Below are 69551 nucleotides of genomic sequence, written 5' to 3' on the forward strand. Positions count from 1 at the left end.
GAAATTCTATTTGACGCAGCTAACCTGATCTGCCCGATTAACCAATGGCAACAAAAAACAAAAAAAAAATAGTAATTTCTACTAACAAATTAAGAAAGTTGAGAGGATAATTAGTTATTAATTAAAATAAACGTGTAAATTGTATAATACCATTATATATATATTGTACAGCATAGCGGCTCTCAGGTTTCCAGCTACCTGAACCTGATATTTTTGACCGTCAAATTATGTGTTCGACTTGCTAGGATTGCGAATTCTACAACTTAAGTTTGTACGTCTAATTGCTGGCATTTCAAAAAATAAAAATACTCCATCAAATCTTACCAAAACTCCTTAGAATATTAAGCTTGATTGCTTTGAACTAACCATGATGAACAAACAAATGATTATCAAAAAACTAATCGTACAATTTTTCATTACTTTTCAGATTGAATCGACTGTGAATTAATGTGCACTAAGAAATGATATATATATATACTATTTAGATAAAGATACATTGTCGAATTTTACTTCTCATAACAATTCATATCTACACGCCGATCAAACACATAATTTGACGGACAAAAATATCAGGTTGCAACTTGCAAGTAGCTGGAAACCCACGACTTCCGTGCAGTACAATATGTATATTATAAGTGCCCCGTGCCCTTTCAATTTACATGTATATTTTAATTGGCTATGTGAGCGCCAAAGGTACAAAAATGACATATCATTTGAGCCAAAATTAATAATATACATACGAAAAAATATAAATTTATCAAATTAGTTGATTGTAATTTTATAAAAAAAAATGTCAATAATAAATTAAAATATGCATGAAAATAAATGTAAATTTAATAAATCGGTTGATTTTAATTTTATAAAAAAAAAATGCCAATAATAAATTAAAATATGCATATAAATAATTATACATTTAATAAATCAGTTGATTGTAATTGGATTAAAAAAACAGGTAAGTACCTAGGATTTAGGCGCTCTAGTACGATACAACATTTTTTTTGTCTCTTTTTGGCGCTTATGTCTTTCACCGTTTTAATTAATAACTAATATTCCGCACAACTTTCTTATTTTTTTTTTCCATAAGAACCTTCTACTGACAATAAATACAACAAAAAAAAAATTAGCAATTTTCAGCCGTTTTGGATGAGTTCTATAACAAACACTGTGGCTGGAGAATTTCATATATTATAAGACGTAGTTAATTATAATATATACCACCTATTACCTAAGTTAAGAAATTATAACTTTAATACTCTTGTCTTAGATTATTTGTATTTGATTATATCAAAGTACATTCTAAAAGACCACTAAATTCGATTTGTTATACATCAGACATTTTTAGTAAGTATAGACAGACATGTTTAGACAGACAAACTATTCTACAATAATACACTATACACTATACAGTATACACTATACAGTATAACAATAGCAATAATGCTTTATCAAACTAGGTAGGTACATATAAGTACTACAGTACATTCAACATTGTATATTTATTTCATATGAACCATTATTATTGAATAATCATAATGCAATACATAAGGCATAAAATATTGTCCTGGAGTCATTGAGGTGATAAGTTAATTACATTAACAAAATCTGACCCTTACTCTTACGACTCTCTCCTTATAAAACTTAGGTACCTTTACCAAAAACGTACCAAACGTGGACATAACAAAAATGATTAATGGTTAGTATAATATTCTGTTGTATACTTGTATTGTTTTCATTTTTAAATGTAATAAATATTTAAATTTAAAACCATTTAAATATAATGCGTATTGTATATTATAGATACCTACTAGATATTATGTTGTGAAGAGAAAACATATTTTATATTATAGTATTATACAATATTGCTTTGGCCTAAAACTTTTTATAAATCAGATATTTTCTTTTAAGTTGTATTGTTATGTAGCTCAAGAAATTTTTAAACAGCAGTGGTCTTTATTAGTATGGATACAGTGACGAATAACATTTTTCGAATAACTGATAGGTATTTGGAAACTAAATTACTTCAAAAAATGAGATACCTACCATTTATTAATTATTTTATATTATTTCATTATTCTATTGATTGAGTGTCCAAAAATATTCAGTACCTATTAGTAGAAAAAATATTTTTAAATAATATAATATATGTACATAGTACTATCATATTATTATATCTAATATTATATATACCTAATAATTAATACTGTCATAGTAAAATAATAATAATAATAAATAAAATAAGAAAACAAAGTACTTACCTTAGTTATTTACAATTAAACCTAACCTAACCTGTTCAGTAGAGCCCATCTCTTTTTGAAGGAATAGACAATAATAATAATAATTAATAGTAATAATAGTGATTGTATTTTCAAAAAACTATAAACTTTAAAAATAAACATCATTGAAGAAATGGTTTGTCTCTAAATGCTTACTTTATAGATTATACAAAATAAATAGGTACATTAAATGTAACTTATCGATTGGAGTTGTTCTCTGATTTATTATACTTTAAGTATAAAAATTTAGACAAAACCAAAACTTTTCATTAGTTGCCAAAATGTAAGTCATATGAGGTAAATCTAAGTATTTCGACGCATCGGGCGCATTGTTGTGCAGCGGAACCACATGACCAGAATTAATAGAAATCAGTCACACCCGTAGTAGAACACTGCGTAAGTATTCGTGATTGTAACCTATTTACTATCTACCACAGATTTTCCAGATATTTACATGTATTCTGCAACAACTTCTCATCCAAAAATTGATGAAAATAGCGAAGGAAACTTTACTGAGGCTGCAATAAATATATAGCTAATTGTAGTTCATCCGGTCGCAGTCACTAATCCTCAGAAATGTTACCAACCAATTCTTATAATATATCACTTAATGTTAGCTTAATGTTAGGTCTAGGCGTACACACGTTAATATTATAAATATAATAATGTTGCTGTAAAATGTTAAAATAATATGATTGCTTTGTAAAAATTATCACTTGCGTTAGTGTACAGGTACATATTGGTACTAGTTATTATTAAGTAGATATAACTAGAAAACAAAATGTATAGTATAAATCTTAATACCTGCCCGTGGAGGCATTGACTTCGACACTTTTCACACATTTTGTAAATTATGTATTACCTATATCGAGTTTATTAGCATTAAGACAATTATTATAAAAACCAATTACACATATTATTATATAATGAATAAATAATTTTCGTATAATATACATAATTTGTTTTAAACAAACGTATAACGCATATTATATAAAGATATGGTGTATTCATTTAATATGATAATATGCTATTAATCATTTGCATATTTTATAATCGGCGCTCTCTATACGATGTATATAATCAATTGAATCGACGGAGAGTAAAAACCTGTCCTTCGACTTAAAAAAATGCCTACTATAATTATTTATTTATAAATACTGCCTATTGCTATAACAGTAAAATAAACTCTAGTCATCTCTCAGGAAAACTTCGCTCCATCAAGTGTTGTCTCCGTCTTATAAATACACACATCAACGAATTCTACGTTTATTAGAATAATCCATTTAAAGATGCTATTTTTAGTATTGGAATGCATTTATGAACCCATCTAATAAATGATCATATTTAAAGGGTACTATATCACGTATGTTTTTTTACACTTCATTCTAATGTAAGGTTAAGAGGAGCGTTTTAAAATTATAATTGTTTTCTAAATTCTCAATAATCATGGTCTAGATCATATTTTTACCATACAATTTGATTATAGGTCAATTCACTCTAATATTAAAAATAACAAAATAAAATTGCCCATGTTATACGGGTATAATGTCCTCTTTTAACCTGCTGGTACCTTGAAATATAATCATCATCTTATCCATTCGTCCTTCAATAAAGTGCTTTTGAAAACTAATGGCATTCACTAGTTGCAATTCAATTAATTAAATGTATGCTGTATTGGTGTTATGTTATATTAATCAGTAAATGGAATTTTCTATAAAATAAAACAAATTATTTTGAACAAACTAGAACTATGAGCATATATTACATATTGTAAGTTGTTTATTTATATAGGTACCAAAACCCATTAAGTAGTATAAAAATTAATAATGTTTTAATAATTATGTTTAAATTTCTAAAAGGTATATTAAAACGGAATAATGTAATTTTGAGGTTAAGCAGTGAGTGTATGGAAAGCGTAACAACATAAAGTGCGCTTTTTGATTGCTCAATTACTCGTACTCACGGTAATGCGGGGTAGCAAGGTAAGATATTATAAAGATATATAGATATATAGATTATTGTATTTTTTCGTAAAGACAGAATATATTGCTGCCAGATGTTGCTACGCAGACAGCATGATGTTGCTCTACACAGTTTTTGTCTAGAAGGATAAGGTCTATGAACAACTTAAGGCGTGCCAGGTATAAATTATATTATCATATAATCATTTGAAAAATTTGATTTTAAATTTAAAAACATTTAGTTGGATGATGAACTTTTTATTTTCTTCACAATAATATATTAATTACGTTTTACTCGTTCTGGTATCCATTACATATACGTATATAATATTATCTAGGTAAATATTATCTAATTTATTATTCATTTATTTTATTCCGTATTCAAACACCCACAGGGAAAATATTACATAACGTATAATACACAATTAATTGTAATTTAGATCAACACGTTTTGACTTATTTTTACAGAAGAATAAATCAAAATAATATTTAAAAATATATTCATTGCAATAACTTGTTACACATTAATTGGATATTGGGAAAGAAATGTCTAGTCCAAGGCGTAACATAAAATCAAAACCTACGATTAATTGAGTATTTTTGTATTGGTGGTACATTTATACTGATTCGTACGAGTAATTGAGAGCAATCAATATATTTCCATTTAAAATTGCTTACAAAAAATTTACATCAATTTAAATCCTTTTGTATGTCAATGTGGAATGCTACACTGACATCAGTAAGTGGCCTGTCAACCATGTTAAATATTTAACAGTTTAATCAGTCAGAACTGTATCTATATTAAATATTAATATATTACTCGGTCTGATTTTTATTGGCTCAAACCAATTTTACCATACGATCTCTATGTGCAGCAACAACAAGTACCTACGTTATTACCTCATACCCACTTATTTATAAATATTAAAACGATTTCTGAACTAAAATTTAATATTTAGGTAATTACAAATTATTATTCTATAACTCATAAGTAATAACATATTTTTATGATTGGAATCGTTATTGTATATTTGACTTCACCAACATATAATATAGTAGGAGCACCATGCAACCGGGGATGTGTAAATATTAAGAATAATAACGTAATGATGTAAATGCATTATTAACCAAATTATTAGACATTGGTACAAATGTTATTTCATTTACTACCCAAGTTATTTGTATTAATTAAAATTACTTCTTTAACGTGTATGCTAAGTCCATTTGCCGTCAAAATCAAAAATTAATGTATAATTCAGGTATAGCCGAACCCTGTAACTTAACATTTTAATACTATTAATTTCTTTAATATTTAATAACTCGTTGTTTATCAATGTCATTGTTTAGTATACCAACGTAACAGCGTAACGTTATCAGTTATCTATATATAGTGCCATATAAATCCCAGGTGCAAGCGGTTCATTGTACCAGGGCCACGAAACTGAAAAGTTTGGGGATTCTGTAATATGGATATCAAAATACCATCATAAACTAATAAAATAGTAAAATGTATTGTTTTTATCAAATAGTTGTTTTTGGATTTTAATTTGAAATTATTTTTCCCCGAAATGAAGAATCACTGACTACTGTGTGATGAAAACATTGTTGTATTATCGTTATGACGATTAAATTAGGAAGTGGTATTTACGAAACCGGTGTGATGAGGTATTGACGTATAGCTGATGGCTGACCATCAATTATAGAAGAAATTACCGGAAAATTTCATCATTTTAAATATTTCATTCTTCCATACATTTTTAATTCATATTTGATTCATGTATTGATGTTACAACAAAATACGTAATATGCGTCAGTCATCACCTGTTGGAGCAGTAAAAGTGCTTAGATTTTTCAACTCGGAAGGTGGTTTATTGAAGCAAATTGGATCCAGTTGGTACTCCAAAAGGTCAGAAGTAAAAAAATTCCCACTATATTACAGAATAATCAGAAAAACAAAAATACAATTTTACAAAAATCGGTATTTTGACATAGAACCAGCGACCAATATAATCGATTTTTTTTTTGTGTAATTCAAAAACGGACATCAGTAGAAACTTGAAATTGTCACCATATGTTTATGTTTTCTATAAAATATGGTATAAATAATTTAATATTTTGGCACTTTTTGAAATATTTCTAATTATGTTTGATATATTAGAATTTCTTCTATAAATTAAAATACAAATATTTACGATCGGTCAAAAAGCTTGAAAATTGAATACAATGTCTTTCAAAAGTTGTTATTAAAGTTATTTAAAAATGTTATACATACATTAACACAATTTTTTTCATAATCATTTAAAATTAAAATTTTGAAAGAATAGGTACGTCAATTATTTAGAAATATAAGTTTGTAAAATGTTCAATTCTTATATTTTAAACTTGAAAATTTAACGTATGGTTCCTCACTTTTCCTCACAATTTACTTATGAGTCATAAGCATTTCGCATATTGAAATCAAAAAATATATAAGTACTTTTGAAGTTCAAATTTATAAACCTATTTAAAAAATGAATATTATTACGATTTAGTTATTTTGTTGTAACCAAAAAATATTATTCTTGGAACTTCTAACAATTTAGCGTATATTGTTTTATTGTAGACCTATACACGCTATTAAATCATCAAATCAATGTATTTGGCGAAAATTAATTCAACCTACTGTATTACTAATAATACACTACCTACTTTGATAGTATAAAAGCAATATAAATACATAATAAATAAATAATGTAATAACATGATGATCAGTAGGGTTTGAGACTTCTTACATTTGCATGTTTATTTGTAGTGGTCGAAGTTAATTGTAGGTATAAGCCATAAATTTGTTTAATGAAATAAGTAAATAAAATATGAAAATTTAAATTTGCATATATTTGCAGATTTTGTTATATTTTAGAAAAAGTGCATACTTGTGCAAATTTTGCATTTTTTTTATTGTTGTCTGCTTAAACTCATTTTTAGATATTTATAGGTATTTGAGAATTTAGTCAAATCTATTAGTTTTTTAAATTATTGTCGATAAAAATTTTACGTTCGGCCCATAAACTTGAAAATTCAATACTAGGTTTCTCATAAGTTTTTGTTTATGGAATTTAAAAAAAGTTGTGAATAAATCAACATTAATTTTTTACACATGTTTGTAGTTTAAATTTGTCTAACATTCTATTTTCAGCCTTAAATTTATAACGAATTCTCTTAGAACAATTTTCTGGTTTTGTTGTAATTCAAAAATGAAAACCTGTAGGTTCATAACCTTTTTACCAAATCCTTATTTTACAATTTTAGATTATGATAAAATGTTTGAAATATTTTGACTTGTTTTTAACTATTTATATTTAGTAGAATTTTAATTTTATAAATTTTTGTCAAAAAATATCAATAAAAATGTATTTGTTGTGTCGAAAAATTGTAAAATTTAATACAAGGTTCCTCATAAGTTGTTATAATAATAACAGTAAAAAAATATTAAATTTACATGAGCACATTTATAAGCATTCAAAGTTAGAAAAAGCATGAAAAAAATATGTAAAAGAGGCGTCTCCATATACTTATAAATTGTTACCTAATAAATGTTGAGTATGAAATTAGGTTGAACAAAAATCAAATTTTATTACACTCTCCAAAAAAAATTTCAACTTTATCAATTAATTTGCTGCCGGAAACCATTTCCAAAGTTCACGATTAAAGTATCTTTCTGATTTAAAGCATAATAGCTAAGAACAAAAAAAATAAAAACCACGCATTATAAAACAAATAATTATTAGGTTGGTAATAAATCATGACTTTACTCAGAATAAAAAATACAAAGTTTACCAAAAAAAAAAAATAATATTACTAAATAAGATTGAGTTTTAAGAAAAGTTAGGGAGGGGAGGTTTCAAAATAATTTTTACCTCGGTGGAAAAATAGTAAATGTAGCACTGCTGGAAGGCAATTTGAAGAGAGACGGTAATTGCAAACAGAAGCACGATCTCTGGTTTTCTATATAATTCAATTTCCACAGTTTTGTGAAGACATCTGTAGTTAATGAGAGTCACTTAAAAAGTCTACAAACCGGTATGGTGTTAATAGCAGTAAAGAAAGGATTAAAAACATGCACTCAAAAACACAGCTGATGGTAAATCGGAACCCAATATAATGGTTATAGCTGGACTGTATCACAGAAAAATAAATAACTAAAATATTATATAGTTTATTAATATATATATAATATATATAAATAGTATGAATAACTAATATAGGTACTATACATAATAATACGTAGGTATCTGGTATACTGATTAAAATAATTTAATTGTGTTGATTACGTACACGAATGTATTAGTATATGTATAGTTAATCATTATATAGGTAGTCATATTGATAGATATTTTCTGTGAAGAATAAACTAAATTTATTATTTTAATAAGTGATTAGATTGTCTAATTACTATAGTTGAATAGAAGTTGTACTCTACAATTAGTTCGAATAACTATATTTATTTAACTATTCTTTACAGCTCCCATCTCGGTAACTATATTTTCTAATTAGTCCCTCTAAATAGTACTTACCACTGATTATATTTGGAAAATATTTTAAAATATAAAATTTTAATTATAATATAAGATAGTTATGCTACGGTTATAAGAAGAAGTAGGTATATTATAATATATTCATATGCATGATGTATAGATGTATCAGACAAATATTCAATTGCACTTAAAAAAATAAAATATAGTTATAAAATAATTTATACATACAAACATACAAGATCTATATAACTGTCAACTTTTTACGACTGAAATAGCCGTTGAATGAATTAATAATTGATATACTTGTAGTTTGTATAATACTTTAACTAAATTCTATAAAATAGAAGTCTTACATAATATAAGACTTACGTAATCACCAATGTAGACTGTAGTTAATATTATGTTCTGTTGGTTTCACATATTTATATTTTCCTGGCCTTACAGTGGATTATTAAGGGTACATAACTTACAATGTATAGAAGGGGGATCGGTGGGAAAAATTAAAAACTTAACCAAATGTATACGAAAATAAGCGTTTTAAAGTATATTTATAATTCCCTCAAACAAATAGCACAGGTTAGTGACGAGTGAGGCTCAATTCTTAAGCCCCTAAATTCAAAATCTTTATTAGTACTTGTCAGCTTTGTTTATTTTATTATAATAAACTATCATGATACCAGTTTAAGTTGGTCACTATTGCAGTTGCAGTATTGCAACAACCTTCGTGGTTTACTATGTAGACTAGCCACTATCCAACGAACACTGATTAGAATTTAGAGGTAGTCCTGACTCGTCATGCCTTTTTTTTTTACCAAATTGCGAGTACATTAAAATCTTACTATGGTCAGTGCCACATTTTCGTGCATCGTAAATCCTAATATGAGTTGATTATTAACTCAACATTGATCGATGTTGAATGTTTGTGAATAAAAAAAGCTTTTAAATTTCACAAACAATATCTGGGTGCTTAAAATCTAAACGAATTATGAAAGGAATGGTACAGCTTTAGAGTTGGAAATTGGTCTCAGTCTTGCGATCTCGCAAGACTCGTGCTACAAGAAAAAGAGCGAAACAAGACAAAACCACACGACTCTGGTGAATTTTTTGTTTTCTCGGAAAACACATAAGTGTATCGAATTAAACAATATTTATAAAAGTTATAGGAAATGCTAGTGATTATCTCCTGATTTTACTATTAACATAATAGGAACTTAAAAACTTAATTATGCTAGTAAAATGATTCATGAAATAAGAACACAAGTAAAATTATATGAATATAAATTAAAAACGGCAAAGTTTTAAAACGAGTAAAATTAAAAATAAATTGTTTGACTTGTTTTATGTTAGGTTTGAATTATTAATATATTTTATACATTGCACTTGTAAGGTTTCCTCTCGGAGCTTGTAGAAAAAAATCTACACAGCTCTTGCTATTTAACAGGTATTTAATTTTGTTTGATACATTTTGTAAAAATAGCAAGAGTCTTACGCAAGACTAATACAGTAATACTAATATTGCCAATATTGGGTCTGCAAGATCAAGACCAAGACTGAGTCTGCAATCACAAGACCAAGATTTTTAAGGTTTTGTTTTGACCATCACTAAAGTTAATAAATCAGCTCTTTAAATTTTAAGTATCACAAAATGCTAGCATAATATATGCAAAACATAATATAATATAGTAGGTACCTACCTACCTTATTTATAAAAATGAATTATGTATTTACAGGCGCATTATAATTGTATAAACCCTTAAAAATAATAAATTATAGATAACCCAAATTTCGAGCTAAACTTGAACATTGTTTTTACTCTTGTTCCTATATACCTACAATCTACATAATACTATCCCAATTGCTCCCTCCTAGCGAAAAATTCTGAAAGCACGCAACAAAAACGTTCGATGCGTACCGATAATGTGCGCGTATTAATTTTTGACGTCGGAACAACGGGCAAAGAGGATACAAAAAAAATAATAAAACAACAAAATTCGTGCAAAATTACGGTTGTGTCGCAGCTGCGCGGGGAGCGACGTCCCGCGGCGCACGCACGCGCACAGCTGGTGACTTTTCTCGGGCCTAATTAATTATTATAGACAACAATAATAACAACAATAATAAGTAATAACGTACGTGTGTTTACAACAATGCAAAATAATATACTACAAGTGTTGTACGTGTTCATAATATACGCCGCCCGGTCGCACCAACGCGCAGCACGTCGGCGGTGAGAAGAAGGGCTTCGGCGGACTTTTTATTTCGTTGCATTATTATTATTATTATTTTCGTCGGCTGCGCGTCGCGTGCAGCTGCTGCAGTAGTCCACAGGTACGCAACGCGTTCGGGCGACTGGCTGTCTGTGCATGTGCGCTGTCGCGATAGTGAGTGTATCCGTAATATTATTATTATTATTATTATTATTATTATTATTGTTATTGTTATAATATTATAATTACACGAGATCGTATGGAATAGCTCCGTATTCGTTTGTCGTCGACAAATCACGAACACGCACCAAGTGATCTGGGCAGATAACTGTTTGCTAACCATAAGTAGTGAAAACTCGTGGCTGCTACAGTTATCTTAATTTTAATATCACCTAACCGTGATCACAGCCAGACGAAGTCGTCACACAAGGTTTTGACGCATAAATCTTCAGCACCGATCGGCATATACCGCGGTGGTCCAGAGCGAGCAAACCGCCTTCCTATCAACCATATCTATACCTGTAATACTCGGACAATCGACAGCCACGACCCAAACGTGGGGACGATTGAATAATATAAAAATACACCTATCAGAAAAATCGGAAGAGTTGCAACGTAGTACACTGTGTGCGAACAGGAGAACCTTCGACACCAAACCGGCAGCGGCGGCGACTAGCGTTCTCGAGGCATCCCCCGTCACGTTATATATGGTAAGCAAAATAGTAAAAAAACACAAACAATTTTTAAATCTACGTAAACGAGGTCGAAAACAATAGGTAGATCCCGTTCAAGCATACACCAAAGTCCGAAATTGATTACGATGATGGGTGGCAGACGACGGCGACGGTCGGGGCTCGTGCGATGGTATGCCGGAAAACGAGTTTTTGTGTTTTTTTGTTTTAATTTTTCCTTGCCCCTATTAAATTTTACGACGTTTGCCGACGTATTAGATACTATAAAATATATTATTTTATATGCACCTATAATACCCACTGTTAACCGCAAATTTATGATTCTTTTTATTTTTCAAACCGGTAGGAAATCAAAGCGGAGCCCCGGTCGTACGATCTTGAACTTACATAATATTATGTTATAACGTTGTAATCGTTTGCGATCAGTATTTATTCAGTCCACGAGTAATGTAATATATAACTTTTAAGCGTGCCTACATTATAGGTATAAATGTATAATAATATATAGATTCAGCCTGATTCGCAGTTAGTAGCTTTTCGCAGAAAAAAAATCCACTTACACTTGGGCGTATTTATTATTTTATTTGCTGAACTATGTGGTTATAAATCGAACCACTTGGGGGTGAATACATTTATGCATAACATGCGTGGACAGATGTCACATTTATCAAAGTTTACGATTTATTTGCAATTATTGCTGTAGGCATGTAACTTTTTATATCCGGTCATATTCCTATTGTACGTAAGTACCTCTTTAAGTGGAAAAGACATATAATATTGTCATCGTAACTAATGTATATCCGTTATATATACAAGAGTTATTGAAAAACTCGTTATTTTGAAAACCATATCCAATTTAATCACGACGATATTATATTATTATTAAGCAAATAATCGTGAAAATAAAGTAAATGCAAGTGGTGTTTACTTATTAAAACCACCACAGAGTTTTTAATGAAAATATAACTTGTGTGGATGTACCGGACTGTTCTTGTGCAAGTTTACTCGTACATAGTCTATTCAAATTAATAGAATGAGAAATTGTTTACGATCAATACGTATCGCATTACTTAAGCGTCTGTAATTTGTAACTATTGCTATAAACTATATAGTAACAAATCAATTTAGCTTAATTTCACAACAAATATATTTGCTCCAATGCCTTTTATTAAAAGCTAACGTTATCTAAAAAAAAAGAACTATAATCACGTTCTCTGTCTTAAATATAACATTCGAACGTTTCGATAAATGTAATATTAAACTATCATTTCTAAAAAAAAACGTAAAAAGTACATTATTAGATTATTTGAAAATAATACAATTTCGGCTAAACAATATTTTTTTTTATCGTCGTTCATATTATGTTATGACTTATGATACATTGGTTGCAGTAGCTCATTTTGCAACAATTTCGCTATCGATAGATACGTTTCATGTAAACAAAATAAAACTGAGCAGGTCTTAACTACCTATATAATATAATATTTTTCCGATACTATACACTATGTTGTCATGTACTAATAATTGCAACTTGCAACTCCATTAATTTTATTAGTAATTAGAATATAATCTTGTAAAAATGATTTTAAATTAAATAACCATGAGCCAATTAAGACTATGTATTTTGATCAATGACTGTATTATACATTATCAGATTATCAGATCGAGTACCGAATTAATAAATAATAATATCCCAAGAATACCTGTAGGAATTTATTATTTGTTAAGATCTTATGTTATGTATTTTCTCTACAGTTATTAGGTACATCAAATTATTGGTTATTAAAATGAAAACCACGTTTTTAATAATAAAGGATGCAATATAAAATATTGAACAAAATGAATAAAAATAAACTATATAGTTAATAAACATGTATCCCTGGTTATTATATTTTTACAACAAATCAATTTCTAATATTCTTATGAACTCATGAATATTCTTTAATATTACCATGGTCTATTAGTTAGTAACCATTTAGTAAGTTCTGAGTCCAAATGGGATCAATAGGTACTTAAATCGAGAATTTATAATGGAATCTCCTAACTGGGTGCACCTTTATATTTACGCATGTTTTCATTCAGCGATTAACGAATTTTTTGTCAGTAACCAACCCAACACGCACACGACGAACACCACTTGTTTATACATAGAAAATATGCAATAAAAAAACCTATACCTTTATAGGTACCTATACCTATTACATATAATGATTCCATTTGATAACGGACTCGTTACACCTATTACATTGAAGCATGATTAATTATTATACTTTTCAGTATATTTTTAATTAATATACGTTTTTTAGGTTACATATACTAAATAATGCAAAATATAGTTCAGTTGGTACAAAATATTCATTTTTGACATGATTTTTCTGCATTTCAATGCTTTATAAGGGTATTAGGTATAGGGTATTATGTATAGGGTATTATGTATAGGTAGTTGGTTAATAGTGTTATTTAGAACAATTTGTATAACTTATTGTTGTAGCTAATACCCGCAAACTATATACAGGTAAAATAATTAAAAATGTAATATTTTGATGATGGAAGTAAATGATAATGATAATGTAGTTATTGAAATACTTTAGCCTTGTCATACCTTACAAAATATAGCATTAGACACTTGGAATACTAATTTAACGTACACCATATTATCGATTGTTGTCATAGTCTTCCGGATTATAAATAGTTGATTATTTTTATGATTAATATTTCACTCACAATCTTAAAATGTTATTGTGAAAAACATACGGTATAAATGTGCAAATTTAATATCACGATAAAATTAATGAAATGACAACACTCGTAGATTTTAAATTAGTTATAATTTAATTTTACATATTTTTTTTCCGTCTAAAAAGTATGCTCACAAACCGTTTTACAATTTCGTTAAATCTGCAAACATCTTTGAATAATAGATGAACTGCTTACTTAAAAAGTCTATAAGTAAAACCATATTATATTTAATTATTAGTTACATTAAATTTCGTTTGTATTTTTTGCACCTCTACTTCAATTGTTATTCTTTTAGGATATGGTTCATTTATCAAAGTAACCACATAATATGTCATAGATATAATCTGAACATTCTTAACTGTCAAATGATAAGATTTATATATCTTTAAAGTTTAAAATTTAAATAGTACCTACTCAATTTTTTCTGTTGCTGTACCTTTTCTGCGTGTTGTCATACATGCATAATATAATTATTAATAATATGTTGTATCCATAACCCGTATCATAATATCAAGTTAAAAAAAATTTGTTTTGGTCATATACTTGAGCATGGCTTGGTTTCACTTTGTACAAAACAAATACATATATGAAAAAATAAACTGAGAAATTTATATTTATATATTATGCACATATAGTAATTATTTTAAAATTAATTTAGAATTATTATTAGTTTTCATTTAAAATATGATTGATTAACCCTACGGATTACAAAACATTAATCGATTTTAATTACACAAATTGCATGAAATAATTTAATATATTCATTACAACTTAAAATTGCAATATAATTTAAGCCAACTATATTACAATTTACAGTTAAAAAATAATTTCTCTGTTCTCCTTTATATAATATACAGAAATGTATAAAATGTATGATATGGTATTTATACTTAATAATCAATTAAGTATAACTATCTAGAGTAGTAACAATAACAATAAAAATATGTAGGTTCATAAATATTTCATTTAATTAGTTACTAAATACTATAATTCAAAAATTGAATGTATCTACTTATATTATTATATTATCTACTTTATGAATATATTTGTTTTATTTTTAAATTTAAATTAAAACAAATTCGTGATATTATTTTTGAATAGACGCATGGAAGAGAATATTGGTATGTATTCAAACACTTTAAAATGTTATATTTATTTAAAGTATTTTATTAGTACAAATAAGTGCAATGTATAATTAATAGCCAATAGGTATGTATTCGTATTTAATTCTAGCTAGACCTTTTTGCAATTTGTATTACGTGATGCTCTAACTTGGTTATCGTGGTTAGATTATATTATAAAATATCAAATACAATTTCCAAGGTTCAGATCATTACACGTTTAATTAATTTATTATGCTTTTGAACATTGTTACGTAGGTATATTATGTTTTGTATGATAAAAATGTTTGGTACAGCATAATGAATTGTACCTACTGTATTCGAAATAGTTTGATTAACATATTTTACTTAAATAATTTATTGTTCTGTGGACGATAGGTACCACAGAATTGTATAACAACCATCATAAAATAAGACTATAATACTTGTCTACTTAATATGCAATATGTAAACACTTTTCACGGATTTATTCTTAATCGCATATGTTTATCATGGGGGGCTTAAAGGACTTAATATGTATTTTATAACTCATAATATTTATGTCTGTTTACACTCAACATGTTTGGGGGTCATAAAAATTGGATTTTTATAATAAATCTCTGTATGTAAAATACAATTAGTAATTTAAATTATGGTTTTGTTTTATAAGTTCACTTTAAGCTATTTACTATTTGACTTATTTTATGCATTAAAATAATCTCTAACAAGTAATTTAAGTTCCCGATTTGCTTCACTTACCTTCTTTAGTTTTGATCAAAATATTTGTTAAAACAGTTGCGACTTGTGGTGAAACAAAAATGTATGGACTAATAGTACCTACCTAACTGTGGTAAAATATTATACATTTTAGTTTTAATATTTACAACTAAAACTAACGTATGGGTAAGATCGAAAAAAAATTTTCAAGGGGAAATTCTTTAAGCTCTCTTGATTTTGGAAAAAGATAGCAGTATATGATCATTATTGTTGTTCAAACCATTGAGAATTCATGACATTTTTAAAACGATCCTGAGGTTTGTTAGAACCATGTTTATAACTGAGATTTCTTCAAAATTATTCGGTAGATAGTTGTTGGTAATTTTTCGGTACTCGTGTGGTATCTACTTATCGCTAATTTGTTGTGGTAGCATACTACCTACCAAAAAACAACGTGTGTGCACCGTATTTCACCTAGTGATAATTGATTAGTATAAATTGATTAAACCAAAATGTACTTAATGTATTAGTATTGGTGACGATCATTAAGTATTTTAATACGTTATGTTGGTCTTACGTTATCCCAGAAAACTTCAAATTAATTGTCGTGTTGTGTTTTAATGGTCTGCCACCATTTCTATTACAGTTGTCGATAAATCGGTTACATACGAAGTGGAAGGACAAAACACACTGACATGACTAAAATAATATAATATCTAAAAGTAAGTGTTACCTATCGAGGGTCTTTGTGAATATTAATCAGTTATCTTGACATCTATTTTAGTATTGTATCACAGTTATACCTAATAATATGTTGTTTATCTTAATACTCAAGTCACAGGTACTTGCCCGTCATAAAATGAAAGACAAGTAGGTAGGTATTCTACATCCGTACAGTTTAGTTTTTTGGTAGGTAGCCATATTACACGAGTACCAATTCGGCATATGGGAAATTAATACTTTAAAATACCATATAACATTTCCAGTTAATAGCTTTTATAATTAATTGAAACAGTGCTGTTTCTTAAAATTTTAAGAATAATTAATAACCTATAGACACCTATTATATGTATAATATTTAATTATACATTTATTCACAAATATAAATTATATAATATAATTATGCATACAAAAATATTTACATTGTTTAACACTAAAATGTTGTAAATTATTATTTATACCCTTTAGGCGATAACCTAGTCTGTGTTTCTGTCTTGTCTTGGGTAACATTCTTAAACGTTTTTTAACATTTTTCTAAACAATTTTTTAACCTATTTCTACCGATTATTTTCGTTTGAACTTAATTTACTATTGTTGTGAGCATGTAAAGATTATAGCTGTAATATACTGTAGTTGTGTGTTAATCAAATGTGATTATATTGATTAAATAGATTTATTGAAATTTAAAAAAAAAAAATTGTAATAATTTATATTTATACAGATGAATTGATTTGTCATGAGTGGAGTTAATTAACATGACTATTTTTAATCCAATTCCATACAAAAAATATTTAAAATAAAAATTTTTCTTTGAAATATTTATTTATGTAGAATCGATAAATTAATAAAATTGCTAATTGATGTTGTACCGTTATACAGCAGACAGCGGCAGTATTTTAATAACTTATGATTGTTTAAAAAGATGTATTTATTACAAATTCGTTTAAATGCTTACTGATGATATCACAAATATGAGTTTTGGACGATAACGAGTAATTTGAGTTTGCGTGTGAGACCGCTTGAATTTGCATATATTACTACCCAATTATGAATATGGATGACTCTAGGGATGACCTAAGACATTAGTAATAATTTAAAAACCATAATGTTTCTTTTGAATTGAGTAAAAAAAAAATTAATTTACTAACTCAATGTTTTTTTTATTCAATATAGGTATACATTTGGATTGAGTTACTAATTTGGGAAATGCAAAAAATGTATAAATATTTGTTATAAAAAATATCAAATACGAACCAAACCATGGTCAAACAGTGTTTGAAAAAAATCTTAAAGTAGGCATACCTATAACTTATAAGTATTTTGTTTTTAAACATGTCCAGTTCTTATATCGAAACTACATAATGTTTTTGTATCTGAGTTGCAATGAGAATTTTTTAACGTGCCCAATCTATTTTATATTAAATACTATTCTCGTGATTCATATTCCAAAATCTAAAAATTTAGAAAACACAATTGAATAGGTAGACCACTTAACTTTTTCAAACTAATTCTTTATTTTATGTGTAGAAAATTTAATATGCCCGGACAACTCTCTGTGTGGCCCGTATGCCTTTTCAGTGTCAATAAACCAGAAATTGGACGCATCAAGAATTCTCATACTTCCTCAAAAAGGTATTTTTTTCAATATTTGTCTACACTTCATTGTTTTTGGAAAGTAATAGTAATTCTCTGTTAAAGTATATTCTCAGACAATAATTTATTATTCTTGCTAATGCTTGAAATCAAACACAAAATTTAATTTTTCGGACTTACATTTTAAATACCCGGAAAGTACAATTTAAATAATGCTTTTTAACACAGCGTGCATGGTATTTAAATTTATCAAAATACTAAATTAAAACAATGCAGTGATTAAGATATTTGTTTTTAACCGCTTGATAAAAAAAAAACTTGCCAACAATATCATACAGTTGTATACATAATACTAATTCTTTACTTTTAAACATATAAAAAAACATTTTAATTTTGGAACTTGTTTTGATTTAATGTTTAGTACCTAATTGTTTAATGTTTACTCATCAATTTGAACAAATATAAAAATGTATATCATGGGCTGGTGATTTCGTGTATATGTACTAGGATCAATTATTAACTTAAATTTGAGTACCTAGGTCCCCGGTTGCCAATTATTAAATATTCATAGAATTTTGGATTATTTAATTTATTTTTTCATTAGATTTTCTCTGATGCAATCAGATAGTTAGGTACATAACTCAGCAGTTAATATTAATTTATTCAAGAAACATGTGAATTAAATGTGATATGAACATTCATTTATGTATATTTATTTATGTTAAGGTTTGTAGGTACATTATGTTTAATATATATACACATTATGTAGTTTATGAATATAGATATTAAATTGATATCAGATACTCCCTTACCGAGTCACAACTCACGTATAATACATTCTAATCATTATTGCTTTGTGATATTTTTCTTAATGTTTTTTTTTTTTTGTATATTTTATAAGCTTCCAGCTTGAAGCAAAACACGATTTCTGTGTAAAATAGTGAATATATTTAAAGCTATAGACATCAGTAAACAACTTTAATGTATAGGTACCTATAAAATACTTATAAATATGTATTGGTTGTGCATGCGTATTTTGACTTTCATCTCTTGAGTATTAATCGTCTTAAATTTGGTAACTGTTAACCTATAGGGTATATACTAAATAACGTTACTATAATAGTCTCGTGAGTCGTGGATGCACTGTAGTTAACCCAAAGAACATTGCAAAATATTACAATAATCACACTAGTTTGCATACGATAGCTTAATATTACCACGTAAACCAAATTTATAGTAATTAATACATCCCTAATTCTAAAAAGTATTGTTTCAATTAGGTGATCGCTTATCTGTAATCACGTCATAAAGGTATCCGGAAAATTTAATATTAATCGTTTATCGTAGGCGTACTACCTATAAAATATTTCATAATATTTAACTGGGGCTATAGTATTAATGTTCACAATACAGTTAAAATTATCATTTGTCTGTTTGATAATTTGTTCTATATTTATTAAATATCGATTTATAGCAGGTAGTATTTATAACAATCGTTAAGATATGATGACTTATAAGTTATAACTTGTATAGTTATATCTATGTAACGTATTATAATGTTATACTATAACAAAATTAATATTTTATTTACAATCAGATTGTCTCGATCTAGATAAAAAATGAAATAAACATTACTTTGAATTTTGAATAATATAATACCTGGTTATATCTGTACGTTCGATCTAGTAGGTACCTGCAGTAAAAACACTTAATAGGTATCCTAAATAAAATAAATAATAGTGACTTTGGTCCATTGACCATGCTAAATATTGTTTTACTGCCTAGGTATAGGTATTATTAATGATATTTGTAAAAATTATTGATGATTATCTTTACTGGCGTTCGTGGTTTTAAATTTAGGTTATACCACATCGATTTTTCTTTAAGCATTAAGTTTCCATTGTTGTACTGCGATTCGCGATACACAGGTGCTATGAAAAAACTGCGATGAACAATGCAAGTAGGTAATAATATATATTGTGTAGGCTGAACGCGTGTAAATAAATATTAAATGCCAACAAATCAACTACTTTATTAATAGTTATGATAAAAAATGCTTTGTGGGAACACATCCGGAGGATATGTAGTTTGAACATTAGTTGTAAATAGTTGTTTGTTGCTATCTTATTTAATTTTTTTTATTTTATCGTCAAAATAGAGTTTCTACTTTTACCACCATTTTGCCATTTTAACAGCACTATTATTTTCACCGTGACATGAAACTAGCCTAGAAATATGCATATAGTTATATTTCTTATATATAATCTTACGTAATATGTTTAACTATTACTTAAATTAGACATTGATATGTTTATCGAGCTCCATGAATATTAACCGGATCTATTATGTGCATAATGTATATAGGTATACATTAATACTAAATATACAGCAATAATTCGTTATAGTTTGAAAACATTTTTAAGGAAACCAAATGTCTATCTTGCAACACAGTTATCAGGAATGTAAACAAATATTAATTATACTGTCAGCCAATTTTTATTAAAAAGTGTATTCATTTATTTATTGAATTCATAATATAGACTTCAAGTCCTATATAACGATATAATGAATTACTAATTAGTATACAACATAAATATAATTTAAAAATGAAATGCCCATTCCTCTTAAATTCATTATGAATAACTCACAAAAGCTTTAATATATCACATTTACGAATTTATTGGCTGCCAAACAATAAGTATAAATTCGTGCAGTGTTGTTGCTTAGTGTGAATTTTTTTTTTAATTTTTTTATATATTTCGTTATGTATAGCTAAAATATTAATGAGAATATTATTTTCAAATTGTAATTAAATTAATAAATAATTCAAAATTCTTACTTGTGACAAATTAAGTACTGAAATACTATAGTTACATGCCTAGGTAGTACAGGTACTTATAAACACTATTGTTTAAAAAGTAGTCTAAACTTCGCTCGTAATATTATGTTTCAAATGCATAGCCGCATACTGGAATAGGTATTTTATCTGTAGCTTTCAAATGTATGTGATGGCTTATTTGCTTATAGCACATTAACACATCCCAAAATATGGCGTACCCAGCATCCGAAAAATATGTAGGTATGTAATCTTAAAATAGTCAATTTCAGTTATTTTGTTCCGTTGAGTACGATTCCGCAAATTTATGGAAATTTGATTAACTACTTATATAGGTATAGGATTAGTATAAAATTCCGCGTGCTTTTAATTGCAACATTAACACAACATTCATTGGCTCTCGTTATTATAAATTATAAATTATAATAGATAATAGATAATAGTTAATAATATATTAATGTGTATACATGTCACAGTTAATTAATGTTGTTGGTAGGCATACAAGTACTGAAGAACGGATCATTTTTTAATATTCCCATTCCCATAACCCATACAGGTCACGGATATACCTATACATAAACGTTCGTCCGATTTTTATGTAGGTACATATTATTTGTCACAGGCGAAAGTCGAAACCAAAATAACACTTGAATCTGCCTGCATTATGCTCGTGTGATAAATGCAGTTGTTGCAATCATTTTTTGTTTCTTGTAATAAAAACCATGATTTCCTTGTTTGTTAAACGCAACCGGAAGTGGTTAGATATGCCTGATCACGTGCCGAAATAATAGGTTTTGGCATTTTGCCTGCACGAATATTGGCCACTTGGAGATTAGTCTAGACCCTATAGACACACGTTGCGAAAAACGACCGTATCGACTTTTAAGCTATTCATAAACCATCTTGAAATTATTTGAAATTTTTCCAAAATATTTAATTTTTATAATCGTATATTATAGCTCTATGGTATCTCGTGAAAATTAAGTTTGACATATTTATATTATGTCATTTAAGAACACGTAGTACTTAAATAAATAGTAATAGTTATAAATGAAATAGTTACACTCTGCACAACTGTAAATTGTAATGACTAATTAATAGGTAGCTGTGGGTTTGACATATATATGGGTGCATTATAGTATTATACAATATACCATATAATATCATGTGAAAATTCGTCATGACTATTTCAGCATTATTTTCTTAATCGTACATTCTATAAAGGAAAAAATTAACCAAATTTTTTTTGGTACTTCTTACTTTTCAAAGATTCTGAATAGACTCAATGTATCTTGTACCATACGTGAATTGCAGTACCCACCCATTTTGTTCTCATTACATTGCCTAATGCCTTATTAGTTATTTATATAACGTGCCAACAATAAGTTAAACGTGAATACTATATTCCTGTACACTAATTTATAAAAAGTAAAAAATCTATAGTAATAAATCATACACATTTGGCGGATTACTGAAAATAGTTATAGAACCGGAACAATTATCAGTTCGACATCAAAATATGTTAATAGCACAAGTAAGAGTAAAATAAATCATAATATAACATTACTAAACCCATTTTATCTATTTCGAGTATTGCTTAAGTACCTATATATATTATGTTATACTTGTTTAGAAACACATACGCTAGGTACTGAATATCGTATAGCAACCACATAATATATTTGTCGTCGGTGCTATTAACGACTAAGCCCCAGTTTAACCCCCCCTTCCCTCAAAAAAAAACTTGTCTGCATACTTATTGGTTATTATGAATATAGGAAATTGTTATAGGTATATATACATAATATATTTAATATTTATAATATTTATCAGAAAATATATTAATTAATAGTCAAAGCTAACCTATACAGGGTGATTTGCCAAGCATCATCACCTCTTTAACGTCTCCCTTTAACTATGCATTTATTCAAAATCTGATTTCGAATTTTTTTAATACCTACATCAAATTTTAGCATTTCAATAAATAATTACAATTTTCTAAACATCGTAGCTATCTTGTGAAGTCGAAACCAAATCATCATGCATTTGTATGCTTAGTACACGAAATTAGTTAGGTATCTCAAAAGTCAGAAAGTCGTTCTCATTTGAATTTCGAATTATATAGGAATTAACTGGTACATATTATTATGTATCCGCATCAAATTGTTCAACAAAATCATCCAAAATAAAATAACCAAAATACAATACGTTTGAGCCCGCAGCGCTTTTATACATAAATACTCGTATTATAGCGGTACGCATATTGTATACGCGATGTTTTGTTAAGAATAATATCCACGAAAACGACGAACGGAGATAATATTATAATATTTCGTGATATTGCTATTGTGTACGCACAGACGAGTATAGACGACCGACGGCCGACGGCACCACGACCGCAGGACGTTTATAATATGTATATCATTATTATTGCGGGTCAGCGGCGGCGGCGGTCGTATATTATACACGAGTCTTCCGTACTACGTAAGTCCGTCGGCCCTCCCTGGCACTCCTCCGTCATAAACCACCCCCTCACCACACACTTAACCCTAACCCGACCGCGTATAATATGCAAAAAACAGATAGATACACGAAAATACGGTACACAGAACGTTGTACGACGAAAAAACACTGCGGGCTTGCACAACTGCGAGTTATTGCACATTATTTATGTCGGTGCTAAATAATAATAATAATAATAATAATAATATATTGTATGCAATATACCTACATGACTACATATAAATAGAATATAAATAAAAAAAAAATATATATTTTATTGGTATTATTAGGTAAGTACATTATAGGTACCTACCATAGTCTACTATAATAATATTATACGCTTTAGGTGCAGTAATATTATTATCAGACTGTTCGGATTATATACGTATAATAATATGATGACTTACAGGGTGATGCACCAAGCACGCTCGCCCCAATTTCTATCTCTATTCTCTATGAATATTTTATTCAAAACCGATTTTTATAATTTTTATGTGTACATTTTAAAGACCATATTTTCAATTATATTGATATTTTGTTAATACCAGTTATTGTCCGGTGGTGATTTTTCAAATGAGAACCAACATTTTTTATTGAAAATTATTAAGCAAATAATTTTTTTTTTAAATGCTGATAGATCTAAAATCGAAATCATCAAAATCTGAACGAGCAGTTACTCGGTCATTAAAATGTATATAGTAAAGATGATTTAAAAAAAAAAATAGAAGTAATATGGAGTCTGTATTTACTATTCTCTAGAAAATGTTTGCAAATTATAAAATGTTGATAGATTATAGTAATAATAAATACAATTTTCAAATCATCGTAGCCCTTATGGCTATTACATCCCATTATATCTTCCAAAACCATCATTATTTTTTACGGTCCTATAATAACCCTATTATCCTTGGTATACAAAATTAAAAAACTCAAAAACTAACGAATGAATTTGTATTTAGAATTTAGTTACATCAACATTTTCGAAAAAATAATCTGATTACCACTTCAGGAATAGGAAAAAATGAAGTTCGTATCTCTAAGGAACTACACTCCTTAAATGGTATAAAAAACGTATGTATTTGAAAACATGGTCCTTAGGTATACTTAAAAGTTCCAAAAATCCTAGTTTGAACAAATTTATTATTTAAGGAATTAATGGGGGAGAGCATGTTTTGTAAATGACCCTGTATATCCTACATACGTATTATACATTGTATACGATATATTTTAAACGTATGTAATATATAAAAGCATATTATATTGGCACTTAATATTATTATTTTTTTCGATCGTTAAATCAACGAAGTTTTATTGTTTTTTTCCTTTGGTCTAGCCGTCGTTGAACCCGAACCGCCTCGCGGAAATAATAATCGCGTAATCGGGTAAACGCGTACATCTGTAATAAAATGTATGATTATTTATTATTATGATAAATCACATATATTATTTCGTCTCGCAATTCGTAGTTCGTAACTATATAATATTGTAGTAATGTACTAACGTAACAACTGTAATGTTATGACGCACAGGGGTCAGACGCATTATTGTTGTCTGTTGGCGTATTATAATATTATAGTATAAGGCATAATATACCTATGCATCATGTTATTATTAATCTGCCGTCGAGGCCTGCAGCTTACACATCGCAGCTAGTAATAATAAAAGGTACCTACATATAACATACATAGACGATCTGTCGAAACCGAAGCGCCGCTCAAATCTCATCATACTAGTAAACGAAAAACCACCGACCGGGTATATATCGTCGTAGCGAATATTAATATTATTATAATACGGTATAGGTATACGAAACCGGTTGCGGCCCGTCCCGGTAGTCGTTAGTATATTTTTTATTTCGTTATTAGTGGCGCGAAGACGAAGACGGTGTATATAATACATCATACAAGGTGATTCATTTAAGTGTCTTCGAGTAGTTAATTAGTTATAAGCTAATAACTTCAAACTTGTGAGTGTTGTAAGTTTTGATGAGCGAAATAATGGACCAACATTTTGAGGGCTACCCCTATATGCCACCCTCTCCTCTCTCTTATACTTTAATGCTTGTAAATAATATAACTACTACAAGTTCAAAACACAATTTTCACGTACACCGAAACACTCCGAAAAAATATTCTACTTGGAATTTGAAATTAAAAATGTAAGTATATTGTAATTTAAAAAAGTAGAATACTTGAAAAATGATAAACGATAAGAATGTTGTTAAACCTATGTAAAAAATAATGTAAGAAAAAATATGCTTTCAGAAAAGTTCGAATTTAGTGTAGACACCTAAAATGGATCACCTTGTATGGGTGTAGGTAATTATTTATTATACTTAATATCTTTCTACGCAAACACACACGCACGTGAAATCCATACCACAAAACTATAAAACGAAAATGCATAAAATAATAAATAATAATATTATTTTTGGTACCTAGAGATAGGTATACATTATAATAATATATGTTATTTAACGCGAGTCGCGCAGGTAATAATTATAACAACGTGAACGCACGTACGAGTGCTCTACATAATATTTTTATTAATATTATTACTCGTTCGACTATATATTATTATTATGTGTGTGTTGGTAAGTTGTACGCTATAATACTTAAACTTAACACACACACACACACACACACACACACACACACACACATACAGTTCGCCAGCGGCGCCGCGTTCCTTCCGATACTAAAAAGTCAGCCTCCGCAGCGGCCCAATAGCCAATCAATTCGCATCAATTAATTTATCATTGTTTAATCATCGTAGTCGCCGTGTCCGTGTTCGTCGCCGGCTGTTGCTCTCTGCACAAATTGATATTAAAACGTTATTATAATGTACATACGCGCGTATACATTGTATAATATTATATATTAATTTAATCTGTTGTAATAATAATAATAGTAGTAATAATAGTACTGTGGGTCGTGCTTGGGTCGGACGAGCGCGCGCGCCGAATTAACATACGTACATAAGCACCGCCACCGCGTCTTCGCTATATTATGATAAAAATATAATGTTATACTTATTGCCACGATATTATTGGACCGATTTTATATGAGGCTGCGGAATCGATGAAAATACGTGCATCATTCGATTCGTTAAAATGGGTATGCAGAAATGTTGTAATAAGAAAAGTGGATTGTTGATAATAATATCACTTATTATAACTCGTCGGTATATAATATGAACATTAACGATGATGAATGAGTAATGATATGTATTACAATCGAGTATGATTCGGTCAATTAATTTTAGTCTTTTAATTTGTCACAGTTTCATAGATAAGAAAAAAAAATACCAGGCTGCATATTATTGTCAATGTTATAGTATAATTTTTTTTTTTTTAAATGTATATTATACATCATAATTCGTCTGCGAGCACAACGAAAAAATACACGATTAAACACACGATTTCCGACGAGGATAACGTTAAAAACATGCACACTTTTTATGCGGAATAGCCATCGAAACACGCAAAATCATATTCGTGGAACGAATTCGTTTATCTGTTGGTGTCCTGTGAATCGTTTGTAGGTAAACGCGAAATAATACGCGAAAAATACAATTTTCGATTGCCATTGTCGATTGCGATTTATTATTGTACCTATCGCAATATGTTATATATTGCTGGCGGTATACCACCTACGCATGGTTATCTTCTAATTGCACTCGCGGCACTCATCGTCGTCTATTTTTCTGACCATTATCAACCAAAGGATGATCATTTACGTACAATATGTAAGGTTAGTATTTTCTCCTCTGTAAGTTCGTCTTGTACCCATGCACCGGTAGGTATGCGCAGTTTGACTGTTGTGGTATTCAACTAGGTATATATATTAAGTATTCGTACATGTATTTTTTTTCGACTGCTGTAAAATGGTGTTTTTGATTTAATTTGAACATTTTATACATTTATATTATAAATATTACCTAATCTCCGTATACCTGTCGCTGCCAATGTCGAGTAATAATATTGTTCATTTGACAAATCCCAGTAGTCCATTTCACAAACATAAAATGTTTTTTTTTTACTCACTATTCATCAAACAAATTTTAATTCGGTTTATATTATGAAAAAAAATTTACAATACACTCCAAAACTCACAAGATAGCTATTTACATGACATGATAATAAAATATAAAATATCACAAAGAAAGCTACACGTATGTTTTGATTTTACACAAAGCACATCGACAAATACAAATCGTAAACTAATTACACAATGTGATGTCCATTTAATGATTTGTACTCTTATTTCGTGAAATGTAGTGAAAAATGGTTTCCATTTCATAGTTAGAAAAAACGATTTCACTAAGTAGCTGCAGTATCTACCTATAGGTGTATGATGTATGACAGGTATATAGATATTATATTGTAATTTATAATAAAATAATTGTATGTGACGATACGATCAACGCTGGCCGGCTTGCGCCAAATGCGGCGATCATCATAACATTATTTTGTAAAGATTTATCGGCGGAGGTGTGGCGGTGTACCTCCTATCGGCATTCGGTGCTGCAGCAACATCAAACGCAGATTTCAAATTTCTCCTACAACGAAATCAGGTTGACGTCAATGCGTTCTGTTGGACATCCAATACTATCATGTCGTAGTCAGATAAAAATATAAACTTACCAATCTCCGTGCACATCGTATCGACCATATTATAAGTATTATTTATCGTTACTAATTTCGACCGAATACAGCGGAGTAGGTAAAATATGTTGTTGTTATTATAATATTACGGTATACCACTAAAACTGCAGCTGATAGTGGAACACTGGATTAAAGAAAAACAAAAAATGGTGTATGTATAAGTTCAGTTTTCTCACAATTATATAATTCAGAGGCGAGGAGCCTTTTACGGGTCATGGGTCGACATTTTGTAATCAAAGCCTTAAAAAAATTCACTTGCCAGTAATAATATTATGTTCATATTGTAAGTAGTGTAAGTTATGCTTACATTTTTAAGATTCTAAACGGAATGATAAATAAATTGATTTTAAATTGTGTGTTTAAAAAAATTTTTTTTTTCAATTTGTGTGTGTGCACGATAAATAGTCGAAATAATGTTTCAATTTTCAACTTAAGTATCTTGTTCGATAGTGAAATTAATCTAGTTGGAGAAGTAACAATTTAAAATTCCCAATAGTTTTCAAAAGCACCGGAAAAAACAAAAAAAATTTAGGAAAAACCGGAATTTTTATTCGAAATCGGTTTTTGATAAAATCGGTTTTCGTTTTGTTGTAACTCTACAACAAATAACCATAAATACATGCATTTTTCACTGAATGGTTATACTACCATTATCTATATACCATAAAATTTTCAAAATATTTTGACTTGTTTTAAGCTTTTACGTACATTTTCAGTTTAAATTTATTTTAGTTTTTTTTTACTATTAATGTCAATAAAATGTTATTTGTTCGGTCAAAAAGCCTTACAATTTAATACAAGGCTCCTGATATATTGTTGCAATATCAGTTGAAAAAAATTAAAAATACATATTCGAGATTTTGTTTTATAATTATTTAAAGTTCAAATTTTGGAAAAATGTATCAAATTAAAAATGTACAAATGATTTTTCAGTTAAAAATGTATACAATTTTCAACTTTTAGAGCTAAGAATTGAAAATTTAAAACAAGATAGGTAGGATATTCTGTAACCAAAAAATCTAAAACATATTTAAAGGCAGCTTGTTTTTGTAGTTATTTTATGTTAACATTTTAACAAAATTACATATTAAATAACAAAGAATAACGATTTAAGTTATTTTTTTGTCATTTAAAAATATTATGCTTGGGTACTTAAAACTTCTAAAGTATATTATTATATACAAACATAATAATATGCAAATAGTATTAATTCAACCTACTGTCTGCCCGCTGCTGTGGTAATAATAACAATATAATAATATATAATATAATATATCATAGGCAGACAAACCATATCAGGTCAGAATTATTTTTGGTATACAAAGATATTAAATCTTTGAATTCAAATTTGACACTATTCATTACAGTGACCCACTAATAGTAACCTACTGTACAGCAGAGCGACTTCCACTTGTCCTTTTTTTTTATATTGGGTATATCGTATATATATTTTGTAGGTTTTAAAACCATCACAAACTTCAGTAGCTTCATCCATTTATCAATGTATAACTCCTCTGTTTTGATTTGATCGAATTCTTTGTGGAAAATACACTTACATGACTATATATTTGTTTTATTTCATAAAATGCATGATTGAACAATGGAATGAAAATACTTTAAGCTGGTAGTCAGTTAACATCTGTAAGACTTAGCGACGCATGTCGCATGCCATAGGTTAGTAACGTCCTGCTATAAAGGTTCTTAGGTACCCAAGTACCTAACTATGCGAAAACATATATTTCAACAACTACAGGAGACAGAACATCGCGGTGAGCAGGGATAGGAAGTATCTTATATCGTTTGACATTTGTGAATTGTATCTAGTACCTTAGTATGTAGGTAGATACTTTTTCTTATATTTTTATGTTTTTATTTTTTTATTTTTTTCAGATAACAAATGCTAGATACAAATTAAGAAATATTCTCTCTGAATTTAACAAAAAATAATAATAATAATTTATTCAGTTGAGTTTTTAAATTTTCCTTATGTTAATTCCAAATAGCCGATGGAAGGAATCACAAAATTATAATCGTAAAACAAGTTTAAAATGTCTGCAATAGTATCTGTACTACGTAATTCACAATAGTAATCCGTGTATATAGACAAATTATTTTAGAATTAAAAAAAAACTTTTATAATATTGAGCGCAGATAATGGTACACTATATTATATGTATGCGTTGCAAGTTTAGGAAAGTGTTTTCACAATTTAAATTGTTGACAAATGACAATGATGTACTACTATCACGACTTATCTCACTACGTTGTACAATGTACAATGTACATTGTACATACTACATAACTACATAGTATAACAATTTTATAACTTATACCTCAGTAAGTATATACTTATCAGTGACAATAGTAATACTAGATTATAATGATATAGTTATCACTATATATCAGTATATCAGAAGGTACCCATTAAAATATTTAAACAATTTAAATTACACACAAGTAGGTACTTCGTAGAAGTAAGCATTGATTATCTGCTTTTACTAGATAACTATTCTAATAATAATATGATAGGTACTTGCAGTATATTGACTTTCGAGTCGCATAATGATATATTATAAGCATACGATATTATGATAATGAATTTATGTACTATGGCACTGTATGTCCCTTGCACATTTTTCATTATTCGGATTATTTAGAAACGTTTTAGTCCCGATTTCTCTTAATCACATAAGAAAATTAATTAATTTCTATTTAAATTCAATGGTATCATAAAATATGCCAAAACTCATATTTAATTATACGATTTAACTTTTTTTTGAGACATGCAAAGTGGCTACCTCAAACTTCGTAATCGCTCGATAAATAAAACAATATATTAGGTATATGATTTGCTGGGGCAAACACGATGAGGTACCTATGCAGTGAAATATTTACATTATATACATTATACATTCTACATTTCTTTAAACAACCTAACCTCTTATATTCCTAATTAGATGCCATATTACCTATCTAGTATCTCCCCTATAGCCATATATTTTGTTTTAACCTGTGTAATTATTTTAAACATTTAAAGCGGGCCAAATGTTAAGTAATTATAATATCAGTTAATAGTTATTTAAAATAGTCCGCAATTGAACACTATTATTTATTATTAATTTGATACATTTGATTAAATTAATTATTATTTAGTACCTACAAATTCCAAATGGATATAAATCAACAATATCACCCTATCCGTCTAAATCTTTTTCTTATTACTTTGGTAGACGTCAAATATATATTATAGGTACATATTAGTATATAATTATAAGAATATATTTTACGATTGAAATATTATTAGCTGTGTTTATGCTGTTCAAACCATAATTTAAAGTATATTTATGGTAGGTAGGAACCAACATATGGCAATAAACCTAATAACAAGGTACTGCTGAAAATACTATAATATTAAAATATGTATTATACACCTATATATGAATAAAAAATGTATACTTAAAGTACTTCATATTATATATTATATAACATTCTTATGTTATATTTTAAATATTATTGCACATTCTGAACCTATATCTTTTCATATATCTTTCTCTAGGAAGTATATTATAAATTGTATACTTATAAACGTCTATTAACTTAATCAAAGCCAATTTAGTACACATCAAAAATATGTATGGTACTATAGTATAAATATGCCAACATACAGCATATTCGTATACTCCATAGTCCATACCATCATTCGTAGTTTTCGATTGTTGTGGCGTGTATCAATTTCTGAAAGACGCGAGTCATACTAAGAAACAACCGATGTATAATGTTTAGCTATTAGCTAGCTAGGTACCTATACTCAGATAAAAGTTTGAATTTTTGTGTTTTATATTTTTAATTAAATGTTAGGCTTTAACGTAACAATTTTTGTTTGCGATGTTGACATATATTTGCATTTATAAATATAATAAATATTGTACCTATAATTGATAAAAGTCATATTATTAGATTTTAGTATTTTGCATTACAAAATATAATATAGTATCAATTATAATTTTTAAATTTGATACTAAACTACTTTTTTGGAATGGCATAAAAATGTATTATTATTTATGACCTATGTGCCAGTCTGTGCGATGGTACTGCTAAATTTATTGTCGACACAAAATATATCAATGATAAATCATATTTTTCGCTATTTGTTATTTAAAATTAATTACTCAGTGCAAGACAGTTAAAAAACTACGCATATTGTTATTTAATTTAAATCCGAAAATATTTTCATTTAACAACCAATTTTGAACAAAGCTCGGTTAACTGAAGAATGTTCTGTACTTAGTTAAAAACAAGTGTTGCATTAATTTATTAACAGTTTTTCTTCATTTCTCTAAAAATTAACAATTTTCTTAAAGTCATAATCTAAAACAATAAATAAAACTTTAACCACTTTTAAGGTCGCTGTAGAATATTTTATATTTTTTAATATGAGTATATTTTTATAGAATCCATATGTCATTAGATGTATGATTTGTTTAGATTTGACTATACGAGTATAATACTACATTAGAAACTTTTTTTTACCAGGAATTATTCATACTAATAAAACTAAATATGAAAATCAGAAATATTAATTCACAAATTCATTTATTGAAACCTTATTGCTTTTTTCAATTGAGTATCTAAAAAGAATCATATTTTTTCAAGTGATAAATTAAATAGTTTAATCCATATTGTATGCATAATACATTTATCATAAACCTGTCATTATTAGTGTCAAAGTAATGTTTAAATCAATATTGACAATATTGACAAGTACTATAACAACGAGTAAATTTGATGGCTGATAATTACAAAATAAATATATGTATTTACACTGAGAGAGGTTAATTATTATTAGAACCCAAAATTAAGAATATATGTAATTAAATTGTTATTTTATACTATTCAAATAAAAGTTATTAATTTTTCTGGAAAACTTTATCACAACTCAATATTATATTTAATAAACATAATAATATGTTAAATGTAGTATTATTTAAACTCTCGAAAGTGATTTTAACATTATTTTTAAATAAATCTCTCTAAACGATTATCTTGACATAAATACATATATTTAATATAATTCGTTTAATTATAAAATAGAGTCATACAAAAATTTTAAAACTAGTAGGTACATCGGCTAAACAAGTTATTTAAATTTATGAAGTTTTAGGTTTTATTGGTCATGTATTCAAATCAATCAAATTAAAAATAAAAATAATTCAGCATTCAATGAATTTCAACGGCGCATTGAATTAGGCAAAATTAAAACTCCGATGTAAATTTAGAATTAAATTATTAATCTTATGAAGCAACTTGATAGTAATATCGTTTATGAACAATAATAATGTATAATAATTTTTAATGTATTATTTTAGATAATTATTGTCTATAATTACAAGAGTATTAAAAATGAGAAAGCGTGTTGTATAATCAAACACTAAAAAAAGATTATTTTTAAATTACAAAATCGATAAAAAAGATTGATTCATTTTAATTTTATGTTTTTTTTTCTAGAGCATCAGTTCTAACTATCAGTAATGAGTATTTTTCTTCGGAAATGTAAATCAAAAATACACTAATAACATTCTATTATTTTATGATATAAACTTATTTAGTTGTATGTTATATGTAGTTAATAAAATTTAATTAAAATTTAAAAAAAAAAACTGAAATTACCATCATCTTGAGATTCAACATCGTTTGGATCGATGATATAGCTGATATCGATTATACATTTAACCACCAATATGATGTTAATGAGATTTGGTAATCTATTGATCAATTTTCTTTATCGACCACACGCGTGTTTGTTTGGAGAATTGTTTTTCAAATGCAATGATTTATCACTTCTTTATTAAATTTGTAATAAAAATACAACATATTTGTTTTATTCAAAAGTTTTTTTAGCTGTTGTTTCAACTTTTATGTTATACTATGGATTGTTAATCTATACAGGTATTATTATTGGCCGCGTAAAATTTGTACTAGAATTTAGAATTGCGTTAGTTGGTTGATTCGATTAACAGGCAGATAATAATAATAATCGAATATTTATATTTAATTATGTCTTTATACTAAACGATTTAAAAATCAATTTCGTTATTGAATATTTAGTTAAAATATAGTTTAATGGAAGCCATATATTTTTTTGTATTATGCACTACGTATATATTATGATTTATGACAATATTATATCCATGTAGTTTATTTCAGAAATTCATACTAGGTACTTTATAGTTTATAGTATACTTTTATAGAATCTTTATAATTCTTTTTAACAAGATACTATAAAATAGATCAGGTTGATAATTTATGTTTAACATAATATTATTATAAACGTTATTATTAATGTTACGAGAAGAGTGGCTATGGAAAATCTGAATCGTGGATTGGAAGTTGATCAAGCCATAATGCCAAATTGACCAATTTGAATTGCAGGAAAATATTTCAATAAATGCAATTTTATGAAAAAATATAATTCAATTATTAATTATGAAAACAATTAACGAAATAAACTTATACCCACATTTTTTTTAAGCATTTATAGCCTTACAGGTATATCCGACAGCCGTATAGGTATAAGCTACAGCTGACAAATGTATACTTCTACCTTTTATGTCAAATAAAACATGCACCATGAAATAACATAGTTTTATTTGCGTTCGATGTGAGCACGAGCCACGACGAATGCACGATAGGTAGAATGGTAGTGTAATAACGCAAAAATAGAATAATCGCGAATAATAAAAAGAATAAGATAAGATAAGAATCACCGTAAATATTAATACGACTACTAGCCAATACTAATTAAAATGATCTAAATTTATGTTACTACCTTCCTCCTGATCGTCGGAGGGTTCTCGAGGTCGTGTATTCGAGAATTTGATCAAATACACTCTATGATGTAAATGTAAATGCAATGCACATATAATTGAATAAAATGCAGTAAATAATAATATATTTTATATTATATGTCTTACCTGACTCGCAGCTGTCTGTGGGTTATGCTGTAGGAGTTTTAGGCGACACAAATTAATTACTCAAAATACTCGAATCAAAATATAAAGCGCACTGATTATTGCTCGTCATAGGAGTCCAGTTGTCGCTCGTAGAATTCGGTATAGAGAGGTTGTTTGGTGGTGCGCATGCACTCGTGAGAGGCTGTAGGATTGTCGAGAGGTGCCCACTGCCCGTGCACTTACGAAGGGACGATCCGGTTGTGCCGACCGGAGAGTGATGGGCGGCTTCATCAAAGGGTTGTTTTATACATCCGATTACTCTTCTGTGACAAGGACCTTTTTACCATACCCTTTCTCCGGTGGCATGTAAGAAAACCACACGTCCTAATCTCTGCAGTTGCAAACATAGGTACATGTCGATTTCTTAATCCCTAATCGTATAATATCATTCGACTATTTTGTCTGTGACACTGACTTATTGAGGTCTGGAGATTTCCGATTTCTACGCGTGTGACAGTCTGGCCGTTGTTTATTTATTTGTTATATCTTAAATATATTACAATGATGTGTGAGCATATCATTACAGTATGAACATAATATTATTACTGTTTACAATATTACACGTGAGTATTGCAAGTTGCAACATACCGCGAATCGCGATCAACGCTTCATGTCTTTATTTATTGACTGATTGTTGGATATATATCAAAATCAAGTTCCTAATCGGATACGCCTTTTATAGTTTTATATTAAACTTAAAACGTGTATATATATTTAATATTTATGTATAATTTGTATTCAACTCACTGCGTACTTAGCGCATAAATTATGAATAAAATCGTTCTCACAAAAAATCCGCAAACTATAATATTATAATATATTCAACCGTTTCTAGAGTACGTGAGTCCGTCTGAGAACGCAATAGCTTTATAAGTAGTCTGTAAATCCGAGTAGTGTGTTGCCTTACCTATCGTGTCGTGACTCGTTTTCATTTCACACTTTTTTTTCACCTTACAACAATAACGACAATTGTTGGTAATCGCGTGTGTCGAATGTATGTTGGTAAATATTGTAATTCGTTAATCATCTGTGTTGTTGACAATCGGTGCTAGGTCTTTTTTTATTATTCTCTCAATCAACCTTTTTAAAATATTAATATTATATTACTACCCAAATGTTACATCAATAAGTACATGGCTATATTGAGTTATTTTGCATATTCACGCTCAAACAAATTTTCATATTGAAATGATGGCATACCTAATACTTTAATTGACTTTCGAAAATTCAAATAAAGAAAAAAACGATATGACCTTTTAATCATCTATTCAATTGAGGACCGTTAATAATACACTAATATTTAATAATCTACTAGTAGACGTGCTGAGGAGGGAATGCCATAGTTTACCAACTTAACTTTATTTTGGCATCCTCGACTGACTAGTTTCAAAATATAAAAAAATGAGAACGTTTTTTTAAAAACAATTTGAGTCCCACTATTTTATTGATTATAGGTAATTGAAAATGTCTAGGTATAGCTATAGTATGATAATTGATAATAATCTATTATTATAATACTAATTTTATTAATAATATTTTCTGTTCACGGGAATGTTGGTAAAATTCCATAATTTTTCCATAAGTGAAAAAAGCAAATAATGTTAAATTTGAATTTTTATGTTGGAAGTTGTCTTTATATTTATAATTTTATTTGCATTTTCACCTTCAATTCTAAAATGTGTAAAGTTTTTTTTGTAGCTACATGTATAAAACATGTTAATGTGTCATTGCCATTACAAATAGAATAGTTTAGTTAAACTACATTTCAGGTAGGTAATGAATAATTATAGAGCTATTATAATAAGAGGGGGGCTTATGGAATATAATAAATACCATTTTACCGGCGTATTACAGAGATAGGCACAGAATATAAAACTATCGAAAATTATTTTGAAAAAACAATGTAACATGACACAACAATGTAAAAAACGTTTAACATTTACCTCGGGCAGTTGTTGTTTGCCACCTTCTCTCTGATATTAAATTAGAAAACATGCTGCTGCAACAGACGTAGGTATTGTAGGTATATACAAGAAATAGCCACTGTTCACTCATGTCAGCCACGAATATTATTTTAATACGCAGGTACTGCATACAATTTTATATCGAGTTCTAAATCTCTTCATCATCTCCTCGTCCTCGCGCGGCGAATACAACATAGTCGTTCACGTATAGCCTCGGATTTCTTAAGTCGATACTGCTGCAAATCGCTATCAGTGATATCACTGTCCGTAGTTTGAACCCATTGGTCAAAATTAATTATTATGATGATGACAACAATAATATGATTTCACGTATTTCAGCAATGGTCATCCGATATGATTTTAAAATTAATAATAATAAAAAGACAAGCACAACAAGTACAGGTAATAATAATATGTAAATGTATATACAAATGTCTTGATAATGGCCTTAGTTGTCGAAGCAGAAATTTATAATTTCAAGAAGAATAAAAAAAAAAGTTATAATATTATATTATAATATGTGTGATCTGTGTCGTTACGACAGTGATTTCGGTCGCATCAAGCTCAGAGGTGGTAGAAATATACTTAGCGTTCGTGAAATATTATATTAATTGGGTTCGCCCCAATCCTATTGATTATAGCTCAAATTGGTATTTTTTTTTTGCTTCTTTATTACATGCATCAAATTGTATTTTTGCAAATTGCCTACCGAGGCTGCTGAGTTGCACTTATAGCCGCCCAGCGGTGTGTTCGCAATAAAAATAAAAATAAAAAATATTATTATTCATAGAGACTAGAGAGTGGGTACCAAGCGAGGTCTGCTAAGGTCTGCTGGTCTCCTAACCTGATAATATACTGCTCGCATTATTACAAGCGAGTCTCATATATAGAGTTGTCATTTTTGACGGGCAACAAAGTGCATGGGATCAGCAGTATATCTATAAATGTCAGCCATATAAGGACAAAGGATATTATTATTACATATTATGATTTATTTTATAAAGTTATCTATATTTTAAATTTAAATCATTAAAAAAAATGTGGTTAAGACAAAGTATGAAATCTAAACTTATGAACATTTTACGTGAAAACATTGAACTTCGACACGTGACTAAAAGTGTAGTCAACTGTAAAATTATAATAAGCACGTATAACCTCTCATAGTCACAAATAAATGATACTTACCTCATGTGCCTCACTACCTTTTGAGTTTTATACATTTATTTTTACGAAAATTACTACTATCAACAAGTAATCGAGTTTGTTTAGTTAGCGATTAGTTCATAATCTATAGATAGTTTCAAAGTTAGTATAGATAGCCTGATAGTAATAGAAACCTTCAAGATATTATTAAATCCGTAAACATTAGGACTAGAACACTGAACATAACAGGCTGGAGCCGAAAAAGATAGACAGACTTATTGCAACCGCAGAAATGCGCTTCGACAATATTAGTGATGTATTTTTATATGTATAGCTGCATGTCCTATTGTTGGTTGTTTATTTTTATAATCTTAATGGTGAAACTTATGAATGACAAATGATAATGCTACTAATTCAGACCACTTTAATCACAGAGTTAGGCGTCTTTTCTCCAATGTTCATATTACTAGTCTTACTTAAAAATTAAACTTTTCTTTCTTTTTATTGTGGGTCTGCTAGAACACGTCTTATATAAGCATCATAATACTGTGATCTTAACATGTAACAGGTACGATTAAATTGAACGACTATCGTAACACTCGTAACGTACCAGTAGGTACAATATATGTAGGTACTATACGAGACACATTCATAAAATACCAACACAAAATATATTATAAATGTTAATTGTTCACTGTTCAGTTTGAAATGCTGATTTAAATTTGTTATTGAAATAATAAAAATTATGTGTTATTGATTTTAATACAACAACCACATTATCGATCAAGTTCTAACAATGATTTTCCTGTAAGGCTGTAACAATTTTGTTGCCTAGACGTGTTTTGAACACACCTAATAGGTTTATTACTTACAGAGAGTTCAGTAGAACGCCGTTTGCCCGTATACATGTTAATATGATATTTCTTATTATTTTTTACCTATATTTAACTATTTAAGTATATAAAATCTGCACATCACCACAGAATCAACGATTTTCGTAATTTCCTAAGCCGGGTGTTAACCCCCCTTCTTAAAAAAAAATAACGTAACCTACAGCAATAAAAAATATCAAAAATACTTAGGTACTTACAATTTTTTTAAAGAGTTTGAATTTACATTTTTGATTAATTTGTCAAAACCACTAATTTTGATAAGTGAGGTGACTGTACCACCTATGTTAAATATTAATAGGGGTCGGTCTTAGGTGCCACTAATTATAATGACTATAATATAACTATGGTAAAATAATTTATCAATTAGCCTAAACAGCTCCTATTCAATTTAATAAATAAAAGTCCATAAATTAACGCGTCGTGTTTAATATCCCAGGCTAATTGCGCCATGAACGCTATGGTTATCCTACCTAAGTACATAAATATCCTTTTCTGTGATTGGTTAGTATCCGATATTCATGGTCAGCTCTTGGTATACCAGATTGTCTACATACATTCTTACCACACGATTAACCACGTCGTAGTGTTGTCGAATCTAGCTCAATATTTTTCGTGTACACGGCTTACCACTGCTTAGAATACTGATAAGGAGGTGATAAAATATGTTAACCGCAGTTACCTTGTACCTAAAACCAACACGAAACGTAACGAACGGTCATAAAATGCACTCGTATACACGCTATCGTGTGAGCATACCTGGAAACCCGCCTTAAAATATATTCAACTTGTCGTCGACTCGTCGTGCGGTTACAGTGCAGGTCAAACGGTTATTATTAATTATACTTTGGGTACAGATAAAAATATGTTTAAAATATGAAAAGTTATATTATTACGCTAACAAGACAATATTATTCTTGTGAACGCGGACCTCGCGGAACACATAATATAGTAATAGTTATAAAAAAAAATATACCGCCTATACAATATTATAATTATTTATATTATACGCGAGCCGTTATTATTCGTAATATTATTTTTGTCGGAATCGCGTACCAATGGAACGCCAGTCACTACCGCAGTGCGGACTGCGGCGGCGGCGGCGTCGTCGTCGCGTCGTCGTCACAATATTAACGTGGTGAGCGGTCGCTGGTATGGCGCACGAGTCGGTTGATTTACCACCATCGGCACGGAGCGCGCTATGATAATATTACCGTATACCGTGCGCGTCCGATGACTGAACGCAACGGTCGGTGTTCGCCGGCGGTGGAAATCGCCGACAGTTCTTCCGGCCGGTAAGTACATTATGTCCATCAATATAATATAACATAATATTATATTATTAATATTATGAATTATAATACAATATAAAACATGCGAATCGCTACAAATTATAATATTATAAACACTGCCGCTATCCGCATTAATAAATCATGGGTGGTAACGTCAAACGCGGCAGCTCGGGGCGGTTTTTTAAATTTAATTAGAAATTATGGAAAAACGAGTATATTATATGCAGTTGCCTCCCATGCAATCTTACAGAGTTACACAGATAACATGGGGTCTCAATTAGTTCTGTAAGAATATAATATTCAAATAAAATGTACACCACAAGTCCTTTATAGTATTTTTGTTTTACTTTTTTTCATCACCCGCTGGCTCAAGTAATCCTATAGGTGGGCCGACGTTCACGTTCAGGCCATGAATATTATTATCTATATAAAATCTAATTTCCCACTATTTAGGGCTACTGTTGGGCGAATATTTTTCATTTTTTCCAATATTTCAATGTACAAGATGCAAAGAGGGTTGTGGAGGCTGAAGTTGCATACCAATTCAAAGTTACATGTTTTCGTTTATATTAGATAGTAAATATTTTATAATAGTGAGTGTGTGTAATTTTTGAAGTCTCTACAGTACTTAGGTACCAGTATTTTATGCTTATTCATTATTGATATTTGAAACCAAGAGTATTTAATTCATATGTATTTATATAGCCTAAATAGGTGCATATTATTTGTCTATCCGACCTCCCATTTTCCATCCCTAGATCAGATCATGGATCATATTATTAAATGAGTGTAGAGTAAGTATAATCACTAAATTTAAACCAACCTTATTTATTTGTTAAATCCTAAGAAAATTATCTGCCAAATGGATTCGAAATACTGAGCCATAGAATCCTTCGTTCGTTGCATTTAAGCCCGTGATTAATCGTCAAGCACAAACGCCTAGTGGTGTTGAATAAATCCTTGCTTAAAGATATTTTTATTTATTTTCACTATACTGTTACTAATTGAATAACACTTATTTCGATTAAAATACATGCACGAGTGCCTGTAGCAATAAATAGGTATATACTATGTAATTAGTTTTGGAGGAAATCTTCTTTACATTGTGATCGTGAAATAATAACAAGAAAAAAATTCATTTTTATAATAGTATAGTCCAACAATAATTTTTAAATTGTTTTAATTATCTAACTGGTTTTAAATTTTAAAACAATATTAGTTATGTATGCTTTTTTTTATTGGAACAATATTTGACATATTTACAATCTGTATTTACATGTTATACAATAACCATATTTGATGAGATTTGATTGGCAGGAAGGAGAAGTCACCCAATGGCTGCACACCAAATTAATATACTGAAATCTTATTTTTTTTTTTTGATAATTTTATTTTGATATTGATTACTGATAAGTGATGACTATATTTCAATTACTACTGTTACCTTATAGTATAACATACTCTCTCTTCGGTCACACATTATTAATTCTAAAGCCCACCTATTTATTTACTATCTATAATTTAAGGGTACCAGGGAGGTCTGCCCCCTCATGGCCCATTAGCGTTTGTGTTATATAGTAATTAATAATATAAAATTTCTTTATACTAATAAGAGTGGTTTTTATAAATATATATTTGATATTGTCTTGAAAAGTGTTAACACCTATTATGAGCAAAATCCTAGATCCGCTACTTGGTATGTACCTATAAACCTATACCTACACATAATTTCTGAAGGCAACTAGGCACCACCCATGGGCGTCACTAGACAGCTATTAAGGAGAGGGAGATTAAAATTTTGATCCTTATTATTATGTTGACAATGAGAGTAGTTTTATACATTAAGAATTGTTATGGATGGGCGAATGCCCCTCCCCCTTGGGAATGCGCTTAGCTACAACACACCAGACTTGTGAAAAATACTTTTGAAATTCTTTATAAATACAAATACAAAATATATCCATTTAGAAAGTATTTAAAACACATTTGAAATACTTTTAAAAAAGTGCTTAAGAACCAATACAAATATATGGAATGTAGATGTATTTAAATATTGTTCAAACACATTTTTAAATACTTTTTTACTTTTACTTATTTAATTGTTCAATTAGGTAAAAAAATTATTACTACTGATTTAAAATGGTGATATCACTAAGTATCGTTAGAATAAATTTAGAGCTTTGCACAAAGTACCTACTTCATTTTATTCTGAAAAGTTAAAACAAATAAAAATAAGTTATATTTTAATTTTGAAATTCTATTAATATTAATGAAACCATAAATATATGTTAATTAAATATAATGTAAATAAATATAACAATTTAAAATCACTATCAAAAAACAATCTGATATGCGGTGAACAACTCTTTTGAATACGCCCAAGACAGTATCTATAAAATAAAGTACTCACCAAATACGTCTACACACATATATATTACAAAGGTGCTTGAATAATTGGGCACCACACTCAGACGATAGTTTACCTATTGGCTATTACTTATTTACATATTATATTAAAGTAGTGTATTTGTTTGCCATTTTCATATCAGCAGTTCGAATATGATAATATATTACAATATTACAATTTACAAACGCACTCTGCGGATAATCCATTCGTACAGTCGTACAGACCACGAATTTCTGGGCGTAATAGGTATGGCAAGAATAGCCGGCGAACACGATTTCTCAATAAAACATCACTGTAAAGCAACTGCAGTGGTTATAAAGTATAATAATAATATAATATATGAGTATACCGCCGTTATTCTCAGCAAAAGTTTGAAAAAATTATTTTAAAATAACACGCGTCCAAGACCACCGTAGCTGAAAGTATGTATATATTATCATATTATACGGGACATACTATTCGTTTTCGGTGAAACACGCTCCTCGGAAATGTAACTCCATATAAGCCCCTAAAATATGAATAAAATATATATAAATATACATACATAAGAATAGTACGCCTCGCTTGTATTTATAATTGGAAAATTTTATTTTTCCATGTTACCCGCAGGGGGTGCTACTTATACACTGAGATGCCCTAAAATCGTGTAATGTATATTACTACAATAATTATAACTTGTGTGTATACACACCACGCGTGCACACACACACACACATATACACACAAAATTATATTGGCGTACCTATTATTAAACTAATAAGGCAATTTACTCTATTATGAAATATAATATATACCGTTGTGCGTTCAATAATTGAAAGAAGTATTACATACATAATTAAGACAATTTTTTTTTAGTTCTTGGTTTTTAATTATTTCGAGCGGATTTATAATATTATAAGTTGTTTTTAAACTTTAAGAATCTCGACAAACCGCTTTGGACGATTTTAAATTATTGCTTATGTGTTGTACCTATACATTTTTTCGATCGTCCTGAACTCGATTGAACTTGATTACTTCAGGTAAGCTCGAGTTTAAAATATATTCGTTATAAATACTTTGAAAAAATAATAACCATGATATATATTTGGAGTCCTTAAATATCGCTATATTATCCATGTTAGGTGCTATATAGGACATCTAGGTGTATTCTAGTAGGTATAGGTTAACCATTAGGGTCACCACAATAGGCATCTATTATACTATAGAACATATTAGTATAATATTATTACACGAGCGTAAGCCACACGATTCAACCATTACTTATCAGCGAGCATGAGAAAACCTAAGGCACAGACCGAGTTTTTACACGAGATCAGGTTTCAATTTGTATTTTACAGAGTTTATTATTATATCTCCACGTTTTTGTACTCTGTAGGTAGGTAAGTAATGCCTACAATATAGGTATATGCGTTTAACGAGTGTTCATAATTGTGGACATAGTGTAGTGCACAATTTTTACGCGGCAATTTATCAATGCGTATATAATTTTAATCACGCGATTTTGCTATAAATGTAGCTGCAGACATTAAACACACCTATACGTCATAATTTAATATATTTTATATTTTACATTCGAACACGCTAAGTCAACTAAAACTTAAAAACCATGTAGGTAGGTAATACACGTTTATAATGAACGACTATGTTATACTAAGCTATCCTCGGAACAATTATTTTACCATTGCATTGTCGTGTACCTATATGGTGTTTTTAAAGGGATTATTAATTTCACAATTAACACATTGTTATTAACCTGCAGTGTAATGATTGGGGTTTAAGAACATTTGCCTCGTTAAATAAATCGTTTACCATTTAAAAAGTTCTGCACGCGACACGGCTAATGATTATTATATACGGTGTGAGTATTTTAGTATTGAATATAATTAGATAAGTATTATGCCTTTTATATCGGCGGTGTTGTGTCGAAATAATAATTATGAAGAGAATATTTATGTTTTTAATAATAATATTATCTCAAGATGTCAATAACCGTACAGTGTAAATTTTACCAATAATTTAGTGTATGTAAACTGATTTAAAATCAAATGCAATTTTATGAGCTGTGCAATAATTATTACCTAAATATATAATAAACACAATAGGTTTTTAAAAAAAATTAGTTCATCTTGCTGTATTGGATAAGACTTATAGCAATGTTATCATATTATAATAACATATTATCCTTTTGGGAATATAGACGGTCTCCACTCAAAATCATTTTTCGTGTACAATGATTCGTCTTTGAATTTAAATTACATGCAATTTAACACGCCTATTAGAGTAATCTACTCTGATCCAATGATCCTCGATACAGCAAAATGACTTTTCCAGTTATTTTATTTGACTCACTAATTATACTTAAAAAAGTATTAAACATCTTAAGCTGAATGGTTTACATATGGATTGAAAAAAAAATTGAAACATTTGATTCAACTTATTTTAATAATTTTACCTTTTTACTTAAAATGCTAGCGGATTTTTGTGTGCAAAGAAGAAATAAAATTTGTTTATAATATGATAGAGGTTAATATAATATAGGTTTTAGGCTGTTATAGCACGCTTTTAATTTTCATATATAATGAACCAAATAATTATTCTAAGGTAAAATGATATGTCAAAATTCTAAATTATATTTAAAAGATTTAAAAGTGAATAGTATATATTTGAATTTCAAAAATAACAATAATTATTACATGGATTTCTAAGAGAAACTAAAAAAATGTATGTAATAAACACATTTTTTTAGATAATTTACCTTAAAACGTTGGTTATAATAAAACATAACATTTGAATAACTTTATGACCTTGACTCTATTTACCTAGGTACCAATATCTATTATATTTTTGACTATGCATTATTAAAAATGAATAAATTAAAATTAATATGTTCGTGCGTTAAATATCGTTTTGCTCTAATTAGTTACAGATACTTTAGAACTGTCGAAAAGAAATTATAATAGCTAATTTCATAACTCATGTGTTATACCTAGATGTGAGTTTTGATATTTTATTTAAAACAAATATTGTTTAGTACCTATAAGTAGTACAAATTAAAAACTTTAAATAAATTTATTATATTTTATTGGCATTAATTTCATATTTTTACATTTATCTGCATTCTGTAGGTACTTGTAATTGTTTCGAACTTACAATATGATAGATTTATATGTCTCGCTATATTATGCTGAAATACGGAATTGGTTTCTAGTTAAAATTGAAGTATACAAATTGGTTTCTTATAAGACAAATTGGTTTCCTATTCCTATTCCTGACACACAAGGTAAGTACAACTCTCCGAATTAGTTCCTAACAGGTAATTCTGAAATTACTTTAATTTTTCATTAAAAAAACGTGGACATCATTTAATCTATACTCTAGAATGAACTACATATTGCTCCGAAATGGCAATCGTTTGATGAAAAACTTAATTTAGAATTGTAATTCATCGATAACAATATTTTTATAAATTGAGAAAATTCTAGTTTTTTTCGATAATAATCTATATTTTTTTTATTAAACAACGTCTAAGACAATGTTTGTTTTTTCTTCGTCTCATATTAATTAGCGGTTATTGAATGTTTTGTATTTTTATCTTGAGCAACACTAATTGTTCGCTCGCATCTTAATCTACCCACTATTGATTGTGTTTAATGTTAATAAAAAACATATGGTCGATTAGCACTATTAAAATGTATAATTCTATATCATAGAATACGTACATGATAAACGATACGATATTTTTGCGTCTTTAAATATTTCCCGATAGTTAACCAATTATTCACTGCCATGTTAAGTAGAACATAACTGTATACAATATACATATAACCCGATTATGTATGAAGTTATATTATCTACATATACCTACAGTTGATTGTCATATTATATAGATGTTATAATATACTATAGTTATACATTTTAAACTAAACTTTTGTATAATAAATGTGAACAGATCATAAGACGTAAACTACATTTTTTTAAGATTTATCAAAAATATTGACTGTAGGCCATTGTAAAAATCAGCTGCATTTAAATCGCTAAAGGCACCCAAAAAATGTCAATGCTGCATTTTTCACCAAGTAGTTTAACTTGAATTATAATTTTCAACATGGCCATCTTTGGTACTCACATTCACCATTTAAATATAAACGAAATCTCCAACAATATTTTTTAAAGATCATTTATGTTTATCATAATACGTTAATTATTGTTATTTTTTTATATTGCGTTACCACTACATAAAATATTATTGAAACAATATAAAATATTGCATATCATTAAAATGTCAAATCGTCTCATACAAATATTTACCAGGTAAAAGTAAATTGATAAAATTACTCAACTTGCATCAATTGCATATCCGATAAAACCTTGTTAAAAGATAAAGGTACATATATTTATACATATGTTAAATATGCACACACACACACACATACACACACAAATATATATATAATATATATCTATAAATAGCTATAAAAATAAAATATTGTGTACAAGACAATATGTGCTATGTGTGGTTGTGGTACACTCAAAAACTACTCGACTGATTTTGTCCTAGCAAAATCGGGTAATACAGGTAGTAAAGTAGTATACATAATATAATATTATATATTATATAATAATACAATTGTTGAGTTCACTAAAATAAATAAAATAATCGTTTATGAATCTTGAAAGTCTGCTACATGAAAAATATCCATATCGAGGGTAATTTATCAGTTATTTCCTTTACTTATTTACGCTTAACGGAATTTTACAATACAGCATAACCATTATTATTAAGAATAAGAAATTATTACAAATTAAAATTAACAACTGGCCATTATACATAGTACTCTACAGTTTAAGATGCTCCATGTAATACATCTTTTACACAATATCTATGAATGATCATTTTCGTCTATTTTACTAAACAGATAGTAATTCAGTAATTGTATGCGCTTTATAAACAAACAATTTGTTCACAATATTAAACATAATTTTTTATGGAATAGATCGATGTTTTTCGATACCATAAAATCTCTTCACGACATCTATTTATTGCTATTACGTATTACAGAAAACGAAAACTATATTATTAATTACTATATTTAGTACATATTTTACATATTATATTACTAAAACTAGAATTATGGCCTCTCATTTCTAAAATATTTTCTATACGAAATTGTACATAATAATTCATAATACAATTTCGTCTCTGTAGCATATAATTATATTAAAATTATCTGATAAGATCGTTTAATTCGGCACGAAAATCGGTTCAGTTGATTTATAAAGAAAAAAAAATATTTTATAAAAAATTTGAAAGTATTTGAAAGCATTTATAAATACTTTTTTTTACTCAGTATTCAAATACGTATTTTAAATTTTTAAGTACTTTTCAAAATGAGAAACTATATCTGTACCCGAATATCTACTTGTATAGGTATCTTTTGCAAGACTGCCAATGTAATGAATATGAATGATTTTTTTTCATCACATTTGACAACATTTTGAAAATCTCTATGTTCATTTGTTTTATCATATAAAGTTAACATGATTGAGGGGCCTCTCATTAAATTTCCTCTGGCCCGAAAAACTTCGGGATGGCTCTGAACAAACAGCTAATGCAGTAGAACCTCGTTTGTAGCGACATGCACTGCTAACATCCATACAATAACGACAAGGGTCAAGAAGGTATATTACAATTTTTATATTAAGCACGCGAGAATATCACGGGACACGGCTACGACATCAAACTATAAATTATTTATATTATAACTGCAAATTGCATAAAATAATGAAGTCTCTTACCACATTATACCCAGTGGAAACCGCCAAGGTGTAGGTATGTATATTATTCTACTTAATATTATAATAATAGGTACACATGTGTGACGCGTATCACCTACGAATATGTAGGAACGTGCATAAAAATTATGCTTTTATTCTCATCTTAATAGTGTTATAAATTTTAAAAATATTGTAAAAATAGTGTACGTCTCAACCGTGTCAATTCCATTCTGGTATTATTTCTCGGTCGCGGTATCTACACCTTATAATAGAATTATTTTGTAATATCTTATAATACACAATATATCGACGTGCGTATAATATCATTTTTTAGTTGAAAGAAGAAACAAAGAACTAAAAAACACACCCAAACAGTACACTGTTGACACTTGAATATATTTAAGTACTTGGAAGAATTATAAATTATATGGGGCCCTTGCGGCCTTGCGTAAAATGTGGAGCGAATCACCATCCTAAATTCGTATGTTATACGTACGACGGTGAATGGTGATACAATAATTGATACCAAATGCAAATTTTTTTTATGCGATTACTAGGCACGTAATTATTAAAATCTTAACGAAACATTCCACAACTTGCACGCATTTGGTGTAGGCTTATAATTTAAATCAAAGATTAGTACCTAAGAAGAGGTCAGTGATATGTATTCCCGACAATGCCCGCGTATCACAAATTAAATTTATATTTCCAACTGCAATAGTTAGTCCGTAATTAGCATGTATTTGCACAACTGATCCTCAAAATTTAACCTTACCTGTAGTTGGCACCATAAATAGAAATATTTGGATGGGCTATGGGCTCATGTAAGCTCCGTCACAAGCACCTTTTTTTAGTGTAAACTCTGAAAGCAAAAAAAAACCCGGTACAATTGGGTTCATGTTAACTCCGCCGTAGTAAAGAAAATCAAGTCACAGTATAAAATTGATTTTTATCGTGTATATTATTATTAAAAAAAAAATTATAATGTTTATAGTAATAATCTTCCACATTAAATAATAGTTAAGAGTAACATCCCAAAAAATATACAAAACTAAATAAAAAAAAATTTGTCATAATAAAAAGTTATTATAATCATAAAATATGTACCTACTACCTATAGCCACCTAGCTGGTATGTTATGCTATACTATTTTGGGCTGTGAATTAAAATTATTTGATAAAATTTATAGATGTTCTAACTACTAAGTCTAAAAAAAATCCATTATTATAATTATTTATAGTATTCTCTGACACTATTATTTTTTTATCATTTTGAATTTTTGAGCTTATTTAGTTGAGATACATTATTAAGTTTTACATATGAAAGCCCTTAACACTGCAGACTACAACACGGTTGAGCATAAAACACATTTTTTACGACACAATTCAGCAAATTATCAAAGGATATTTAAATACAAAAGAAAATCTACACGACTGAGCATAAAAAACCCTGTGATGTTGCCACATTCAATTTTGAACATATTATACAAAAAACATAGTAAGAGTTAAAAAATAACATTATTTCATAGTCAAATGTCATAGATCTACCAATTATTTACCTATTTTATAACAATAATAAGTAGGTAATATAAATAAGAGTGAAAGTATTCACACTTGCTGGTTTGAAATTTATAATAATAATAAATTGAAATCTAGTTCCAGGTTAGCTTAAATATAATACAGTTGAGATTTCGTATTCTTAAGATTTGAATATTGGTCGAAAGCTTTTATACAAAATTCTAGTTTTTCCATAACATTCTCGATGAAGCTGGGCTCGTCTCACAGCGCGTGCCTTGTTTTACACTTTTACTTACATTAGACCTTTTCATTGCCTTTTTATTTAACTGGTATTCTGGCGGAGTTTACAACCGCCCATTTGAACTTATCACATTTTTCCTGCACCATTATTAGGCAGTATAAGCACGTATTTGCGCGACTTAATCCATAATTTACTCGTCCATCCCCATAAAATCAAAACATTTATCCTGCAAGTACTTATTAACGACGTTCTGAATATCGGAATTGAAAAAATTGCAATAAATGCAATTTATGATGTGGGTGGAGCTATATTGCTGATTTCGCTACAGACACCGTCCTTAGTACTCCTTTCTAGTTTTTGACTTAGGTCTCTATAAAATGCATGCGAATTCTTGTCAGTTACGTGCTAAATAATTGCATACAAAACTACACATTGTTCGTTGCGGTGGGGTTGGGACAAAGAAACTAAATCAAAAATTGCCGGCTAGACGTGCACGACATAAAAAATAATGTTTTACATAATATTTTTTCAAACTGACGAAAAAAACATTTAGAAAACTTTTATACTTCTATTCTTTATCGTATATAATATTATGTTTACAAAAATACATTTTTTACACACCAGCCCTATATTATAGCATCATGCAAAATGCAGAATTTAGATTGTCCATTGTCGATTTTTTAACAAATCGAAACACTAAAATAAATAAAATATATCGTTTTAAAACTTTTAAATATAACAAAAAAAAAATAGGAAAAATTTTAACACAATATAATATCGACAGAGGTATCTAGTTTACAACATTATATTTTTCAACAAAGTGAACCCAAAATCCATAAAATAGATTTCCGCTAAAAGCTTTTAACGCATTAGTGAATATTATAGACAATAAATAGAGGAAAAATGTAATATTTATTTTTCTGATCCTCCACTATTGTCGCCGTGAGCACACAATCGAAATTGAGTTTGTTCCGTTTTATTAGTGCTGCGAAGGCGAGCGTATTATATTTATAGTGTCTGCACACAATAACACGATATAGGTAGGTAGTATAATCGCGTCACGTCCATAACTAAACGATGAAATTACATCGATCGAATTTGTTGATCGACCATTAACGGCATTAAACGTATGCGGTTGACACCAATTTATTGTGTTGGGTTTACAACTATTATAATTATGAGGATATGTGGATATGGAGTTTTCAGTATCGTTTAGTTTAGATTGGGCTATAATAATAAAAGTAACGACTGCTCCTGGCACCAAATTTATTTTCATATATAACGCTTAATATAGTTGTAGTCTACAGTATCCATTAAAAATTTTTTTTAAAATTATGGGTATAATATAACTACATAACATGATAATATGTATTAAAATTACAGCATTTAATTTTTATTATGTAATCACGACGTTCGATTATTATTTCATGCAATATCCAAAACTTGTTTTCTTAAATTCTTGACGATACATATTGAGACAAACCAAAAATGTTCACCAACATTTTTAAAATTCTAATCCACTATTAAGTGGACATCTGACAAAGATTAGACTTTTACGGAAACGCTCAACCAAATATAATATTATAATAACGTAATAAAAAAATTAAAATCGCATAAATATATTAAATATTCTAATATTATATATACCTGTCACACACAGGTGTAATGAAGCACGGCGCATGTCCGAAGGTGGTCTCGTCATGTCTTCATGCGCGACTGCCAACTTCAACAACAACAACAACAACAACACGACAAACACAAACAACAACAATCACAACGGCGTCAGCAGGACGACGGCGGCCAGCGTGCCCAGGCGCAAGTTCAGCTTCCCGGCGGTGTTGCAGTCGCACAGTCTACAATCTGAACTGGGCGGAGTCGACTTTAGCGGCGGGCCATCGCTCACTGTGGCCACGGCCCGCCGGCGGTTCAGCAACGTCAGTGACGTCGTGTCCAGGAAACTGTCGCACACCATCGGCTGGCGGACGGCAGTGCCTACGGAGCAGATCGCGCGACAGGGCAAGGCGCTGTGTGTGCAGTACATCCGGTGGAAGCTGAAGCGGGCTGGCGCGTACACGAAAAAATGCGCAGGAGCTTTGCGCACGGCCAGCGCGGCCGCTAACCCTGCGGCTTCGGTGGACGGAAATGGCGGCGGTGGAAGTGGCGGCTACTTCATACCGCCACTTCAGGCTATGACGGCCGCGGCCGGGGCCGACCACATCGACAGTGTGCGCCGCGACGTCTTCCCCGCCGTGCTCCGGGTCGGGCTCCAGTTGGAGCGGCTCGACCCGAAACTGTACGCGGCCGGCACCGTGGCCACTGACACTGCGGCCACTACTGCTGCGTCAGTGGCCGGTGCCGCAGGCAACCCATCTGCGGCCGCTGTGATAACCGGCCCGGCCGCTCCGCCTCAACGTCTGTTCCAGCGGCACAGGCCCGTGTACAGGAGAAACACGGCCTCGGCTTCTGTTGTCCTGGTGTCCGTATCCCGGGAACTGTTCCGAGCCGGAGCCCAGGTCACGTGGGCCAAAGTCGTGTCTCTTGTGTGCGTGGCCGCTGGGCTTGCGGTCGACTGCGCACGCCGCGGCCGTGCCGATCAGCTGCCTGACCTGATCGAGGCCGTCGGCGAAGTAATCGAGGACGATCTGGCCGCTTGGATACACTACAACGGTGGATGGGTTAGTATAAAATATATGCACGAGAACGCGTCCATAATTCCATCCAATAAAAAAGCCAAATTCGATAAGCCCTTTTCACACAATAATAGTTAGTGATGTGCCATTATGAAAATTTATCAAGGATTATTATAATTTTCCCTATAAATTTCTAATTTATTTTCCTATAGATAAAAATTTGATAATTTAGTTCAATTCATTCTAATAACTTGATAAAACAAATAGTGCGATTACATTGTCTTAACGTTGAGATTAAATTTGAAATGTCAATTGACACACCTTTTTTATGCAGTCAATTTATTAATGATAAAAAAATATTATCAGTAAATATTTGATAAAATGTCTGTGTTTTGTGATTGGTTTCCAATATTATCTCTATACTGCAGGTAAACGGTGTAGAAAACCGGTCATGTTTTATTAACGAAAACTATATACTCGTTAGGGGGAGTCCAGTAAACTTTTTATAAACCACGCGGTTTTAGAAACTAGAATACAAGGTATCACTGCTGTAATTACTATCATATGAAGAAGACATAATGTTATATCCAACACTCAATATGATATCGCAGGCTATTAGCGATTTTTTTCTTTTTTTTGTACTGTACACTTTCTTATATCCCCCTTTTATCTCCTCCCCGCTGGCCACCACCTGTCGTGTACACTTATATTTTATACGTATAAGACACTTACTACCTAAGTGGAAACCTTGTAAATCATAATATAAATGTACATCAAAATTCGTATAAAATTAAGTTTTCCCATGTTTAAGTGCACAATATCATCAAGTAGAATATTATCAATATTTTTTATCTACATTTTTTTATTATTTAAGCCATTGCCCACGTCAAAACGGAATTTTAACAATTTTTAACATTCATGATTCATTTGTTCAAAACGGTAAGATGTAGGTACGCAATTCGAATCTAAATATAAACGTTATTATACCCTGTAAATGCGGGTACGTGTACAATGTTGTAGAACTTGCACAGTGTTTAGGTATTGCACTATTACACCTGTTTTCGAAAAATAGCACGTATGTAACATATATAGCTGTATGTAACAGTTACTCATATCGCGGCTAACTCATTAAATATTTTATAAAAACCGTTTTTATTTTCTGTAATTCTTTGCAAATATTTTTTCATAAACTTTATTAGGTATATCTACAATCATTTAGTAACGACTTGCTAAAAAGTATATAAATATAAATTCAAATTCAAATACAGATTCAAACAGCACATATTTTTGGAAGTACAGACAATTTTAGCATTAAAAAAACGTTATTTTAAGCTCTTGCAAAAATTATCATACAAGCTCTTATTTTTGTATGATATGAATTGAAAGAAAAGAATAAAAAATACTATCCTTTTCTCATAATTACCAACTGCAACTTACACTTAAATACATTGTGTATTACAATTTACAGTATACATTCTGTATAATGTATAGTGCCTAAACAAATATTATAATCGATTTTATTTTTAATCATTTATAGCACACATTTTTCACACACCAAATATTATAGCAAAAATTCAATTTTAACTTTCAGATTATTGTTTTTTACGAAGAAGTCTCTTTTATTTTATAATCTTCGTGTAGCCATGACTGAAATCTTTGCTATGTCAGCTATATATCCGTCAATTATAATATATATCATTACAATATTGTTGGAATATTAACTATAATTAACTCAAGTTGCCCAACGTTATTTGGCGTAACAGAGTTAACTCCGCACTACCATTTAGTATCGCCGAGTTATTGATCCGGGTTAACTCTTTTGAACTGAAAAAATAAATAGGTTATTTTGGGAGCAGAACGTTCGAGCACATTAATCCAAAGTCAACAAGTTTGGTTAGAAATAGACATAATGTTCGGGGAAATAGAATAAAAGATATCTTATGATTTTACCTGGTAAATCAAAAATAGTAAGTTTGGGTACACATATGTAATAGGGCACGTTTTGGTGTACATCAAAATATCTACGCGTAATCTATAATAGGGGTAGTATTTTCAGTTGTATACAAGCAAATTGTTTTACCTTAATGGAAATTCAAAAGGAAACTTTTTTATAGATATCCACTATTCAGAGAAATGTTTAAATATTATAATAAAAGAGGATTCAGATAATGTTGAAAATATTTTTAAAAAATTGTAATAAGTTTAAAGCTGACATTCTGACAATGTTATAGTAAAATATTTATATGATATCGAATAACGTATTGTCCAAAAAAATTAATCTAGATAAATAAACAAAATACAATTATAATAGATTTAATATTTTTTTTAATGAATTATAAATAACCTAATAATGTTCTAAAATAATTAAACAATATGTAATAGGTAATGAAAATATTTTTAAGATTAAAAATTAAAATTGAAAAAAATGTGTACCTATACGTTGGTATCCAGATGTGGTATTATTTAAAAAATACAATGTACCCAAACAATATACAATGTATATTCATTTTTTGGTCTTCAAGAAATGTTAACCCAAATGTGCTTCGAAATCGTTCTCCCAAATCCCTGGTAAAAATATCGTATTGTGCCCAAACTTGTTACGGCCCTTAGTTCAAGTCCACTGATAAAGATTCTTATCTCACGACGATATAAAAAACCAAAATTAAGTGCTAATTTTGCTACTTTTAATTTATTATCAATACAAAAATATTGGTAAGAATACATTGTTCGGTCATTCGGAGTAATCTATTTTGGAGTAGGCACATTTTATAATATAGAGTAAACTTTACTCTAACGTTCTCTATTCTAACTTATAATTTTCGTAACAGGTATTATACCGGCTTCATAATTTTCTAGAATGAAAAATAGTTTTTTGTTTGGTCATAGGAGTGTAAACTACGATACATTATACATTTATACCTAAGTTGTTATTAACAAGTCGGAAGTCTTAACTTATAAGCCACACATAACTATTAAAATACCATTATGGTATTAGCTTCGTACAAAATAATATGTTTTATGATGTGCAACATTGCACAGATGTTAAAACTGTTTCCAGTCCGAATATTAATAGGTACCTAAATGGCTAAATAATTGTTACAATATATTTTTTAATTTCCACAGTAACATCGCCATGTCTAATTCGCAATAACTCTGTATACTATATATAGGTACCTGGTACATAGATATTAATAACATATTAATTCGAAAATTTGCGAAAATTTGTACGAAAAAAAATATATAATTTTATTACCCGTATTACAAGTAAATTATTAGTATGTAATTAGTAATATTATTGGATATTACACATGATGTTCATACGCCCGTGTACTTACTTCCGGGAGAAAATTAATCGACGGCATTGGACAGCACGAGTGTACCCGTGCTATATAGGTATGCACTTGCTATGTAGATTGTTTAGGTATGACTATCTACCTCCATAAAACCACTGGCTAATGATGCTGGTCTCTTTGTTGTTATTATTATTATTATTATTCATTATTACCATTATTAATTATTATTACCGATGATTACGATATTTATAAAAGAACATATTATATATTATTATATTAACCTTACACACCGCGACTGTTGGTCGTATTTATTATAGTACATAATTTGTTCCATACACATAAATACATAATACTGTACTGTCTGTGGTAAAGTTGTTTGTTAGGTACCAGGTACCTACACTTACAAAATTACAACTTCGGTACACGGTACACCTGTCGCCCAATCCGAGCGTTATTCATCGGTCGTTTATAAATAAGCTACACCTAAAACTGAAAATATTACATTTCACATATCTCAGACAGTCAGACTTGTTACCATAAAAATATCCATTAAAATATGCGGGAATATTATATAAATGTATCAGAGTAATTAATTTCACTTGTACTCAAATACCTTCAAATATATAATAAGTAGGTATTTTGAAATGTTGATAAATTTGCATTGGCGACAGAGGCGCAGTAAGTGAGGCTAAGTGGGCTATAGCCCCTCCCCAGTTGACAGTGTTTATTTTAGCAATTATAGCCGTTAATTTCTTGACAAATACATTATAATAAAAATAATTAAATATTGTGTAGGTTACGCGATATGTCACTTATCAGTAATCCTTATCATAACTGAAATCACAGAATAACCAGAATTGCCACTTCGCCCCAAAATACAATGAATCTGTGCTTTTTACATTATCAGGATAATATGATTAGTTAATCACGAACGTGATTAATACACTTTTGGTACTGTACTTCGGTAATACGAGCCTACCTTAAACAAGTACCTTTTAACCTATCTGAAGAGTATATTTCTGTTATTAAAGCTATACCTACCTATTTTGATCTAATGAACAGCAACAATAACGAGATAGTACCTACATTTAATCTTTCCATTTTAAAATTTAAAATTATTTTGTTACATTTGTATAGTGAAACTTCTTAATGGATACCTCCAAATAGTGGACTTTTTTATAAACAAACTACAAACCAAATTCTCTGAATAGAGCACAAAATTACACGGGTCGAGTGTTTAGACTGTTTAGACTGTTTAGAGGTATCACTGTGCACATTGTATCTAATCATCATTCGTCAAGTAAGTTCTTTAGGATTATAGGAATAACTACTACATAAGTATTAAGCAGTGGCGTAGCCAGGGGGGAGGCTGAGGGGGCTGCAGCCCCCCCAAATGTTAATAAAATTTAAAGATTATTTTAATGGTCTATGGTATTCGATCAAAAACTAAACCACCGTTGTGTAAAAAATTGATCAGCCCCCCCCCCCCCGAAAAAAAATCCTGGCTACGCCACTGGTATTAAGTACTAGCAACGGAATACCTACCGATTTATTTTCGAATGAAGTTATACGAAACATTGAAACCACTATCACTGTCCACTAGTTATATTATTATTACATTTAGAGGAGAAAACTAATTCTTAATGGCCGGTTTTATATCCTTAAAAAAAAAATATAAACCATCTGGATATTTTTGAAATAATAATTTACAATATTATTACGCTACCCTGAAGTATTAGACATCATTTCGGTGGTGATATTACTGAGAAGATGGGTGGGCCATTCTAGGACTGAGAAAATACGTAGTAACTCGAATAACTATTAGGTATTATCATATGGTCATAGAAACACAAAACATTTATTATAAATAAAAATAATTTGTTTTTTAGATGCAGGTATAAAGTGTAAAGCACATAAAACAGTTCTCACTATCTACCTATGTATTCGTAAAAATTAAACACATTTTTAAAATGTTCCTCGTTCTAGGTATTTCATATTATAACAATTAAACCAATGTTATTGCTGAAGTAAATTCAAACACACTTTACAAATGTATACACATGCAAATAATATTAAATAGGTATAAAGATCATATTAATTGTACCGACGTGTTGTTCACAACATTGTCTACGTTCTGTAATGTCGATGTTTCTACCAACGACTCGATGACGGAAATTAAATACATTGAGACAATCAAGAAATATATATTATATACCTACGTCCTGTGAGCACGTGAAAATTACGTTTTCCGATCTTTTAGTTCTTAGAAAAAAGATTTGAAATAGTTGATATTTTGTTATATTTATAGAAATGTTTTTGAAGGAAATTTTTGAATTTATTAATATTTTTTAAATTGAGTATATTATGATTGAATGATAAATATAATATATTCTGAATAGGTACCTATACTGTAGGATTTAAATTTAAATAGGTATAAGTGTATGGCCAAGGCTCGAGGATTAAACTATAGGAATAATTTATATGGACACGATAATAAATGAGATTTTGAGGTACATCTACATTATGCTATTCATACTGATGTATTTTGAAGCACATCCTCTGATCCCTCCTCCTCCTCCTCCTCCTCCTCCTCTTCCACGGTTAACTTTTTATCACAGTCACATCATACGCATCGAGTACAATAAGTGTTCACTTCTATAATTAAAAATAACAACGCTGACACGTACCTTGGTTTTGAATTCTTTTCAGATGGGGCTCCAGTCGTACTGCAAACCGGTGGTCATCAACGTCGAAAATCCAGTGTCAACTCAAATCCTGTATCTAGTGTCATTGCTCATAGTTGTCATATTTTTCTTGTTGTTGTTGAGGTGGTTCGACTTCATATCCGTTTTCCGATGAACCTGCCAGCAGACGCCCCACAATATTATACAAATATATTTTTACTACCACAGTATACGTTATAATATTATATATATATATATATTTACGTTATATTATATACGTAGGCACATCTGCCTATTATATTATACATATAGATATATCGTCTGTTACTTTATGCACATATTATACTATGTATAATATTTATCTATTATCTATTATAGTATATTAATATATATGCAGCAAAATGTCTAAACAATATAATATGATATTAATATATTTTTTTTTATTATTACTGTTATTTTTTTACACGGCGTAAAATAAAACGTCGAATGTACAAATAGGTAAATCTTATAATACTATAATAATTTGTATTTATTTATCTATAAATAATAGGTATTTATCTTATCCTGAACCCCTTTGCATTGAATAATATGTTTATATGTGTATATTGACAAGGAATATAGGCATATAGCCATTGGCGTGGCGGAGGAGGTATAATCGAGAGGCTTCCACTTCTGAGTTTTTTAAGAGATTACGGTTGTGGGTGGATTGATAATGGCTAATTAGTAATAATTTAGTATTTTAGTAGGTATTAACTACATAGTTATAAATATGACCGTAATTCCCTTTATGGGGCCTCGGGTGGGTGGATAAGTGGGTGAATGATAGGTACAAAGACTGGCCTCTAAAAAACTCTAAAAGTTTGCCTGTTGCCACGCCACTATATAGAGCTGTTATCTGCTTGTATAGTTGTATACATAAGGTATGTTATGTGTGTACATTTACCACATAGGTTGTGACTGTAGTGTCCAGACACTAACTATATGAGATCAACGGAATGTTTCTTATTTACAATACATTGTTTTTAATTGATAATATAAAATAACTTTTAAAATTATTGCGACTTGTAAATGTACAATAAGTATAGAAATTTTATTTTAGGAAATTTTTATAAGAGAGGAGGCGTAGGCATATGAATACCATATGGAAATGATAAAAACATAATTGAGTAGAAAAATAAAACCGAAGATGTCTTTATGAACGTGCATTTTCCAAATTCACTACTGTAAAAACAAAACTACTGCTAATACTACATATCTCCAAGAAATACTTGAAGCTCTTATGTTTTTATTTATTGAACGGCGACTACCTACTTTTGAAACTGAATTACAATGACGTAATTAGAGAATTTAAAATTATGACACCATCAAACTGACGTTTTTCTTATTTTAGACTCTGAAAGGATGTATGAATGTATTGATTTTACAATGATGTGTTTCTTTGTAAACGATAATAATTTATTAGTCGAAATAATGCTTCGATTTTCGACTCAAGTATCAATTCTGTGTGAGAAAATGTATTAAATAAAAAAATTACCATTTATTTTATAGTTAAAAATTTATAAAATGTTCAAATATTATAGCTAAGGATTAAACATTTAAAACAAGGTTGCACGTAAGTAATTAATTTTGTAACAAAAAAATCTGAAAAATACTTAAACACAGTTTATTTTTATACTTATTTTAAGTTAAAATTTGTTCAAAATTACATATTTGAGCCGATAATGACGGTTTTAGTTATTTTGCTGTAATTTAAAAATATTATTCTTGGGTTCCTATACCTGAAAAGTTCAAAGTAGGTCATTCATTATATTTTAAATACATAATGACATTTTAAAATGCAATCTTTTCGACGAAAATGAATTTTACCTATTATATTAGTACTAATAAGTAATGACCATTATATAGTCTACTAAAATAAATTACTTTAATCACAATAATATCATAAAATATACCCACTTAGTAATATTGTAGGCTGATTATTCTTTGGGAAGAATCATTTTTCGTATACAATGGTTTTATGTATTTGAATTAAAATTTAACACATCCATTACAGTGACTCTCTAGACACCTAATGTATAGCATTAGTGATCGTAACCCACTTACTACTAACCGATTTTTATAATTTATTAAGGTGTGTATTTAAGGTGTACCTATATAAGTGCGTGCACACATACAACTGTGAAGTTATTTTGGTATTTGGTCATTTACATAGATAGTTGATAGGTAAACTTAACGCAGAGCCCAGGGAATGTTGCTTTTTGACTTCGCTATGTAGTTTGCAGTAACTATTTGTTGTAATGTATATCTTCAGGTACAACAACTTATCTAGGATAATCTAAATAACTTATAATTTTGTTTAAATGAACTTCATAAAATGTGTAGTTACTAAATGTTTACTCAACTATTTTTAAGAAGTTAACGTAACTATTGATTTAGTTGAAAAAATGTGTGAAATTATCTTCCCGGGGTCGGGTATGAACTGCATACGGTCATCAATTTTAACATTCCTAACCTCACACCTTCACTGTATACTGAACCACTACCTAACATTCCAATTATAAGGAAAACGTTGCCATTTAAACAATGAAGTTTTCCTAATTAATGGAAAATTAGGTAGTGGATCAGTAAAAGGAATAAGTTAGATTATTAATCCCATATTAAATGACCGTATACAGTTATCTGTTATTTGATTAAGTACCTACTAAGGTAAGGTAAAAGGTTAATTTGTATATAAATTGACTTCCTATGTACCGTTTAACCATACATGGTTTTAATCATCGTTAGCAATAAGACAATAAGAGAGTTTTTTGAGATTACATAAAAGACAATAGGTTTAATTGGTATAGTATTTTTAATGATAGTAATTTGCATCCCTAGGCAGTGGTTCCTAAGAGTAAAATACTATTGCCAGTGGCGTACATTCAAATTTGATCTGGGGGGGGGGTTTAAAAAAAATAACCAACACTAAAACTTTCCCTTTAAAAATACCCATTTTCTTAACAATCAAATACATTAAACGTATAAATATTAATAGGCAAAACAGCAAAACAAATACAAAGGTTTACATAACTCATGGCAGTAAAATATTATTTAATATGCACATAGTAAATACAGATAATTATATATATATATTATATTATTAATTATTTATAACAAAAATTCTAATCTCCTTTTTTTATTGGATAGTTCAACCAGCACTTCATCAGGAGTAATTAAATCATTTTTATTGATCGATAGCATAGCTAGACCATTAAGTCTTCCCTATCAAAATGAATTACAACATTAAATTAAGTTGAATCATTATAATCATTAATACTTTTATTTAAATTAAACATACCTACCTCAGAAGTAGAGTTGCGTAAGTAAGTTTTTATTCTCTTGAGAGTTGAGAATGTCCTTTCATTAGTGGCAGAAGAAACTGGTAAAGTTGATAATATTTTAAGTAACTTAAAAATATTTGGATACATGGCTTCATTACATATGTAAATAGCGTCCATTGCATTTTTTGGTTTATCCGTTTCTGATAAACATTTAAGTTTTCGTTGCCAAAGTTTGAACTCATTTTTGAATACCTCATCACAATTTCCAATATCTTCTAGATCTTCGATATACTGTTTTGTAAGAGATATAAAATCTTCTTCAAAACCACTTTCTTTGAATAAGGAATGGAAGCTTGTCAATGTACTTTGGTGATTTGTAAATCTTTCTTCCAATTCATTAATGAATTTGTCTATGTACGGAATAAATACTGATACACGATAAAATATTTCTGGATCGTTTGTTTGAATGTTACACCTGTTGGTTTGTCTTTTTGATATTCTTGGCATGTTTATCGCAATGTCAATTTTCTCAGCCAGTGATTTATATATTAATATGTACCTATGCAATTAACTGACTGTGTACGATCAAGTGTACATACTACATAATATAGTGTACATATTTTAAGTGTATATACGGCAACCATAATTTCGTTTTGAAATCTTTTTTCGTTGTTGGTAAAGTATAGTGTTTACTCAATAGTCATATTATTATGACGTTTGTTTGTCCGTGTATCATAAGAAATTCATCAATAATATCACATTTTTTTTTTTTTTTTTTGGTCCTGGGGGGGGTTTGAACCCGAACCCCCCCCCCCGTATGTACGCCACTGACTATTGCAACACGCCTACCTCGTTTATTTAAACTTAAGTGGCTGTCGATATTAATACCTAATTCTATCCAGTTAAGGAGTAGTTGATTAGCTATTTTCACTACACGAACCGATCTTGTGAACCGGGTTGTTGAATTGGTACAAATAAAGTTTTCTAAGTTATATTTTACAGGTCTTAGAAACTTATGACCTGCGTTCATAAACTAACGCAATTGAACACGACATAGCAACGTATACAAGGTTTATTAAATATTTGAATAGTAATAATATTATACAGTACACAATCACCTGCAGAGTAACCCTGTTCTTAAGGGTAGTATATTGAAGATCAAAGGAGTAGCGGAGTACGAGTTGAAACAATTAAATTATTATGTTTTACCTGTAAGGTAGGTTATTATACCTATAGCAAAACAATTTAATTATGTTACTTAAAAATGTAAAGGTGACTTTTGTCTCTATTTCACGATTCGAACTCGACTGATTGGATATGCCAATGATTTATATTATCCTACTCTTCCTGTGTTCTGTCTACCTAAGCAAATTCATCAAGCGTGACATAAATGACGCGTCAGTAATCTGTTATACTATCATAATTAATTTATACAATTATATCTATTAGGTACTGCAATATTAGGACTTAAAAGTTAAAACACCAAAAATAACCAAAAATCAAAATAGGTATACAGACAGCTACTATCACTTCTGTTTACCGCAATTAATAGTAAATAATAACAAAAGAAAAACCTAAATTAATCATACATAATCACATTTGTAGTTGTTGGCGGCTGGTCGGTGATAACGATACATACCCTCTTACATGTGTAATTGTTATTATTATTATTGGTTAAATTGTATAATCAATGATTTGAGATTTCAATTTTTAGTTTTAGTTTCTACAATCAAAATATCAAAATGATAATATTATAATAGTTTGCTTCTCGGTATGCCTATCCTGCACTATGATAATGCGCATGGGCGTAACTTGGAAATATATTAAGGGGGCAAATATATAATATATATATATATTATATATACCTACATATCAACTAGTCTATATAGTTAACCTTACATAATTTATTTGTAAATATATGTTAACATTACCTTTTGTTGTAGAATGTAGTTGTATATTAGTATAAGGTGATCAATATTACTAAGTAATGAAATAAATATACAAACTTAAATACATTAAAAACATTGAAATTTTTAATATTTTATAACTTCTAAACAAAATGCATCATAATTCTAAAAACTGCAAGTAGATATTATATACAATTAAGTATTAACTTTATGCTTAAAATAATAACAAATTTATATTAACTGTAGTCTTCTGCCTCTTAGGGTTGATTCTGCATTGAATTTATCAATAATTTTATCAAGATTTATTGGGTACAACTTTTCTATATTTAAAATAGCTATGTTAGTTAATCTCTCTTGACCAATAGTGTTTCTAGTGAATGTCTTGAGACGACGTAAAGACGAAAAAGAACGTTCACTAGAAGCAGAACTCATGGGAATCGATAAATATATTTTAAAAATTGTATACATATTTTCAAATGAACCCATTAAGTCCTTAGACAAGAAAAATTGTAAATGATTTTCAAAATCTTCAGGAATGTTACTTGATAAACACATTTTACCAAATAACTTTAACTCTGCTTTAAACTCATCTATTATAATACCGTATGTGTTACAAACTTCCAAGATATTTTGATCGGAGCAGTTTCTGTTGATCAAACAACTTTGAAGAGCATTAAGTGTTTTGATATTGTTTTCCTCAAATTTGGTTTTAATGTCACTGATTATAATATCCAGAACGGGAAAATATATATTAACTTTGAAGTAAGATGATATATTATTTATTGTTGTAACTTCACCACCTCCCAATCTAGAGGGAATTTTTCTTTTCCTAGGAATATCTGGCAATTGAATATTCTCATTGGTAGCAAACTGTTTAGTTTCGGTCCAAAAAAGATTAAAATTATCATCACTTCGAAGTGATTCTAGTTCCATTAAAGTAGCATTTGTTAAAATTCCAACAGTTGAATAATTGGCATTTTTTTTTTGAAAATGTACAGACAAACTATTAGTTAGTTGAAGAACTTGTTTCATTAATTTCAAACAAAAAACAAATTCAAAACCTTGAACACTTTTTATTAATGAATTTGCATCAGATCCATGAATGGAGTCAGTTTCATTTATGTGTTCTAAGGTAGAAATAATGGAATTAAAATTTGTTAAGACAGAACGAATAGATTCAATTCGACAACTCCATCTCGTTTCACTAAGTGATTTAAGATTAAGAGTGCTACTTGACACATTCAAATTCAATTCTTTTTGAACTCTCTCAAACACTGAGTTTCTTTTTGATACTGTTGTTTGATAACACTGTGGTTGTACCTCTACCACATATTTCCCTTTGGAGGTAACACTGCTTGTGTTAACAGGCTATACCCACCACTCAACTACGGACCGGGTGTCCGCGGCTAAACGACACTTTACTACCTATATATTATATATAATTATTCATTATGCATTATTTAAGCATTCTAAGCATTATCTAACAAGATACCTAAGCTAAAATTGAATATTAAGATTTAAAAAAAAAACTGTATAGTAGTAGCTATAACCAGCTGTTTTGTACTTATTTTAAAACAAGGTATGTTAAATGTCAGAGGGGGCACTGCCCCTCCTAATTTATTCTAGGGGGGGCAATGGCCCCCCCTTGCCCCCCCCCCCCAGTTTACGCCTATGATAATGCGTATTACATGCCACACAAGTGCAATAATCATATTTATAAATAGTTTTTAGTCTAATGTAACATAATATTACACACATAAATCGGAGCCAGACGTTTGAGTCCAATAATCGGCGACACTATATTGCATTTTAGTAGGTATTTATTTTATTGATTATTAATATTATATTTACATTTTTTTAAAGTTTTAATATTTTAATATTTAGTTATAGGACGCTGATAAAATCACCTGATGGTAAACTATCTTGGGCCAACATTACGTTTACCTGAAAGAAATATATCCCGAGTTGTTTTAAAATTTTTTTTTTAAAAATCTTGATTATACAGACAAAAATAGACACCTTACCATTTTTAAATCTGTTTGTGCGCATGGTTATAAAAATTAAATTAAAATGTTGATTTGATTTGAAATTGATTTAAATTATCATTTTTTTTATGATTCAGGTGGATTTAATAATACTGTATAAACACCATAAACGAAGTTATTACAGACTCGGAAGAGTTTACATATGTAGGTACCCGAAAGTAGTACTTGAGTTGACCCTGTAGAGTTATCATCGCCCGATCAGAAACTGTAGTATTATTTTGTAGATATATTGTTAATTTATGCACAATGTATATCATCTGTTGTATACTTGTATAGGTACGGGTACCTACGTTATTAGGTAGATTGGTCGACTTAACATTGCCCGTACTAAATCAATACGATATTGGTTGAACTGTTGATTTTATATTGTTATTAATGTTTGTTCATTTTATTCTATTATAAATAGTAAATATTAACAATTAATAAGTATAGGCTTGTGGGCTTAGTGTCTTACTGTACAACTTTTTATACAAAAAACAAATAACCAATACAATTTTAATATTGATACCCGATATTAAAAAAAGTATAACTATGGGCCGGTTTTAATGGTGAATTTGAAGAATGGGCCGAATCAATATCTTGCTGCCACTGAAACCGAAGGCTGCGCACGCCAATGATGCGACTCATTGAACATTAAAATGTACATTTTTAGAAAAATGGCTCTTCCCTACCAATAGGTGCTGACCACTGATCTAGATAATATTTTATTTATCTATTCTCAACTCTGGGCCTGTATAATTTATATTTTTAAATTAATAAATATTTTATATTCAGTTGAAAAAAATATTCAATGCGTTCAATACATTTTACAAGGTAAAATTATTTCAGACAGTTGTACCTAATAATCTTCTCGAGGGAGATTAAGGTCAGTTCGTCTATATCTACGATAAAATACAAGATCCCGACTTATGGTTATGACATCTGCGCACGACATGCTATTATTGATCCAAATGTTAAACGTTGACCTATAGGTAATACATTAATAGTTAATACCTAAATGGTTATAGGCCATATAACCTACATAGGTATATATACCCAAAATAGTTATAATATATGTATACTAAAATTATATTAACCACTGTACAATGTACGAATGTACCTATAAATATTGTAGGTACTTATACAGTTATATTATGTAACTATACAACGTAAATTTAACGTTGATCACTATATATGCAAAATATTACAGCGTTTTTCTTTATAATTTTTTTTTATCATTAGGTAGGTACCTATTTTTAAGCGCCTCTGGTCGAGTGATAGGCTCTGATGATAAAATAACCGCTACTCGCAGCCTACAAATGATCGTTTTGAGTGTTTTGATGACCTATATGGCTATATATTATACATGTAATATAATATACTATTTACCTATAACAAACAAATTGTCCGTTAACTATCTAGGTGGAAAAAATTGCAATTATGGTGTGTTGGCTGGGGCGATTGTAAACTCCGCCAGAATACCGGTTAGATAAAAAAGTAATGAAAAGGTCTAATGTAAACTCAGTCATTTTTATTTTCTTACCTGAAATGGATTTATGGGAAATCCGCCAGTGCATATGTAAAACTTAATAATATATCTCAACTAAAGAAACTTTTTTGTTAGAGAACATAATAAATAGTTATGATAATGGATTTATATTAGACTGAGTAGTCAGAATATCCACAAATTGTATCGCAATATATGATAACATACCTAGGTTGCTTGTCACATATTTTATGACTATTGCAATTATTTATTATGATAATACATACGACAATTGGGATGATTTGTTCTAACAATTATTATTTTTATAAATTTTTGTGTATTTTTTAGGATATTATAATAATGTATACATTATACCTGTCCTATATATTAATTTTATACTGTCACTTAATTTTCTTCACAGACCGAGTTTTCATGAACTCAATTTTACCTGTTTTTTTTTCCTTGCGGAGGAGTTAACACTAAAAAAAGGTACTTATGACAGAGTTTACAGGCGCCTGATGATTGCATGTATTACTTGCGTCCTCCAAAAAAGTTATATTTTACAGTCAGTACATTTAACTGATAACATGCGTCCCGTTTTATGCAAGTCAACTATATAATTACTATCGATATTATATTATTATCTAATTCTACTACTTTTAGAGTACTTAAAAAAAACACATTACAAGTTTTAAAAAAAACAAAATTTCACCATTAAATTTCATAATGAACGTTTCACTTAGATTTAAATAAATATAAAGCTCTATAAGTATATAGCTGATGCTTGAACTTTGGTTATTATTAATAAATCATAACATGTGAATGTTTTTTTGTTTTTAATTATATTATACTCTATTTGAATTGAACAATAATTATGATTATCATGACAAAATGTAAAACTTATGCATTATTTTGAATTGTATACCTATAACTATTACTCATTATTTATACTTTTTAATTAAAATAAACAACAATGCATTTTTTTTATTAACATTTTTATATAAATTCTATCAATATTTTTGGGACACAATTAGATTATAAAAAAAGGTATACCGGGACACAAATAGGTTATGACAATTTTTGAATCTTTTTTTCCGGGACGCAACTTAACTACGAGTACTTACTGATAATAATTTCGGGCTCAAGTAGGTACTAGGTAGTTTGCACTTGATGTGTTATCACTTTCATCACTTATCAGTTTTAATACTTACGTGTAAGCAGTATATTAATTATTATGTATAGACGTATAGATATCCATGTATTTTTTCTTTTAATACCTACTCTTTTAAACTGTCATGGGTCAGCGTTAACGAAACTTTAGAAAAAAGCTCTGTTGTGCAACCTTAAGTTTTATATGATTTTACGAGGAATAATGTTTGTATCTTTTACAACGTTACGGGTTCATTTGGGACTGTTCTACATAATATCTTTTTTAAATTATAGGTATA

The 69551-nt window shown here is 29.2% G+C and overlaps 1 protein-coding gene across 4 annotated transcripts; it reads left to right on the forward strand.

Moving 5' to 3' along the window:
• Positions 1-11042: 11042 nt before the first annotated feature.
• On the forward strand, positions 11043-59653 carry LOC111034817. 4 transcript variants are annotated; one of them, XM_022316196.1, is made up of 5 exons: positions 11043-11665; positions 18097-18215; positions 18451-18555; positions 52420-53434; positions 59392-59653. In XM_022316196.1, exons 2-5 carry the CDS (start codon positions 18184-18186, stop codon positions 59539-59541), a joined length of 1302 nt encoding a protein of 433 aa, XP_022171888.1. In that variant the 5' UTR covers positions 11043-11665; positions 18097-18183; the 3' UTR covers positions 59542-59653. The 4 variants fall into 4 exon arrangements, with proteins under 4 accessions (XP_022171888.1, XP_022171889.1, XP_022171891.1 ...); XM_022316197.1 differs by lacking the exon at positions 18097-18215; XM_022316199.1 differs by lacking the exons at positions 18097-18215; positions 18451-18555.
• Positions 59654-69551: the final 9898 nt, after the last annotated feature.

Source organism: Myzus persicae, unplaced genomic scaffold (genome assembly GCF_001856785.1).
Source record: "Myzus persicae strain clone G006 unplaced genomic scaffold, MPER_G0061.0, whole genome shotgun sequence".
In the NCBI taxonomy this organism is placed as follows: domain Eukaryota; kingdom Metazoa; phylum Arthropoda; class Insecta; order Hemiptera; family Aphididae; genus Myzus; species Myzus persicae.

Excerpts from the sequence above, each read along its gene's own strand:
- LOC111034817 (XM_022316196.1), top strand. The coding sequence starts at position 18,184 with ATGGTCAAACAGTGTTTGAAAAAAATCTTAAA. Across the intron at positions 18,556-52,419 it reads TCTCATACTTCCTCAAAAAG|GTGTAATGAAGCACGGCGCA; the intron begins GTATTTTTTTCA and ends TGTCACACACAG. Across the intron at positions 53,435-59,391 it reads TACACTACAACGGTGGATGG|ATGGGGCTCCAGTCGTACTG; the intron begins GTTAGTATAAAA and ends AATTCTTTTCAG.